Source organism: Quercus lobata, chromosome 9, assembly GCF_001633185.2.
Source record: "Quercus lobata isolate SW786 chromosome 9, ValleyOak3.0 Primary Assembly, whole genome shotgun sequence".
Lineage (NCBI taxonomy): Eukaryota > Viridiplantae > Streptophyta > Magnoliopsida > Fagales > Fagaceae > Quercus > Quercus lobata.
Window position 1 is genome coordinate 45,476,411 of NC_044912.1, and position 67,890 is coordinate 45,544,300.

Here is a 67,890-nt window from a genome sequence, read left to right on the forward strand (position 1 = left end):
CAAATAAATATTGTCTATTAAGACATTTCACTCATATAAATCAATTTATGTTAGTAATATGATTTTTAAGTGTTGGTGCAAACATAATAATAATGGAAATAACATAAAGAAAAACTGAATAATACTTCTGAATATTATTTATTTAAAATGAAAAATTACACAACATTATTTGGACTGAGGCGCGGCACTTGTTCTCTTTAAGGAGATTAAAGCCCTTGGTTGGCTAAACTTTGTAATTGGTGTGGACCTTCGCTGGCTTGTCTCCCCAAGGATACAACAGCCCAACAAATATCGTATGGCTAGAACAACCTTTGCACAAAGTATTCAAGCCTACAGCTCCACCAGAAAGAACACCCTTTCTTGCCAAGAACCTCTCTATTTTTTTAGTGTATATCACAGTAACTTGGATTGGGTCTGAATGAGTCTATTTATAAGCTTAATGGGCCTCACAAAATTACTAACCAAATTATTTTGATTAATTAGGTCCATTATTCTGATGTAGTGGGTGTTACAAGATTGCTGAATAGTAATCTGATGGGCTGTAGTTACACAATTAATGGTGAGATAAGGAGTTTCTGAAGAATGAAAAGGCCCAAACAGATAGTCCATTAAGTGGGTTAATGGCTCTTCATTTTTCATAATAAAAATGGAATATTAATTCGGGTCACCAACAAATATGATAATTATTCTAAATGAGCTGTCAAGTAGGATGATCCAAGAGGCTACATCATTTCTATTTTTGTCACCTCCACCCTTCACCTCCTCCTTGCGCACGTATCTAGCCCAATATCTGAGTCAATTCATATTAGCCCATTAATCCCCACAATTAAAAAGAATAAAATAGTCTTTCTCCTTTTCAATGTGGGATTAAACATTTTCACTAATTCTTCATCTTTCCTATTTACTCCCACATCTTTACATTTGTGTTGTAATATTTATTCATTTTAATTGATTAATATTAAAATGCTCCCACTATTTTTCAATTTAAAAGGAAAATTTTCTTCATGAAAAATTGCATCACCAAATTCAAAAATTATTTTGTTTTCAAGATAAAAAAAAATTTATAGGCCGCACTATTAATCGCATAACCAAGAAAAGCATAGGTAGTACCTCTTAATACCTAATTTAGGTATTCTAGGGTCAATAAGCCTTACATAAGCAAGACAACCCCATACTCTCAAATATCCCAAATTTGGTTTATGTCCTTTCCACATCTCAAAAGGTGTGGTATGTGATTTCTTATGTGGCACCCTATTCAAAACATGACATGCAGTTAAAATAGCTTCACCCCAAAAATGTAAAGGTGCACCAGATTCAATTAACATGGCATTTGTTAACTCAATTAGAGTTCTATTTTTTCTTTCAGCCACACCATTAGAAGAAGGTGAATATGGTGCAGTAGTTTCGTGGATAATTCCCAAAGATTGAACAAATGAGTTGAACGCACTTAATTCATACTCACGGCCTCTATCACTTCTTATTCATTTTATTTTTCTACCGAATTGATTTTCAATTTTTTTTTTTTTAAATCTTGAAAATTTTCAAAACCATCATTTTTATTTTTCAACAAATAAATAGTTGTATATTTTGAGAAATCATCAATATAAGTGATAATATATCTATTTCCTCCACGAGTTAAAATTCCCTTAAATTCACATAAATCAAAGTGAATTAACTCAAGCAATTTGGTATTTCTTACAACACTTTTATGAGGCCTTTTTGTAATCTTAGCTTGACTACAAGTTTCACATTTTTCAAAATCTTTTGATAGCCTTGGAATTAATCCTAAACTACTCATGATTCCCATATATCTACTATTTACAAGACACAAACGAGCATGCAAAAAATTAATAGAAGAAAGCATACAAATTGAGCTAGTAGATGCTTTATTATTCTCAATATTCAATTTAAACATTCCATCACAAGCATAACCCTTGCCCACAAATAATCCATTTTTAGTGATTACATAGTTATCAGATTCCATAGTTTGCTTGAAGCCAGCCATGTTAAGAAAATACTTGACATCAAATTCTTCCTCATGGACGAAGTGTAAAGTACATCTTTCAATGTTAGCACACATCCAGAAGTGAATTTCAAATCAATCTCACCACTCCCAAGAACCTTGGTTTTGCTAGTCACCAAGTATAACAGTTTTTTCTTCTTCAAAAGGAGTGTACAACTTGAACCAATTTTTGTCATAGTAGACGTGCTTATTAGCACCAGAATATGCCCACCACCGTTCAACATATTGCACCATATTGATGTCTGTAATCATAGCCACTAAAGGCTCTTTGGTTACGTTAGCTTGTGGGACAGATTCATGTTTTCGAAATTCGCAAAATCAAGCAATATGCCGACTCTTTCAACAGACAAAACAAGATCTATTAAATTGATCTTGTGAAAGGGGTCCTTAGTTCTTATTGTAATTTTTATTCTGGTTTCCCCTTCTTTGAGGTCTATTATTATTTTTGAAAACTCTTTTTCTAGGCTTCAATTGACCATTTTTAGGAAAATGATTTTTGGGCATATTATTATTGGCTGAAATAAGGTTTACCTTTATGGTGGAATTACCATTGCTTTCTTATGTCATGAGTGCATCTTGTCCTCTAGCCTCCTCCTCCACATAGATGCGTGTGATCAAAGTCTTTAAGGATGTCTCCTTTTGTATGTGCTGCAAAGTCTTTTGGAATTCCCTTCAAGATTGTGGTAGTTTATCAATTATGCCAGCTACCACCAAATTGTCTCCAATCTTTATGCCTTCGGATCTCAATTTTGCCATAATCATTTGGAAATCTTGTGCTTGATCCACCACCAATTTTCCATTCACCATTTGGTAACGGAAAAATCTATTAGCAGTGTACTTTTTTTGCACCAGCCTCCTCAGGATCATATTTGTTTTGTAAAGCTTTCCAAATTTTCTGGGCAAAATTATAAGTTGTATCATAATAATCATAGAAATGATAAGCAAGACAATTCAAAAAATAAAAGCGACAAATATATTCATCTTTTGCATACTTATCTATTTTTCTTGATGGAGGCTAAATTCTTTCTCACTCATCCTATCAGTAGAAATCTTTGATGGATTTTTGTCAGTGAGGATGTAGGTGACTTTGAAATTACTCAAGTAGAAGAGGACATTTCCTTTCCACCTCTTGAAGTAGGCTCCCTTAAAGCAAAAGGGCTTGTTGAGATCTCTAATAGGCACATTTGGTTTCTCTTGTATAGGCTCCATATATTGAATCGCTGTAAAAATTGTTGGTGCAAACACAATAATAATGGAAATAACACAAAGAGAAACTGAATAATACTTCTGAATATTATTTATTTAAAGAGAAAAATTACACAACATTATTTGGACTGAGGCGTGGCACTCGCTCTTTTTAAGGAGATCCAAGCTGTTGGTTGGCTAAACTTTGTAATTGGTGCAGACCGTCTCTGACTTGTCTCCCTCAAGATACAACAGCCCAACAAGTATCGTATGGCTAGAACAACCTTTGCACAAAGTGTTCAAGCCTAAAGCTCCACCAGAAAGAACACCCTTTCTTGCCAAGAATCTCTCTATTTTTTTAGTGTATATCACAGTAACTTGGATTGGGTTTGAATGAGTCTATTTATAGGCTCAATGAGCTTCACGAAATTACTAACCAAATTATTCTGACTAATTAGGTCCATTATTCTAATGTAGTGGGTGTTACAAGATTAATTGCTGAATAGTAATCTGATGAGCTGGAGTTACACAATTAATGGTGAGATAAGGAGTGTTTGAAGAATGAAAAGGCCCAAACGGATAGTTCATTAAGTGGGTTAATGGCTCTTCATTTTCCATAATAAAAATGGAGTATTAATTCAGCCATTTACTCACCAACGGATATGGTAATTATTCTGAATGGGCTATCAAGTAGGAGGATCCAAGAGGCTAAATCATTTCTATTTTTGTCACCTCTACCCTTCACCTCCCTTTTGTGCGCGTATCTAGCCCAATATCTGAATCAATTCATATTAGCCCATTAATCACCACAATTAAAAAGAATAAAATAGTCTCTCCCCTTTTCAATGTGGGATTAATCATTTTCACTAACTCCCCATCTTCTATATTCACTCCCACATCTTTACATTTGTGTTGTAACATTTATTCATTTTAATTTATTAATATTAAAATGCTCCAACATTAAGTGCTGAATAAATGTTTTCCATTAAGACATGTTACCCATATAAGTCCATTTTGGTAATAGGGAAATGCTAACGGATTATAATAATATGACTGTTAAGGGTCTATTTGGGATCTGCTTATTTTACTGAAACTGAAAATTTTTTGTTGAAAGTACTGTAGATAAAGGTAAAAACTCGCTAAAATAATACAGTAGGGACCCATGAATAATACCAAAAAGTGCAGTGGAACCCATAAATAGTAGCGAAAATAATCTGAATAGTAAAATAAGCTAGTTTTTTAATTTGTACCAAACGCACACTAAGGCTACGTTTGGATAGGGCGTTTACGTCTGCGTTTTCCCTTTTTTTTTTTTCTTTTTTTTTTCATGCGTTTTTGAGCTTTTTGAGTGCTGCGGTTACTGTTCATGTACTGTTCAATGAACAGTAACCACAAATTTTGACTTTTCCAATTTGTTTCAGCCAATCATAGCACATCGTGTGTTGTTCATGGACCCACAAATTTCACTTTTCAGCAACTTTTTCATTAAAAATGGGTCCCACGATACTATTCACACATTTAAAAATTATTTTACTACAGTGTTTTTTAGTTTTCAGTTTCAGTTTTCAGTTTTGAGCTGTATCCAAACGGACCCTAAGTATCAAATAAGTACTGTTCATTGAGAGGTACAACTCACCCATACAATACTAGGTATCACAAGATTATTAAGGAAATTAGACAACATGAGTAATATGAAATGGAATCAAATATGTATGGCCAAAATAAAAAAAATAAAAACATAAATGATAAAAATAAAAGGGTTTTATCAATGTATATACCCTAAGGGCATACATTAGTAAACCATTTCAGGAAACATTTTATGAGAAACTGAAAAAGTAATTAATTGTTTTGATAGCTTTTTTAATTTTTCATAAAAATTTTCCTAAAATGAATGATTAATGAATGCTTAACCCGACCCAAAATAAAAATAACTTAAAATTTTAAGGATAAAAATAGTATTTTAATATATTATATCATAATTTAAAAATCAATTTACAAGAATCTTGTCAATTGCAAACGCAGGCTTTGATAAACTCCTAGATGTTCCAAAAAAAGAAAAACAAAGTACTTTAATCAACTCGATAATTCAGTTTCAGCCTCTCTCTATGGCACTATCCAATAAAAATATGGTCAAGAAAAACAACGAGAAATTAAAGAAGAGGAAGGATCAACTCAATAATTCTGCCTCCTTATCTTTGATAGTTGTGCTGTTGTCCCACTCCCTACTTCCTTATCTTTAATAATTCAAGTTGTGGATCTAGAATTTTGAAAAAGCAAAACAATAATAATTGTAAAGCATTGATTGGTTACCCATATTATAAATAGATAAGGCAACGACAAAGACTTCCATGCTTATTTATTCATTTATTTTTTTATTACATGTAAATGTCTATAACTTTTTGAACAGTTAACTAATCTCTTCCGTATGCATTTTATCTTCTTTCTAATATACATTAGATAATTACAATTAAGGATGAATTCCTTATGAGTGTCTCTAATAGTTGCTTAAAATATTTAAATTTAGAACTTCATGAATCACAAGAGGTTTGGAAAATTACTGTGCCAATCCTTTAAGATTTTCTAGCTTAAATTGGAAGTATAGTTAAATTTCACACACACACACACACACATATATATATATATAGCTGTATACTTAATCTCTTTAAGTTATATGCGACTAAGCACCCCATACGTACTTTTTGGCAATATATACATGTAAAATTTAACTTTAGGGTGTGTTTGGATAGAACTTATTTTGCTGAAACTGAAAATTGAAAACTGAAAACACTGTAGCAAAATAATTTTTAAATGTGTGAATAGTATCGTGGGACCCATTTTTAGTGAAAAAATTGATAAAAAGTGGAGTTTGTGGGACCGTGAACAGTGCATAAATACGCTGTTCACCGGAGAATGGGTTAACCATTGCGGCTGAAAAGGAAAAAAAAAAAAAAAAAAAAAAAAAGAAGAAGAAGAAGGAGGAAACGCAGACGCAGCAAATAAAAGTGCTATCCAAACTAGCACTTAATGTATTAAATTGTCAAATATGGTATTAGGTGAATGATGTGAACACCAACAATACTATTTGTATACAGTGAATTAATATTGGCTCAAATTAATGATATTTAAATAGGATTGTAGATTCAAGAGATTTTATGCATATATGCTCATAAGAATATAGACTTGATCCAGCTTACCTGTATCGCGTTATTCAATATTTTTTTTCCTTTTACATAAATGTTTGTCCATGAGGCATTATCTTTATGGAAGATAACTCAGAAAAGGATTGGATTATCAAATTCAAAATCCTAAACCATACAGTTATTAGGTTTGGTGGGTGATGACAGGAGAAAACTGGCCAACAATAGGATTATGTGATTTAGATAAAGTGAAATGGAGAGTTTTTTTTTTTTTTTTTTAGAATTTATTTTTTATATCTAGCAATGTAAAGGGTGATTAAGATCTAAAGTTTTTGAGCTGATGAGTTCTAATTAGCACAACTAGTGAGTTGCTCATGCGATGCACGGATAATTTTGTGATATTTTATGTAAAATAGTTTTGAATAATGTTGTATATAAATTATAAAGAAAAAGTAATCTAAATTAGAGCAAAGAAACATATATATTTTGAGATATTAAAAATTGGTATAGTAGCTTCACTACATATTTGTAGCCTTCTTAAGGTAAGATTATTATTTTTTAAAATCATGAAACCAAAAATAAATGCAAAAGAGTAACGGGACCATGAAAATCAACTAATTTGTGTTGTGTTCACATATTTCATACTATGAAATAAAAATATACTCAACTCTCTGACTGTCTTCTACTCATCGATAGTGCGATATTAAGACATGGTGTGGGCAAGTGTATATGCATGTGTCTTATAGATGATTTAAAATTAAACTATGGTAGAATATGACTTTACATTGTGCACCAAATATTCTCTCTACTTATATACCCAAAACAAAAACTAACTAACCAAATTATCTAAACCTAAATCATATTTAAGCCCTTAATTTAAAAAGAAAAAAAGATTACCCGTAGGGGTTTTGGTGTCTTGATGGTGGTGGGAGGCCAGTATAACAGAGGTAGTGACCCCTCAGATTCCTACTTCTCTCTCTTTCAAATTTTTTGTTAGTCTCAGGTCTTTTATTTTGGTAATATATAGTAAAATAGTGCATTTTATTTAACAATCCACAACATTTTTGTGTCTCTCTATCTCTCTCTAGAGTCTTATCTTGTTAGTTATTACTATTAGTCCTTATTTACTTTTTTTAAAACACTAAAATAGTGGGTATGCTAAAAGACATGAAGAATAGTGAAAAAGTGTGGTGTAAGCTTAGGCAATTAATGAGATAACAGTAAAATAAGATAATGTGAACTTTTGGGTAGCAATAAAAAAATCTTAATGAAAGAGGCTAAAAAAAGTTAAATGCAAAATTAGAGTACTACTTGGCAAGACCTCATGCGCTCTCACATGAGGTCTCTAAGAGAGAGAGAGACATTTTGTAACAACTTTTATTCTACAGTATTCCTCCAAAAAAAAAAAAAATTTTACTCATTCCTTGAATTGAATAATTATAATGGTTATGTGTGTGCAATTTATAATTGTTGTTTCATTGCATATTTAAAGCCTTCTCAAGGTAAGATTTAAAAAAAAAAAAAAAAAATCATGAAACCAAAAATAAATACAAAAGAGTAACGGGACCATGAAAATCAAATAACTTGTGTTGTGTTCACATAATAAATACTATGAAATAAAAGTATGTCCAACTCTCTCACTGTCATCCACCCATTGATAGTGCGACATTAAAATATGGTGTGGGCAAATGTGTATGCATGTGTCTTATAGATGATTTAAAACCATGGTAGAATATGGCTTTACATTGCGTACCAAATATTCTCTTTACTTATATATCCAAAACAAAAATTATCCAACCAAATTACCCAAACCTAAATCATATTTAATCTCCTAATTTAAAAAGAAAAAAAAAATACCCGTAGGGGTTTCGGCGTCTTGATGGTGGTGGGAGGCCAATATGACGGAGGCAGCGGCCCCTCAAATTTCTCTTTCTCTCTCTTTCAAATTTTTTATCAGTCTCTGGTCTTTTATAGTGAAACAATGTGTTTTATTTAAAAATCCACAACATTTTTGTGTCTCTCTATCTCCCTCCAAGGCCTTATTTGGTTAGTTATTACTTTTAGTCCTTAATTATTATTTTTTTGCTTTTTAAAAAAAAAATATTAAAATGGTGGGTATACTAAAAGACATGAAAAAGAGAGAAATACCTCATGCACTCCCACATGAGATCTCCGCTTATATATATATTGATGATTATTCATTTATAACTCCTAATCACTAATCAACATGAGTCTCAAAAAACTTTGTGATAGGACTTTATCATACGTACAAAATAAGCATAGATTTTTTTATCTTTATTTATTTTTTTTTTAAAAGGATATTGCTATTGTGTTCATCCTTATAAAATTTAAGCATAGATTAAATTTTCATTATTTTTTACAGTTTTTCTTTGATTCCTTTATAATTTATATATTGTGTTGGTTTGAATGAATTTTTTCTCAAGTTTTTAGAGGATGGACTTTAGATAAGATGTTCAACTTTTATACGCCAAGCATTGATTGTAAGTCTTGTACATGGAAAAAATAGAGACAAGAAATTAAGAATATGATCCATTTTGGTCGGCCTTAGCTTGATTTTTCTAGACATCAATTTTCTCTCTTACCAAAAGTCCGACTTATTTTAGGCGGAAGTTTCCTTGATTATTACTTGTATACAAAATTCCAGGATCATTAAATTGGAATAGGTCCCTTACTAACCTAATTAATTGGAATAGGATGAAATTTCTTCCCATCCACACTAAACGTTGTGTACACTCCAAATTTTTCTGCATCTCATAATTATACGTTATTGATAGGTGTCATCCAAGTCCAACATGATTGAGATTTGTAATTGAGACTATGGCCCAGAAGCTTTACTATTCAATCCTCTGAAATCATTTCGCAGCATCTTTTGTTTCGTCAATCTTTACCCTCTCACTTTGGTTTTATTTTGCTCTACTTTTCAAAAAAAAAAAAGAGTTTGATACTTTCTACTTTGCGCCATTAATTTTCGTTGTAGTCATCCTCTTAGTTTGGTTTTGCTTTGCTCCAGTTCTTAAAAAAAAAAAAAAAAAATTATAGTAAAGAGTGAGATTTTCCAACTTTTTACCTTAATCTTCGTTGCAGTTTTTTGTGTTATCATCCTTATCCCATCGTTTTAATTTTACTTTGCTTCACTTCTCAAAAGAAGAAGAAAAAAATAAAGAAAAAAGAAGAAGAAAAGTCCAGCTATAGCTTAATCGTCACCGCTGCTCTCATTTACTATAGCCACTATCCTTGATCTGCTAAAATAAGAGAGGTACTTCCTTTTTGTTCCTCAATTTGATTTTTGTTGCAGTTTGTTACACTGATATACTTTTTCTTTTTTAATTTTCATTTTAGTTTGTTCTACTTATCATTTGTCAAGACAGACAAGTAAGGAAAAAGAAGAAGGAAAGGAAATTAAGAAAGAACGAAAGAAGGAAGAAAGGAAGGAAAGAACAAGATGTCATCTACTGTTTCCCGTTTTCTGATACTCGGCATAGTGATTGTCCGAGTCTAAAACAACCTGCGGCTCTGATTCGGTAACCTTCTTATTTCTTTTTATCTCATTCATCCTTTGACATGGTTCTTTAATTTACGGTTGTAATCACTGTAGTCTGTTACTAATTTGGTGCTTAATTATGGATCTAATAGCTGCCCTTAAAATAAAAATTTATAATAAAAAAATGGCAAAATAGGAGATAGGGATTAAGAAAAGTGTTAAATTATCAATTTTTTCAAAATTTTAAATTATTAAAATATAGTAAATTTAATTATTTAACTACATACTTCAAATAAAGAAAAAGTTTGTAAGCATATAGAAAATAAGGAACAAATAATTTTAAAAATCTTGCAAATTCTTCTATTAAACATCATTTTCTTTTTATTTTTCTTTATTTTAAAGAGACGGGATAGAGGAATTTTAATTCGGGTTCTCCCATGAGAGAAACAGTAGTTCTACTAGGCAATAAAATAGTATAAAATTAGGCATAGCTCATGCATTGCGGGTATATATTTTTGTTTTAAATAATATAAAAGCCTTTTATAGCTCTATTATTCATTACAACTAAAACAAATATAGCATAAAAATTTAATATTTGACTTGGAATGGAGAAAAAAAATGCAAAAGCATCGAACAATACACATCAAATTCTTTATAGAAAAGATAATAACCAAATTCTTTTAAAAATTGAAACAAAAAAGCAATTGTTAATATCTTTTCAATTAAATTCATCATCCAAACCAAAAGATTTTAATCAAATCCATGACTAGTGTACACTATTTTAAGACCTAAACACTATTTGATAATTATTCATGAATGTTTGTGACACATCCAATTCTTTCTTATGAGCACATAAAAAATAATTTCACTAAATAAAATACAATCCAATGTTCTTAAGTTGTTCTATTTAATTTCAAACTTCTTGTCATATGAGTAAAAATTCTTTCACGAAATATATTGTTAGCTGGCATTTGTAGTAATAAAGAAAATATATAATACCATTAAGCCTAAGTTTTGTTATTGATTTAAGTTTTGGATTTAAAGTATAAATGATTTACCCTACGATAAATTTTTAAAAATAGGTTCGCTTTTTATGGCATTTTACTTTCTTAAATTATAGAAATAAGATAAAGAAGGAAGTCCCAATGACGAAATCTTAAAGAACAGTAGAAATGGTTAATTAATTAATGTCATTTTTGAACTGGATCAAACCCTTGAAGACATTCTTCTATCTAAATTGATTTTGAATGACAACCTTTGGAAGATGAAAATGCTTTTTTTAGAGGTGACGACATATATAAGAGTATTTACATTTGTTATTCTCAAATTATTTTATTTTATTATCTCAAAAATTACTTTATTAATTATATTATATTATTTTATAACTTATTTAATATCTTAACTTTTATTTTTCAATATAATATATTAAAATAATATATTTATCTAATAAAATATATAAGCCAAAATCATCTCTCTCCTCTCTCTAATTTCTGTCTCTGTCTCTCCCTCTCTGTCTCTGTCTCTCTCAATCTCAATCTCAATCTCACCACCGAGAACAAACCCAAAACCCAACACAACCACCCTTCAAACCCAACTACCCCACCACCTCCCAACCATCAATAGTACCACCACCACCTGCCACCACCATCATCAACAACACAACCACCACCCAAACCCACCACCCCACCACTGCTGCACCACCCAAATCAACCCAACAAATCACAACAGGCCCATACCAAAATCACCCAAATCAACCTAGCAAAATTACCAACATAACCCACTGCCACCACCACCAATCCAAACACAACACAACCCATTGCCACCAAGCCAAATACCACACCGGGACCAAAACCCACCACTACATGAATCAAAACCCCCTATAATCTCCAAGAATCAAACCCATAGAAAAAACCCATACCAAAACCCATCCAAGAATCAAACCCATAGAAAAAAAAATTACAATAGATCTAACCCACTGAAATCTCCACCGCAAACCCACTGACAGCAAGCCAAACCACCGATCTCAACCCACATCAGCCACCGCACACACAACACCGAAACCAAAAAGAAAAAGAAAAGAAAGATAAAATAAAATTAATCAATTTTTATTTAAAAAATATACATCATTCTTCAATTGCTACCACTAGTTGACGTTGTGGATCAACCCAAAATTACACCATTTAGCCACCTTTGATGATACTCAATTTCCAAAAGGATAAAAAAATAAAAAAATCGCCCATATGTGTTTCTCCATTTGGCTGCAAAATAATGAATATTGCCGATATCCATGCCGATATAAGAGAGGAAGGAGTGAGTAAGACAGAGACAAAGTGCGTCGGGAGAGAGAGGGAGGGAGGTTCGCTTGAGAATAGAGAAAAGTGATTCAGATTTCAGAGAGAGAGAGAGAGAGGAGAAATTAATAAAATATGTGGTTCAAGTTTTTCAAGTTGCTACAGTACTGTCATACATATAAGACTACCATACCACTATTGCAAAAAATTTTGCAATTAGAAGACCGGATAATGCATGTTATTTGTACTTTGATGCCAAAATATATCATAGTTTGCTATTTACAAGTCCAGATGTGAATGCTATAAGGGCCAAGCTGGGGAAAAAATTTTGTTGAGTTATTAGATTAAAAATGGACTTGATCACGTCCCAAGTAACAAATATGTTTTCTACTTTTCTTGTACACACTTTTTAAAAAGAAAATAGTAACAATATGTCGATCCAAAAAAGGGCATAGCCTTTTGGATCTGCATAAAAACAAAGAATTTCCCCTTTCTGATTGATGAGGCGATCACCCTCTTCATAGGTTAGACACCGTCATAAAATGAAACTTGTCATTGAAAAAATAGATAAGAAAAGAAAAGAAAATTAATATACTACAAAAGAACATAACATCACGAACGCTACTCAAGAACCAAAATATACACCAACACAATGAAAAACCCAAAACAGAATGTAGATAACAAAAAAATCATCACACAAAATAACTGAGCAAAAATCATATTACCAAAAGAACTAAAAATAGACAATAAAACAGAGTAGCAATCTAGTGAGAGCATTGAGAGAACAAACCAAGAAAGCAATAATTTAACGACCAATCTACAGCAATACAATTTAGGGCAAAAGGGAAATTACTCCTGTCGGATGCCATTGCCATGTGACCTTTGTCCTTTGGAATTCTCAGACCATGATTAATGTTGAAGAATTACCAAAAAAAAAAAAAAAAAAAAAAACCCAAACAAACAAACAACGTTGAAGAAAAAAGTAAGTTAAATATTTTTTTAATTAATATCTAGATATATATAAAATGGTACCATTTAAAATTTTCCATGAGGTCCCACAAAATATTGAGCCAACCCTATAAAAATAGGAGTTAGGACATCAAACGGCGTGAGAATTTACTTGTCGACAGCGTAATTTCTTGTTAGATTTGATATTATATTTGTGGGGCCCGGCCCAAAAATAATGGGCTAGTCTAAATTCAGGCCCGTCCGAGAAGCGTCCTGTCCGAGGAGAAGCCACAGAAAGCATTATTTAGGCCCAACTACGATAAAAGAAACCTGTCCGAGGAGTAACTCCTCCTCGGACAATACGAAGTCCGATCAAAGACCACGCCCCTACCATTGCAGTTCATTCTCCCAATATATAAAAAGAATAAAACCCAAAATATCCCATGGAAAGCTGCCACCACCACATTAAATGTGCCACAACCACCCTTTTGGCTGCATTAATGAGGAAAAGACCCCTGAACAGTACTACCTTGGCCACTGCAACTCACAAGGGGGTGATAGGGGTGTCTGATGGGACAGGTGCTCAAGTGGAGGCTTAGATGATCAACAAGTGTAAGGTTCAGATAAGAAAGAGAGAGCTATATAATGTAGTAAAGTCCCTCAAACAAGGGGAGGAAGAAAAATGTATTCTAACTGAAGAAATAGAATTTGCTGTTAAATATCCATCCTTGTGTTCTTGTTCTTGCAACAATATTGTCCATGTATCAGACCGAGCAGACTCACTGAGGCTAAGTTCTTTGACCCATCCTCTACAAAGTATTTGTTGTGGGTTGCGTCTTGGGCCAAGGCCTGATAGAGAGGGTTTGGGCCAGGAAAATCGTGCAACCACAATATTTATCCAAAAAAAAAATCTATTAAATTCGATTTTGGGAATTATTATTTTCACACTTCTTGTTATTTTTGGACCAACTTCTGTAATATGATGGAATGGATAAAGGATATATGATCATAAGTATTTCAAACTAAGAAAAATAATGCCACCACATGTACTTTAGATTCCATATTAGCTAATAATTAGTGTCCCTAAAAAAAGAGGCTATATCTATGGGGATTCGGATTCAGATTCGGGTTCGGGTTTGGGTTTGGGTTCAGGTGCGGGTGCGGGTGCGAGTGTGGGTGTGGCCCATGTGGGTGTGGTGTGGTGACTTGGCAATTTTTGAAAAAGTAAGGTGTGGGTGCCGCGGAATATGTTTTTTTTTTTTTAAATTATTGAAAATATTTTTATTTATATTTTCTATATTTTGATAAGCATACTTTTTCATATAATTGTAAATATATACCAATTTAAAAGCAATAGTAGATAATAATTAAAACATGACGTTCATAAATTAGAATGCAACCGACAAGTTTGAAACTAAAACATTCCATGATGTTTGGAAATTAGAATACAACCCACAAGTTTGAAACTAAAAATAAAAGATAAGTGTTCAAGATAATCAAATACAAATGTCATCATCATTTTCAAGATCAATAGTTTCATTTTGAACTTCACTTTCACTAGTAGTAACACTAGTGCTAGCATTCCTAATAACCATGGCCTCTAACTGTGGTTCATCAAGTGTAAAGGTAGCATTCTCAAAAATTCTAGCTCCTCCATGTATGTCACTCTCATTCCAAGAGTCTCTTGCAATATCCCATATCTTTGTTGCTACATTTACGTACTCCTCATGGTGCCTTGACAAGAGTTAAAGATTAGAATGCACATATACCAAATCCTCAACATGTGCAGGAGCTATTTTGTTTCTTTTTAAGGAATGAATGAATTTGTATGTGCTCCAATTCCTTTCAACACATGAGGATGACAAAAGTTGTCCAAGAAATTTAAAGGCAGGAAACCTCCCTCCTGAAAATGTATCAAACTCAATTTTCACCATCCTTAATTCATTCTCATCTTTAAAGTATCGCTCTAAACTCTTGCTCCTTTCTACAAAAATTTTCGTAGGATATCATAAATAGGTCCTGTGAATTCAATGATACAATCAACAACATCCCACCAATGATCACTTAAAATCAAATCTTTCACTTTTTGAGCTTTTCCAATATCATCCTTCCTTTAAGAAGCCCATTAGTCACTAATAGCCATGGCTTGAAGGCATCTTTTTATCAACTTCAACCTTTTCAGCGTGACAATAACCGAAACAAATCTAATATCAGCAACTTGTAGCAGTTTTAATGGACAAAATTCATTAAACATTGCCAACCTCATTGAATGGTTCATGATAAAAATACGTAAGAAGGATGCATCATTAGCAACACGTATAATCCAACTACGTTCCTCATATGTAACTTCATTATTTTTAGTGTTTTTTGCTGCACAAATATTCTTCAAAGCTAGATTGAGAGTGTGGACAACACATGTTGTCCAAAATATTTTGGGATACTCACCTTCAATAAGACCTCTAGCAGCCTTCATTACATTAGCTTTATCAGTGATGACTTGGACAATTTTTTCATATCCAATCTCTTTTATAGCATCCTTCAACAACTCAACAATAAAATGTTTGTCTTTGTACTCACTTGACCCATCAATTGCCTTTATAAACATTGGACCCCCATCTGATGTAGCCATTATATTAATAAGAGGTCTCCTTTGTGGATTTGACTATCCACCAAAAACTATACTTACACCATTTGCAAGCCAAGAGTCCTTAATTGGTTTCAAAAGTCTTTCAACATTTGCTCTTTCTTTTTGCAAAAGTGTTGTTCTCAAGACGTTGTATCCAGGAGGAACATAACTCAAAATGTTATGGGTAGCAGCATATGCTTAGAAATTACGATAATTTGGGTCCCTTGCAAAGTGAAATGGAAGCCCACCAATATAAAACATCCTAGCAATTCTACAATTCAATTCAGCTCTAGCACTATTCTGGAATGCTCTCTCCAAAGCAGAATTCGCAATCACCTTCCTCCTCTTACCATCAACCACTGCATTTGTACTACCACTCCCTTCTTGTTCCTAGAATGAGGGAATAGGCCCAGGGAGAGGTGGGGGTAAGGGAATTCAACTTTTGCGTTCTTGCTCTAACTTATCATTCTCAACCTAATCATGCACTCTCTGCATTTACAATCTATGGCCTGGTGTCACTTTCATACATGCTTTAATACCTTTACCACTAATTTTTAATAAATGAGCCTTAACCCTAGAATAGGATCCCACAAAAGTTCCATCACAATAGTTGCAATTAAAATGAGTGTTTCCACCTGATTTAGAAGTAGAACCAACAGGTTTATCCAATTTAGTTACATACTTCCAAAGAAGACCTTCATCTGATGAAGGTTCTGTGCTAGTAGCTTCATCCATTGAAAATTCAGTAATTTCAATTTAAGTTGTTTGAGCTACAAATAATTTGACAAATATATAATAACTAAATAAGAAATCAAGTAATCAACTCAAGTCTCAACATTACAGCTTATATAAAAAATTTTAAAAAAATCAGATAATAGATACATATTGAGAGACAAATATAGAATGAGCAATAGAGCATGTGAGAGTATAATGGAGAGTGAGAATGAAAGCAAAATACCTGAGTAAGCTTGGGACTTGGGTCAGTGAGCTTGAGGCCGAGATTAAGACTGAGAGATGAAGAGTGAGCTTAGGCAATGAGGCAAAGGAGAGATTCTGAGTGAGTGGCCGTGGGTTAGGGAGTGAGAGAGGTAAGACGGAGAGTGAGAGAACGAGAAAGGCAGAGAAATCTGTCGTTTGAGAGGAATAAGGGGTTTTTTTTTTTTTTTGGTTTAAAGTTGCTTCAACGTTCAAAACGTTGAGTTTTGTATTATTATTATTATTATTATTTTACTAGAATTTCAACTTGATTCAAAGCCGGTTTTGACCTAATTCGGCCTGTTTTTGCCAATACAGCCCGATTTTGCCCAAATTGGTGTGAAACTGCAAACAAAAAAAAAAGGGACATGCCACTAACGCGTGTGAAGCGGCGTCAATTGCCGCATAGCTCGTCTGTGCATGTCAGGTGTGAGTGTGGTGGCCTTGTAGCTGCACCTATGCTTCCTAGGGCTATATTAGATTTTGAACAATATGTAGCTAAAAACCTTATATCTCTCCGACTCTCACTATTGTCAGCTGCACCTTTAGAATTAAAAAACAAAAAACAAAGTAGATGCCTTCTTCCTACCATCTTAGGGGCAATAATCTGTTTTTTTTAATAATAAAATTAGAAAAAAAGGGACAATAGTCCATTGGTTCACAGCTTATCACAATCTGCCGCATTAGTACTATAACCCAATATAATTCTCTAAAAGCATTCCCAACAAAGAAGGTATAATTTCTAAAAATTGATTTTAGCAACTTATTTCACAAAAAACACACTAGGTTGCTATACTCAAAATTTTAACAACTGAGCTATAGTTGGCTGGTATAAATAACAACCTATTATGGCTCAACACTTAAATAATAATAATATTTTAATACTTCTCTCTCATTTCTTCTCTCTTTTCTTCCTTCTTTTTCTCTCACCGTTCTCATTTTCTTCTCTCTTTTCTTCTTTCTCTCTTCTTCTTTCACTGGCCTTTGGCTTTCTTTCACTTTCTTCTTTCACCCCAAGAGAAAAACTTTGAGATTTTGGGTTTGGGTTTGAGCAAAACTCAAAAGAAATTGAACTTTGGGTTAGAGGAAACCTTGAGATTTTGGGTTTGGGTCTGAGCAAAAATCAAAAGAGGTAGGGCTGGTCAAAGTGTGGTGGTGGTTGGTTATGGGTTTGTGGAGGATGGCCAGTCGGAGCATGGTGGTGGTTGGTTGTGGGTTTGTGGAGGTGGGGCTTTGGGTTTAGGGTTGTGGAGGTGGTGAGTGTGGGGTTATGGGTTTATGGAGGATGGTCGATCGGAGTGTGGTGGTGTTTGGTTGTGGGTTTGTGGAGGTGGGGTTGTGGGTTTGGGATTGTGGAGGTGGGGATATGGGTTTGTGGAGGTGGTGAATGTGGGGTTGGGGGTTTTGAAGGATGGCCGGTTGGAGCGTGGCAGTGTTTGGTTGTGGGTTTGTTGGGGTGGGGTTGTGGCTTGCTTCTAGGAGTGTCAAATGGGTGGGCTTGGGGTGGGTATAATTGGGTTGGGTATATAAAACTCATTCACCCATTAAAACTCATTTAACTAATTGCTTCTAACCAAAATCCATCCCAACCCAATTATAATGGGTAAACCCCAACCCATCCAATTATCAAAATTACCAAAATGCCCAAAAACACAGTAACATAGCTCAGTGACAGGAAAATAGAGGAATAAAATATGAAACCAAGTGGTACATTGTTTGGCTGCAGAGAAAATTTATAAAAATAAGGAAATGAATTTTGAAATAGGATTCCAGCTCGGCACTATCGCCCCCATAGACCATTTCTGTGCATATCCAATGCTTTTAATTGCTGTAAGTTCCGAATTCCGATCGGAAACCCATTGTAGAAGTTGTTTTGAGAGAAATTCAAGTAATTCAATCCCCAGAGATCGTTAATTCGGGCTGGGATTGGGCTGTAGAAGTTGTTACTGGATAGATCCAAATGCTACAAAGTAGTGATCGTGTCGAGATCCGGCTCGACCTGGCCGGTGAAAGTTGTTTCCGGCAAGGTTGAGGTTTCTGAGCGCTTTGAGTTCAGTGAAAGCGTGAAACTTCAACTCGTCGGTGAGTGCGAGACCTTCGAGGACAATAGCAGTGACATTGCCCGAGTTTGCGCTGTCGCCGCCTTCGCAGAAGATGCCATGCCAGGCGGAGGGATAGTCATTGGTGTTCAACAATGCGATGGTAGTTGAGTCCTAAGACGAAACGGCACTGCTGGGGTCACTGTGGATCCCTTTCTTGAATTCGAGTAAGGATCGAAGCTTTAAGTCGGGGGCGGAGTGAAGTAGTGGAGGTAGAAGAAGAAGAAGAAGAAGAAGCAAAAGTGTGAGTGAAAATGGCGGTCTGGGATTAACAAATTGGAATGTGTTTGGTTGCCGAGAAAGTGAGGGAAACATAAATAAGAAAATTAGAGTCTAATTTTGTCTGAGGGCTGGTTTTTTTTTTTTTTTTTTTTTTTTTTTTTTTTTTTTTAATACGAAAAGAGGGTTGAATTAGGGAATATTGTTTTTGGGTTCAATGGGGTTCAATGGATTTTTAGTTAAAACCCAATAATCATTGGGTTTAATTAGGTTAATATTCATTTAACCCAACTAATAATTGGGTGGGTTTGGATTCAATTAGAGTGGGTGGGTTTGGGTGGGCAAATGGGGTTGGGCAGGCAAATGGGGTTGGGCAGGCAAATGAGATTGGGCTTACTTTGCTACCACTACTTGCTTCAGACGAAAGAGAAGAAAGAGTAGAAGAAGCGGAGAAATGAATGATAAAAATAAAAAAAAATAAAAAAATAAAAAAATAAAGGGAGAGAGAAATGAATAAAAAATGAATAGCTTTTTAGGTAATGTAAAAAATAGAAAATTTGATGCAGGATATATTGTAAGTTGTGTTGATAAAATAGATTTTTTAAGTTTTTAAATGTTAAAAATTTTACCATCTTTATTGTGAATACTCTATTTAGCTGTAAAACTGTAAACGTTGTCAGCTTTCAGCTTTCTTGTGTGTTGCACTAACGGCACGTGTGAAGACGGTAGGAGACCATTATCTTCAATTATTCCAAACATAGAGGTATGTTAATGTCATTTACGTTGGCTTCTTTTGTCCTTCAATTTGATTACACTTTTCCTCTAAAAAAAATTAACAAAATTTGTTTACACTTTCGTTGTAGCCATTGTTTTTAATTGGCCTTTATTTGCCTATACTCTCAAGACAGCAGCCCAACCCAAAAAGAAGCAACAAAATGGAGTTTCTTACGGAGACCGTAAAAGTATTCGTTGAAAAAACTGTGGGTTACACAATTGCAGGAGTCGGACGTCAGATAGGTTACCTTCGCTACAAAAAAAATGTTGACATTCTAAATAACAAATTTGAGGATCTCAAAGGTGCTAGAGATAGTGTGCAGCGTAAAGTTCAAGCTGCTAGTTACAATGTAGAAGAAATTGAAGCTATCGTCCAGAGGTGGCAGACACGTGTTCAGGGGATCACTGCAGAGGTAGAAGAATTCGTTGAAAAGGAAGGCCAAGCAAAGTTGAAGTGTTTTAATTTGAAGGCCCGTTATCAGATTGGAAAAAAAGCACACAAGATGGGATTGAACGTCAAGGAACTCAAGGATGAGGCGGACACGTTCCATACAGTAGGCCACCGTGTCCCTATAGAAGGGGGTACTACTATTTCTACTAAAGGTTATGAGGACTTTGAATCAAGAAAATCAATTTTTGACGGAGTTATGGAGGCTCTAAAAGATGATAATATTCCTGCCATTGGGGTTTGTGGGATGGGCGGCCTGGGCAAAACCATGCTTGTTGGAAAAATTGCAACACAAGCCATGAAAGACAAGTTATTTGAAAGGATTGTTACGGTAGTTGTATCCCAAACTCCAAACTTGAAACAGATTCAGAAAGACATTGCAAAAGAATTAGAGTTGAAGTTTGAAGATGAGGACACTGATTTTAAAAAAGCACATTTGCTACGCGAGCGGTTGAAGAAAGAGAAGATCCTTTTAATTGTAGATGATATTTGGAACAAGATTGACTTGGACGCTCTTGGAATTTCTTTCGGGGACAATCGCGAAGGAAGCAAACTATTGCTAACATCTAGATTCCGAGGTGTATTAGACAAGGCTATGGATGTTGAAAAGATATTCCAAGTTGAAGTTCTATCAAACGAAGAAGCTAAATTCTTGTTTGTAAAGATAGTGGGCGATTTTGCTGAAACCTTGAATTTCCAATCTACCATGGTTGAGGTTGTCAAAGAATGTGCAGGCTTACCGATTGCAATTACAACAGTTGCGAATACATTGAAAAATCAAAAGAACCCAAATGTTTGGAAGGATGCCTTGCAACAGTTAAAAAGGGCAAATCCAACACAGATCAATGGGATGCATGAGAAGGTATACTCGAGTATAAAGTTTAGTTACAATTTTTTAAGTAAGGAAGCGCAATCTTTATTCTTGTTCTGCAGTTCATTTGAAGAAGATATGGTCATACAAATAGATCTCTTATGGAGATATTTGGTGGGTTTGGACTCTTAGAAGATGTTTATAAAATGGAAGAAGTGAGGAATAGGGTCCACACGTTGGTCGAAATTCTAAAAGATTCTTGCTTGCTGTTAGAAAGTTATAGGAGTGGTACATTTAAAATGCATGACGTCATTCGTGATGTTGCCATACATATTGCAGACAAAGAAAAGAAAATGTTAACCATAAGAAGTTCAGATGATTTGGAAAAATGGTCCAATATGAAAAAAATGAATGACTCCATTGGAATCGCACTTTTTGAAACCAAGTTTAGTGAGCTTCCTGCAAGGTTGGAATGTCCTCAACTTAACTTCATTATTTTGGGTGATAAAGAAAATTCTTTGCAGATTCCTAATCACATTTTTGAAGGGGCAAAAAATCTGAAAGTTTTAGTTTTGATGAGACCAAGTCTCCCACTTCCTTCATCCCTTTCACTTCTTCAGAACCTCCAGACATTGGCTTTACTTGAGTGCAAGTCAGAAGACTTGGCTTTAATTGGAGAATTGAAGAATTTGAAAGCTCTTGTCCTAGTTGATTCCAAGATTAAGCAGTTACCCATAGGAATAAGGCAATTGACTCACCTTCAATTGTTGGATTTGAGAAGGTGCACCGAACTTGAAGCCATTCCATCAAATGTAATATCAAATTTAAAAAATTTAGAAGAAATACACATGAATCAAAGCTTTAATCAATGGCAGGTTGGCGGAGAAATTACAGAAAGAAGCAATGCTAGAGTCTCAGAGTTAGATCATTTATTACACTTGACCACATTATGTATACATATTCCGAATCCCAATATTCTACCAAATGCCTTACCTTTTAAAAAGTTGGTAAGATATGAAATATTAATAGGCCCTGATTGGGATTGGGATAGTAATAGTCGTATTGAGTTTGAAATCTCAAGAACATTGAAAATTGACCTTGATAGAAGCTTTCAAGAAGAGGATGGAATTAAAATTTTATTGAAAGGTTGCGAATATCTCACTCTGGCTCCTGGGAAGGGTATTAAAAATATTCTTTATGAAGTTGATAAGGAAGGTTTTCCTCGATTGAAGCATCTTTATGTTCAAAACAGTGTTGAGATTCAATACATCATTGATTCGATATGGTTTCAATGTGTTGCCTTTCCTGTTTTAGAGTTACTTTCTCTAGTTAATATGATCAATTTGGAAAAGATATGCCATAACCAACTTGCAATGGGGTCTTTCCACAACTTGAGAAAGTTAGAAATAAGAAAATGTGATAATTTGGTATTTGTCTTCTCCTCAACCTTGCTCAGATGCTTTTCGCAACTCCAAGAAATAGAGATTGAGGATTGCAAGGTAATGAGTGCAATTGTTGCAGAGGAAAGAAAACATGGGATACAGGTTAATGATGACATCATTACGGATACAATTAACTTCCCTCAATTGCGTTCTTTAAATCTGAAAAGATTACCAAATTTAATGGGCTTTTGTTCTAATGTTGATTCTCAATCACTTTTCAACAAAAAGGTATTGTTATGACTTATGATTTAATATCCTCTACAGATTGTGATAACCTTCACACGTACACATTTTAGAGTTGAGCATGAATTTTTCTGTCACTTGTATGAAAATTACTTGCTAGTTATTCATTATTGCAAAGTCAAATCCCTTACATATCATGATTATGACTTTCATTTTGATGGAAAGTATTGATTCTATTAATATCATTTACTTCCAATAAATTACTAAATTGACATAATTTGCTTACAAAATTTCCTTATGAGGGAATATGTTAGACAAACACGTATCACACTAATCTTCTTATTAGTCAACAATTGATTTTCTTTGTGCATGTCAAATTACTTCATTCATGTCCTTTTTATTTCCTTACTTAACTTATGTGATCATTTGTAATATAATTAGAATGTTTAAATTATTTTGTTTATTTACTAGTGTTAAGGTCCAAACTAAGTTTGTTAACCATAGAAATCTAGAGGGAAATTGTATATATATTTTTATTGCTGTTTTAAGCTTCAATAAAACTTAAACTACACCCATTTTCAACCCTCATTCTCGTTTAAAAAAAAAAACACAAAAACAAAAAACAAACAAATCGGGTTGGGTCGGGTGCCCATTACCCAGCGGGACGGGAAGAGAAAAATTGTAGCTAAAGTGGTTTGGGTATGAGTGCAGACATTAAAATCGGATGCAATGGGTTTGTGTTGGTGGGGTAGCAATGGGTGTGTGCTAAAGTTGTTTTTTGTTTTCCTTTTCCCCCTTTCTTTTGTTAGTTTCTTCCATGTTCTACTTGCTTCGTGGGTTTTTGGAATATAATTTAATTAACTTTTCTCATGTTTGTCTTTATGTCTTGTTCTCAACATAAATCTTCTTCTTCTTTGGGTAATATAAAGGTAAGTTATTGACTCACTCAATAAACATGTGAGAATTGTAGGTTGCATTTTCTAACTTGGAGAATCTACACATCGATGCCATATATAAGCTGGAGATGTTGTGGCACAATCAACTTGATCTAGATTCTTTTTGCAAGCTAAAACAATTGCGTGTTGATGACTGTGTAAATCTAATAAATATTTTTCAGCCTAATATCTTGAGAAGACTCTCGAATCTTGAAGATTTGCAGATAAGAAATTGCAATTTAGTAGAAGATGTATTTGAAGTTCGAGGGAAAAATGGTGATGAAATATGTGATATGGTGGTATCCACTCAGTTCAAAGTCTTGAAGTTAATCAATCTACCGAATCTTAAGCATATTTGGTCTTCAGGTCCCCAAGCAATTTTAACATTTCAAAATCTGCATGAAGTTGAAGTTTCTAACTGTAAAAGTATGAAAAGTCTCTTTCCAACTTCGGTGGCCAAAAGTCTTAAACAACTGAAGAAGCTAAAAATACACGATTGTGGAATGGAGGAAATTGTTGCTATGGAAGAAGGATTGGAAACAGTGACTAAGTTTGTGTTCCCACAACTAGTCTCTCTAAGTCTTGAATTGATGCCTGAGCTCAAGTGTTTCTATCCAGGAAAACACACTATAGAGTGGCCATCACTAAAACAGTTGATGATACTCAAATGCGACAAAGTGAATATTGTTGCTTTGAATGAATTAAGCTTCCCAAATACAGATGGGTTGGGCCATGATGTTCCGATTCGGCCTCCCTTTTTCCAAATTGAAAAGGTATGGACTTGTACTTGTTTCTTTGTTGACATGGATATAAAATGTTTGCATTGTATAGCTTTTATACTTGATGGACATTGTTTGGTTGACATTTTTTTTCCGTTAAAATGATTTCCACTTTTTTTTTTTTTTTTAAATGGGAAAATGATTTCCACTTAATGCTTCATATAAATCTAAATGGAGCTCTGTCGTTTAACCTCTACGAAACTGAATGAAGATAGTAAAAATGCTTTTTTTTTTTGGGGTGCTCTTGTACTGCTCCAATTTTTTTTTTTTTTTTTTTGTTTTTTTTTCACCAATATCTTTCGCTTACATACCTTTAATTCTTCCTACCTGAAATATACTTTTTCCCCCTTAATTGTGCACCACCGAGTCCTTAGTCCAATCATTTCTTTTTAACTTTGATTTTATATTTTTACAACTATCCTAACTTGCACTACAACCAAAATCCTTCCTTCACCATTATCAAAAAAAAAAAAAAAAAAAAAAAAAAAAAAAAAAAAACCTTCCTTCATATGATTAAAAATAAAAAATAAAAAGATAAAATATCAATTTTGTCACTATATTTTTACAAATTTTTTTTTTTATCCCTAAATTTTACAAAACATTATACTTTTCATCCTTTTGTCTATGTATATTCTTCTGCCTCTATTTTGCAATCTTGCTTCCTCCGTCTCTTTCTAATCTTGAACCTTTCTTTCTTTTTCTTTTTTTTCTTTTTTTTTTTTTTTTTTTTTTTTTTTTTTGAGAAGAAAAGGAACCACTTTATTAAAGTATGGAAAAATTATGAGGTTACATCAACATAAACTAGATAGGTAATGTCGGCTGGAACAGATTCCATCCAAACAGATAAAGGAAACGACATTCTAGCTCTCCTAGCTAAAGCATGTGCAACACCGTTGCCCTGCCGCCTAACATGAGAGAAAGAACAAGTTTGGAACAAACCCCTTAAAGACTTACAATCTTTTATAATATGACCAATACTAGACCGGTCTGGGCAGATGCCTACTAGTGCTTTTACCACAAGCTTGGAGTCTCCCTCAAAAACTGCATGTCTCAAGCCCAACTCTTCCATGAATATCATCGCTCTCCTTGCTGCCATTGCCTCCAGGACTTCCACAGTCGGCGGCATTTCAATTTTCTCTGCTAGTGATCCCATAACTTGACCCCGATCATTCCGCACCACAACACCAATCCCTGCTTTCTCTTCATCCACGAAACAAGCCTCGTCATAATTCACCTTATACATTCCTGCAGCTGGTGGTACCTAACATTGTGTCTGGGTCAATTTTCTTTCGGACCTGCCAATAGAATTTCTGTGGAACTCAGTCAGCAGTGCAATTGCCGCATCATGGATCTTCTCAGGAGGTAGGTGCTGCTCGTTAAAGTGCCTCTTGTTACGTCTAGTCCATATCATCCATGCGACTACCATGAATAACTCCATGTTTTCTTCCTACTGCCTTGCCGAGAAAACCAAGTCTGCAAAAGAACCCATACTTTGTTCTTGGCTTCTTAGTTTCTTGAACCCGTGCCCCCAACAACCCAGCACATGATCACAGTCCCAAAGAGCATGACAGACCGTTTCCCTTGCTCTGTTACAATTGCTGCATAACGGTGACTACAATACTTTTCACCGATGCAAATTTGCCAGCATTGGGAGTGATTCAGTGCATGCATGCTAGCCAAAGTGTTTTATCTTGTTAGGGCTTTGCAAACTCCACATTCACTTTCAAAAATTCCTTGAATCAGCCGTGTTTGACCCCGACACAACCTCCCTATTTTCCAGCTCACCTAATAGTTGATACCCTGTCTTTATCGAATAATTTTCATCCCGACTTTGTGGCCAAACGGTGCAATCTGCAAAGTGGGATAGCCTTAATTCTTTCAGCCAGGTATGGAGAAATTTTCTGGTCAATCAACTGACCATTCCATTCCATTGTTTTCTGGTCTATTAGTGAGCTAACTATGGAGTCATCCTTACACTCTTGCGTGAGTGGTACTGCCTTGGTTGGAAGGCAGCTCGGAATCCAGCTATCCTTGAACACCCTAATTTGTGATCCATCACCAACCCTCCATAACATCCCCTTCTCAATGACATGCTTTGCTTTAAGGATACTTTGCCAAGCAAAGGAGCCCTTCTTGCTTTTTGCCTCCAATACCGAACCTGGGAAAGTATTTAGTGCTGAAAACCTTAAACAAAAGAGAATTTCTATCTGTTTGTAGTCTCCATATTTGTTTAGCAAGCATAGCCTCATTGAATTTCACCAAATCTTTGAAACCCATACCTCCCTCCTCTTTCGGTTTACATAAAACTTCCCAGCTCTTCCAATGAATTTTTCTTTGACTACCAAGTTCACCCCACCAAAATTTTCTGATTTGCATTTCAATATCCTTGCACAAACCCACCGGCAACTTGAAACAACTCATTGCAAATGTGGGGATAGCTTGCACCACCGCCTTGAGCAAAATCTCTCTCCCCGCTTGAGATAGAAGCTTTTCCTTCCAACCTTGAAGCTTTGCCCACACTCTCTCTTTGATATAATTGAGACTTGCCTTTTTATTTCTACCAACCACAGCGGGCAGACCAAGGTATTTTTCATATTCCTTGATTTCTGGAACTCCTAGGAAACTTAGAATGTCTCTCTTCTTTTCTTCAGGCACTGCTTTGCTAAAGAAAAGGGTTGTCTTCTTTAGCTTTATTTGTTGACCAGATGCCCCTTCATATAGCGATAGGATGTGTTGAATGGCTTGCAAATCCTCCATCCTTGCTCGGCAAAACAACAAAGTATCATCTGCAAAAAATAGGTTAGTAATCTTTGGGCCATTTTTACATAAGGAAAAACCCCGAATAACATTATCCCTTGTAACATGTTGGATCATTCTATTCAACCCCTTCGAGCACAATAAAAAAATGTATGGTGATAATGGGTCCCCTTGACGAATTCCCCTAGTTGGAGACATTTCGCCTTTGAGTTCCCCATTAACTAAGATTGAATAAGACACCGTGCTGATACATTCGAAAATGAGATTCACCCAAGCATCACAAAAACCCATTTTTTTTCATGATTTCAATAAAAAATCTCCACTCCACTCTATCATATGCTTTATTCATATCTAACTTTAAGGTCATGAAATCTGCTTTCTTTGATTTCTGTGTCTTCATATGATGTAACAACTCAAAGGCCACCAAAATATTATCTGAAATAGCCTTATTGGATTGGAATGCACTTTGTGACTCAGAGATCAGATGTGGCAAGACTTTTTAAAGTCTATTTGCAATAACCTTTGAAGCTAATTTATATATGACACTGCAAAGGGATATGGGACGAAATTCAGAAACAACAGTAGGGCTTTTTACTTTGGGGATTAAAGTAATGAAAGTGTGATTAATAGATGGAGGAATAAAACCTAAGTTAAGGAAATTTAGGATAGCTATTGAGACATCATCTCCAATAGAATTCCAGAACTTTTGATAAAACGAAGGGGGTAAGCCATCGGGTCCTGGTGCCTTTAGTGGTTCCATCTGTTGTAGTGCTTCATCAATTTCAGCCCTAACAAATTCAGCAGCTAGCATGGCATTTTGTTCCTCTATGATGATAGAAGCTACTACCCTTAGAACTTCCTCCATGTGTGTTGGTGAGGCCGTTGTAAATAATTGGTGGTAGTAGTCAATCAAAATATCTGAAATCTCCTCTTCGTTGGTGCATACCACCCCTGCTTCATTTTTCAACTCCTCAATCCTATTCCTCCTATATCTATGAGATGCCCGATTGTGAAAAAAATTTGTGTTCTGGTCCCCCTCCTTGAGCCACAAAGCTCTTGATCTTTGCTTCCACATCTTTTCCTCCTTGATTAACAACCCATTTATTTCCCATTTCAACTGGTTAACTGCATCCATTGTCCCACCTCTAATGGCACTTTGTTCCGCTTGCCTTAATTGTTGTTTTTTTTTCCTTCAAGGACCGATTAATGCTCCCAAAGGACACACGGCTCCATTGCTTCAATTTTACTTGACACTCTTTTATTTTTCCTTCCACTTAAACAACCGGGTTGCCTGAAAAATTTCTTCTCCAAGCCAAATCCACAACCTCACTACATCTTGTATCCTCCAGCCACATCTGCTCAAAACTCCATGGTCTTCGCTGCTTTATCTGAATTCCTTTTAGCCTAATAATCAAGGGCTTATGGTCAGAGGAACCACATTCCAAATGTATCACCTTTGTTGTTGGAAACATATCTAGCCAATTCGTTGTGGCAACTGCACGATCGAGTCTTTCCCAAATAGTGGTACCCCCTCCTGTCCCCCTATACCATGTGTACTTCCCTCCCACAAAACCCAAATCTTTAAACTCACATTCATCAAGCACATCCTGAAAGGCTTCCATTTGGCTTCTTGGTCTGAACCTTCCTCCCAACTTTTCATCTATTCTCGTGATTTCATTAAAATCTCCCGCACACAACCAAGGGAAAGTGTACTTACTTCTTAATCTTCTCAGCTTTGCCCAGGATTCATGTCGGTTTCTTGTGTCCGGCTCTCCATAAAAGCTGGTAAATCTCCATTCATCTTCCTTCCCCTTATTCACTATTCCATCCATATGGTTAGGGGAGTAAGTATCAATAGAAAAATCACACTCCTTCTTCAATAGGATAGCCACCCCACCTCCTCTGCATACTCTCGAGACTTCAATCAAACCTTCAAATTTAAACCGTACCATTATTTTCTCTAGCCTAGCTTTGTCAAGCCATGTTTCGACTAGGAACACGACTAGGGGATCTTGTGCCCAGATCAAATCTCCAAGCTCTTGCTCTGTCTGTGGGTTCCCAAGCCCACGACAGTTCAAACATAGGATATTCATGGCTCCTGGAGGGACTGATTTTTAGTCCCCGCCACTTCAATTGTTGTTTCTTGATCATCCCGAGAAACCTGTACTTTCTTCCTAGGTAACTCGGATTCAAAGAATTCAGCACCTGAGCGCTTCAAAGATTTCAGAGGAATAGCTATACGGGTAGTACCTGCTTCCTTTCTCTCTATTCTTTTCCACATGGGGCTGCTGCTTGCCGTTGGCACTTGTGTTTTACCTAGCACATGAGTCACTTGCACTCTAGGGTTTCCTACATCCTTTGGCACGTGATTATTATTTTCATTAAGTTGCTCACATGCCTCCAATCCACGTTTGGAAAGAGTTTGCTCATCTCCACAATTTTCGGTTTCACTCTCCAAGTCAACAACTGATTCCACATTTACTGCACCTCCGTTGCCAGAGTCCTTCTTCAATTCAAATTTCATTAACTCCAAATCAATTTCCTTTATTTTCTTCTCAAAATAGTCACCTTGATTCTCAGCACCCTTTTCTAGCTGTACCGGTTCCAGATTTTCATCCGTTGTACCCCTTTGTTTTGTAACTTCCATAACATCTTCCTCTCTAATTATTGGAACATTTATTACACCAGACCTGTCTTCCATCGGACCGCCTCCCTTTGCCACCTTCTCCGCTACCGTGTTGCTGTTCTTCCTCCGATATCCTCTATTCTCAATTTCCTTTTTTCTCGCTTCATAGTAACTCGGCACCACTACCAGCGAGTTATTGAATATAGGTAGTGGAGTTGCACGTATCCAGGACCCATACTCTTGATCCTGTTTGGTTAGAGTGTCACTACTCTGTATCCACCGATCACAGTCCCTGTCAAAATGATCCAGCCGGCCACACCAATAGCATACATTCGGAAGGCGCTCATATTTAAAAGATGCCCATCCTTTCGACCCATCTTCAAGTGTAAAGACTTGTCCCCTGCAGAGAGGAAGGGTTGTGTCAACTATAACTCTAATCCTCATTACGTTGCCTCGGTCTACCTCCGCTAAGGTTGGCTCTGTATTGACTTTCCCTGCTGCTTCACAGAGCTTCTCAGCAATTTCTCGGCTTAAATAATTGGTTGGGATGTCATGCACTTGCACCCACAGTGATACATGTTCAAAAACTAAATCCTGAACTGGAATACTGTAATCATACCGCATGATCATCACCAAATGCTTATCAAAGCTCCACAGTTCCCCCTCCAAAATTTTCTCTACCTCTTCCTCATTATCAAAAATAAATAAAATGATATGGTTTCCCACGTTACGCACCTTAAACCCATTCTTTGATCGCCAAATTGGGTTAAAAGTCCGTATAACAGCTTCTGTGTTCAAAGCTCGTTTGGTCAAAAATTTTGCAGCTATGGTGATGTTCTTCGATCTCTCAGTCACATTCAATTTCACTTTACCGCCTTCTCTATCATCTAATGACATGTTTCCCCATTTCTTGACTAGTGTTTCCATTTTTCTCTTACCACTCAGTGTTTCCCAATTCCCTGAAGAAAAAAACCCCACAAGCCTCCAAGTAACAGTGTTACTGAAGGGACACACTTTTCCTCACACAAAGGATACGACAATTCTACAGTATCAAAAGTTTAGAAGGTAAGTCTTCACTCGTGATACAGAGAAACCTCACGGAGAGTCTACTACTTTTAAGTTTTAACTTACTAGAGAGTTAACGATTCAAAGTATACTGCTCAGAATAAGGGAAGAAAAAATGCTACGTGTGGGTCATGGGTGGCTTGAACCTTTCAGTTTCTCACCTTCCCTCTATTTTTTCACATCTCCAATATATAGCATTGACGCACGGTTTAAAATAATGACATAGCTACATCCCATGATTTTCCAAATTTTATGACTTCTTCCTCTTTGTCCTCTATGATTCCTCAAACACATCAGTTTAGAGCCAATAAAATTTACTTCCCCCCCCCCCCCCCCCCCCCCCACCCCCCCACACTCCCCACCTTTTTTTTTTTTTCCTTTTGGGTGTTGGAATCTATTCATTATCATATACATTGCGGTTTGCCAATTATTTTAGGTGTGATATAGTATTTCAACTCTCTTTTTTTGGATTCTCTGCAATTGCCATATTACAGTTGTTAATTGTTGTGATTGAGAGATATGAAGATTGAGAGCTCACTATACAAATGGTTAGTTAGGGATGTACAAAGGAAGACGAAATTAGCATAGGGAGAATCATGTGAGTTAAGGTTAAATCATACTGTTCGTAGAATGAGCATAAAAATGAAGGTCGATTCTGTATTTTACAGCATTTTTTAGATTCACTCTGTCCTAAGTTTGATCATACAAGAGTGATAATCTTGATTCTTGAGTCACTCACTCTTAAGTCTTAACTCATATGTCACCATGATCTTGACCTTAGTGTAGCAATTCTTTTTCTTTTTGCAAGAAAATTGACGGTTTGATAAATTTTGTTAATATATGAGAGAGATTATATTATACAAAGTGATAGTCTTGATTCTTGAGTAAGTCACTCTTAACCCATATGTCACCACCATGCCTCTATCAAGTTGCTGTATATTAGATTTCTTTTTGATAGTTGTGGTTTGTTTTTGTTAGAATAATTGTTTGAGTATATATGTTTTTAAGCAAAATTCGTTAGTGAGAGCTGGGAATATTCTTAAGCGTAGGAAATCATTAGGAATTGATACATGGAGGACCAAGAAAGAGTAGAAGGTTATAATAAGTCAAGGAAGAGTGACTCATTGGAGGCTTGATTAACCGAGGTAGCCCAGTGAATGGGAGCATCATAAAAAAATTTCTTAAATGATGTTATTGATTAACTTTTTTTTTGGACGATGTTTTCTTTGATTATCAAGAATCTTCAGCAAAGTATAAGAAAAGAAAAATGATTGTCTTATATATTGGTACGTAGAAAGTCTTTATATTTATATTTGCTGAATAGAAAGTCTTTATATTTAAATCAAATATATATATATATATATATATATATTTACAATAAACGGCGCAAAACTCAATTATAGCAATCTACAATTGTATGTAGAGCATTCGGTTAAACATAAAGAGATTCTCTTCATTTAGCCTTCATGCATCTTATCAAAATATTGCAGTTATAACGAAGTATTAATTAATTGCCATATGTTAATGGGATAAATATATTTATTTCAATGTATTAATTATATGTATATGGTCCACTAATTATTTATAAATAGATTTATATAGTTATTCTTTAAAACTGATATAAGAAATAATTTATTTGGAGTACTTATTATAAAAATATATTTGAAAGTATAGCATAACTCCTCATCAAAAAGCAATATATATATATATATATATATATAAAATAACACATGATACTAGAATACAAAAATATTTGTGTGCTTAATTTCGCCAAAATATAAAAATATTTGTGAATTTATCAAAGTAAAATGTTAATATTTGTAACAATTGTCCTTTCCAAAACAATTTACATTTCCTAACATCTCTTAATGACATATAATATATATATACATATAACCAACAATTGGAAAAAAAACCAATAAAGACATCTTTTTTTAAGAAACAAACACACATACACACACAAAGAATAAATAAAGGGGTTCTAACACAAACATATACCACAAACTCCACTCAAAAGCCATAGTAAAATATATATATATATATATATATATATATATTTAATTTAGTAACACACAACCAAAAATATAAATAAAAGTGATTGTCCTCTTATGTTAGTGGATATAAATAAATATTTGCATTTTAGTTATATTAATTTTAACAATTTTCAATTTCTCCAATTTTTTTAGTGAAATATAATATAATTGAAATTAATTCTCTAAATATTATACCACATAATAGATATTATGCATAAGCAAGGCGATAATTCATTCAAATATTAAATATTTACCGCACATTTCATGGAACTTTTTTTTTTTTTTTTTTTAAGAAACACATCACGTGGAACTTGGGTAGTTATTACTTATTTATGAACTCTATGGAGTAATTTTTAATAATGAAAATTATCATATATTTAGTAAAGATGTATATATAACGTAAGGAAATATTAAATTACTATTAAAAGATTTTAAAGTGTTTGCATTAGAGTTTAGAGCTAAATTGACATTGTCTTATGCACAAAGTGCTTGAGGATCTAGAGAGGAAAGGGTTCAAGACGTGGAGTTAGTAGCATATTTTAATAATTTTTGTGGAAAAAAAAAAAAAGAGTCTAGCAGACAAATGTATAGATGGATGTGATACTAGTATAATCATTTCATAAATGATATACCAAATAATTTAATAAAAAATTGGGACCATTAACAACTTCTCTCTCTCTCTCTCTCACTCTCTCATATATTATATATATATGAGAGAAAGCATATATTATATATACTAGGCTTATTACACACGCTTTGCACGTGCAATAATACTTTTTATTTATTTATTTGTTTTCTTGGTTTAGTGGTTCAATGTTTAAAAGTAATATATAAATAACTGTGTGTATCTTTTTTTAAAGAAAAAGGTAAAATAACATGGGATAATATTTAAAAATGAGATAAATATTCTTCTTTAAAATATATATATATATATATATATATATATATATATATATAGTGTCTTAAATTTTAGGCTTAATAGAAAAGATGAAATAAAAAAAAAACCTAAAACTTAGGTATGGGCCCGTTTGGTAAAAGATTTCTAGTGTTGTTGTTTAAGTTTTGTGGAAATGGGTGAAAAATGTGTAGAAATATATGTTGTGTTTAAACAACAGTTTTTGTTGTTTAAAATTATTTAACTAAAAGATAGAGGTATTTTAGAGAGTCTAATAATTTGTGTAAGAGTATTTTAGTACGCACACACTAGCCTTATCACACGCTTATGGATAGTGTGTCTATGTATATATACATATATATATACACACACTAGCCTTATCATGCTCTTATTTAGTGGTCCTATATTGTAGAAAAAAAATGTATTTTTATTTTATATATATAATTTTTATTTTGATAATCAATTTATAATTGGATAAAAGAAATTTGAAAATCAACAAGATAGTGGCCCTATTTTTTGTCTCTAATTAAACTTAGGGATGTAGGAGCATTTTTGAACAAAAAAAATGAGGATCCTAAAGAGAGAAAGCCCTTTAAATAGTAGTAGTAGTAGTGTGTCTATATATATTACCTAAACAATTTGCCCCAAACTCACGAGATTTTACATAACCAAATTCAATTTTGAGAGCAATGGCTAGTTTGTTTCATTTTTCCTCAGTTCTTTCATTAGTTTGCTCCATGTTGTACTAGCATCGTGGTTTTTTAGAATATAATTTAATTTTAACTCTTCCCATGTTTGTCTCTGTCTTATAACCAACTTAAATCATCTTCATTCTCAAAAAAAAAAAAAAAAAAAAAAAAAAAAAAAAAAAAAAAAAAAAAAACCTTAAATCTTCTGTTTCTCAATTATTTTGGTAATATAAAGGTATGTTATTGACTCACTCAATAAATATGTGAGAACTGTAGGTCGCATTTTCTAACTTGGAGGATATATGCATCAGTGACAAAGATAACCTAAAGATGTTGTGGCACAATTATCAACTCGTTCCAGATTCCTTTTGCAAACTAAAAAAGTTAGGCGTTGCAAGATGTAAAAATCTAATGAACATTTTTCCGCCTAATATGTTGAGAAGACTCCAAAATCTTGAAAATTTGGAGATAAGGGATTGCAATTCGGTAGAAGAGGTATTTGACATTAGGGGGGAAAATGTTGATGAAATATGTGATACAATATCCAATAAGTTGAAAGTCCTGACTTTATTCAATCTTCCGAAGCTTAAGCATGTATGGAGTTTGAATGTCCAAGCAATTTTGACATTTCAAAATCTGCATAATATTAAAGTTTCTAACTGTAAAAGTTTGAAAAGTCTTTTTCCAGTCTCAGTGGCCAAAAGTCTTGAACAACTTCGGTACCTGGAAATACGCAATTGTGGATTGGAGGAAATTGTTGCTATGGAAGAAGGATTGGAAATAGTGACTAAGTTTGTGTTCCCACAACTACTCCGTCTAAAGCTTGTTTCGTTACCTGAACTCAAGTGTTTCTATCCAGGAAAACACACTTCAGAATGGCCATCACTAAAGTATTTGCACATATCTAAATGCGACAAAGTAAAGACTTTTGCATCGAATGAATTAAGCTTCTCAGATACAAACGAGTTGGGCCATCATGTTCAAGTTCAGCAACCCCTTTTTCTGTTTGAAAAGGTATGGACTTGTACTGGTTTATTCGTTAATGTGTATACAAGCATATAACACTTAGTGTAATTATCCAAAGATTAAAACTAATACTATAACAATTTGTTAATCAATAGGTCTAGGTACACCAATAATTCCACCAAAATGTTTGAATATTTTCTTTTTTTTGTTAAACTACGTTAAAATGTTTGAATTGTATTGCTTTTATACTTGATGGACATTGTTCGGTTGACATTTCTTTTTTCCTGTTAAAATGATTTCCATTAAAAATGATTCATATAAATCTAAATGGAGCTCTGTATATTAAAAATGATTTTTTTATTTATTCTTTTGGGGTGCTTTTGAATTGCTCCATTTATTATTATCTATATATATATATCAACCGAAACTTTTGAAACTCCCACAATTTTTCACGTCAGCATAATATATATAAATAAATAAATAAACCTAATAAAACTTTTTAAAACCCGACTCTGCCTTTCCGTTTCACGGAGCTATGCCAAAGGCCAAACCAACGAGTCCAAATCTTCTGTCTCACTTTTCCTGCTTCACTCTATACTCCACCAATAAAAGCTTGCCACGTGTTAACATAATTAATTAAATACTATAATTAATTAATAATGGTAATATTAATAAGTCAATAATGATAGTATTTATTTAATTATATTAACATGTGACAAGTTTTTATTGGTGGAGTATAGAATTGAGCAGGAAAAGTAGGACAGAAGATTTGGATTCCAAACCAACTCCCCAAATCCCAGATCTCCACCTTAGACAAACAAAATGCAGATCCTTTCTCTTTCCTCCACCGTTTCCCTTCTCCTTCCTCCAAAACAAAGATCCACCCCTTCTCCTTCCTCCAAAACAAAACAAAACAAAACAAAATCCCGACTATTAGCGAACTGAAAACCAGCGTAAGAAACCTCCTTCTCTCCCATTCCGGTCTCTATCTCGAATGATCCAGAAAACCCAATCATTGCTTTCAGGTACGCTTCTTTTCATCTTTTTTCATCTTCTTAATTGTTTCTCCCTCAGCCTCAGGCCTTAAATCTCTCTCTCAATTGAAGTTTTCTATTTTCAACTTTTCCGGTCCCAACTCCACCAAACCCATTTCCCATTTTTCAACTTTCAAAGCATTTGATAGAAGAAGAAGAGAAAAAGGCAGTGGATTTTATTGTGGGCAAAAGAAAATAAAAATAAAGAGAAGAGGAAAGAGATGACAAAGAGATACGGAGGGCACTGTGAGAGAAAAAAAAAATTGCTTTGGAGTTCTAGAATTTTATATTTGTAGCTTTGGGTGATACCAACGATGGCTGAAGCAGTACATTTAAAGAGGAGGAGACCTTGTCTCAGCAAGTGATTGGGCTTGCCACCTTCATGGAGGGACAGGAATGGGAGTACATTTGAAGAGTAAGAACCAAATAAAGAGATTTCAATCTCAATTTCTAGAACTATAAGAAAAGTTACAGTGAAGAAAAGAAAGAGGAGAAAAAAGAAGAAGAAAGAAATGAAAAAGAGTTACAGTGATAGGAGATAATAATAATGTAGGGAGGGGTAGATTTTAGCAAAACTGAAAAAGGAACTTCCTAGAAGGTGCGTGATATATAAGCACCCTTCTATATTTACTAAATTACAAAAATACCAATTTGAGAGTATATAAACTTCCAATTTGCTTTTAAGATATCCTTTCACCGTTTTACATTCATTAGATTAATAATAATATAATATAATATAATATTATTATTATTATAGAACTAACTTATATATATTAGCAATAACCCAAAATAAGTCAGCGCTGAAATATTATATAGAAAATGTTAAGGACACAACTTTTGTGTTGTGGGATTTTTAGTATCTTTAGTATTGCCCATATTCTATTCTAATAAATAGACTGAAATGGGCATCAAAATTGCATTCATAACATTAAAATGAAACTTTTCTAAAAGGTACATATTATATAAATGACTTACTTATTTAAAAAGAAAAAATATATATACTAAATATGTTACATTTAGTATTAATATTAATAATAGTTCATCTTTCACATATATTTTATGCTCCTTTCTAACTATCTGCCATTAGTCTTATCAAAATAATTGGTATGGAACAGACAATAAAGAACAAAAATTAATGCTAAGGCAAATATAAATTTTTGCTAGATTTTGCTAGTAAATCATTACTTTCAAAAAATTAAAAATAATAATTCAAAGGTTTATGTATTATGTTTTCTTTTTAAGAAAATATACTATAAAAAAATGCAATTATGTTTACTTTTTAAGAAAATATACTATAAAAAATGCAATTATCTATGAATATATGATTTAAATTGTAAGTCATTTTATTATGTCAAATTTTTTTTTTTTTTTTATAGTTATACAGTGTTATTATGATTTGTTTCTTTAAAAAAAATGTTATTTATGACTATAACTTATTTTAGAATGAATGCAATGTCTATTGGATAGTTTATATCAATAATTTTCAAATGGCATCTTACATTGTATTATTAATGTCATTTCCTATTTAAAAGCATTTCATACATTTATGCTAAATATTCCTCTTTTTTTAGTTATTATTATGCTAACTATTTTAATTTAAATATAATTATGCTCTCTTTTAAACTCATTTTATAATTTTTCCCGTGCATTGCATGGATTTAGCAACGAGTTATTATTATTATTATTATTATTATTATTATTTTATCAATGTCTTTCGTTTACTAGCCTTTAATTTTTCCTTCATTAAATATGCTTCCCCCCTACCCCACCCCCTTAAATGTGCACCACCGAGTCCTGGTCCAATCATTTTTTTTTTTTTTAAACTTCAGTTACACGACCGAATTTTTACAGCTATCCTAACGTGCAGTACAATCAAAACCCTTCCTTCAGGTTCTCCCAAAAAAAAAAAAAAAAAAACACTTCCTCCGTAAAAAATGACTTCTTTCTTTCCACTTTTTTTTCTTTTTTTGGTTAAAGTGCACCACCACTCCTAAAATGGCTCTCTATTGATTTTTTCTTTACTCTTTCTTTTTTAATATACCATATTTTTTGTTGCTATTATAAAATTATTGTAAAAATATTGTGGAGTTAATATTTATTTTATTATTATTATTTTTCCATATGAAGGTTGAGAGCTTACTAGGGGTTAGAAAGGGATACAGTATACAAAGGGACACAAACTTTTTCTTTTTGCTGAATAAAGGGAGACAAACTTAGTATAGGGGAAATCATGCATTTCAATCATGTGAGTTAAGGTTAATTAACTCATACCAGTTCAACTATTTCGAACTCATTAAATTGGAGACTATTGTTTAGAGTAGATGTTATACTAGTACTAATATAATCAATTGTTAAACAATATCCCAAATAATTTTATAAAAATTTGTGACTGCTTAATCATTTCTCATTATGTGATTTAAAGCCAGTTCATACAATACATAGAATCTCTTACCTAAATAATTTGCCCTAAACTCACGAAATCTTACAAAAGCAAATCAAGCAATTCAATTGATTCTCAAAAATAAAATTAAAAATCAAACAATTCAATTGTTTTTGTTTTTATTTTTTTGGTTATCTGAATTTCGAGAGTACAGCCATCACATTTTGTAAAGAATTGAACTTGAAGAAACTAACCTCTGTACTCCCACAAAATTTCTCTTCAATTAAAGGGTGGTTTGTTTCTTTTTTCCAAAATGCTTTCATTAGTTTGCTCCATGTTGTACTAGCCACGTGGCTTTTTAGAATACAATTTAATGTTAACCTTTCCCATGTCTGTCTCTATTTCTTTTTCCCAACATAAATCTTCTTCTTCTCAATTATTTGGGAACATAAAGGCTATGTTATTGACTCAGTCAATAAATATGTGAGAACTGTAGGTTGCGTTTCCTAACTTGGAGGTTACACAAATCATTGACATGGATAACCTGAAGATGTTGTGGCACAATCATCAACTCGTACCAAATTCCTTTCGCAAACAAGTAAAGTTGGGTGGATGTAAAAATCTAATTAACATTTTTCCGCCTAATATGTTGAGAAGACTCCAGAATCTTGAACAATTGGATATATGGAATTGCAATTCTGTAGAAGAGGTATTTGAAATTAGAGGGGCAAATGTCAATGAAATTTGTGATACAGTATCAACTCAGTTGAGATTCCTGTGGTTATTCAATCTTCCGAAGCTTAAGCATGTATGGAGTTTGGATCTCGAAGCAATTTTGACATTTCAAAATCTACATACTGTTGAAGTTTTTCAATGTAAAATTCTGAAAAGTCTTTTTCCGGTCTCAGTGGCCAAGAGTCTTGAACAAATTGAGAGTCTAACAATACACGATTGTGGATTGGAGGAAATTGTTGCCCTGGAAGAAGGAGTGGAAACAACAATTAAGTTTGTGTTCCCACGAATAACCTCTCTAGTTCTTGAATCGCTGCCTGAACTCAAGTATTTTTATCCAGGAAAACACACTTTAGTGTGGCCATCGTTGAAAAGGTTGAGGATAAAGAATTGTGACAAAGTGAAGATTATTGCTTCGAATGAGTTAAGCTTCCAAGAAAGAGATGAGTTGGGGCATCATGTTCAGATTCAGGGGCCCCTCTTTCCAATTGAAAAGGTATGGATTTGTACTTGTCTCTTTGTTAACATGTATATGACACTAGCTAGTGTAATTATCATAAAATAATCAAAAAACTAAATTTAATAACAATTTCTTAATACTAAAATGGCTAGTGGGACTACATATAAATAGTTAGATTAGGTTATCTATAAAAAACTTAAAAAAAAAAAAAAAAAAAAAAAAAAAAAAAAAAAAAAAAAGCCTAGTAGGATTAGGAGCCCAGTTTCCAGCTGTACCGTAGCTGTGTTGAAGCTATACGAAGTAACAAGTAAATGTTCAGAATAAGAAATTAGAGACATTGGATAGGTTCATGACTACCTTAACGATATTTTTCAGATTTCTTTTTAGGAAAATGAAGGACATAATTGAGATATCCAACTAACTAAAACCTTATATGAAATCATCTTCTTTAAAACTAATTAGGGTATCATTTTTGTGTTTGATAATTTATATAGAGAAGCCTTTCATTTTACTAGTCAATGGATAATTTTCAAATTAATTATGGTTGGTAGGTCGGATTCCATATTATTGTTTAATTTTCTAAAATTTTATTTGAGTTTGGTTCTAAAATAATTTCAGAATTTTAAGTTTGACTAATATGTTTTGCTGATCTCGTGATAGTTTCAAATTTTTTGTTTCAGTTTATTAAAAAAGTTGTTAACGCATATGAATTAGGGAAAAATTTTGAGGGGTATCTCGACCGATTCTAACCATAATTTTGCATATGATTTGTCACATGTTGGGTTTAGACCACTGTCAGATATGATTATTAATCACATTTAAGGCCAATTTGATTATTAGATTTATTATGAATAGCCCTTAAAAATAAGATAAACATCAATAGCATGAATAGAGTGGAAAAAAAAAAAAAAAACCATATGATATTATGATCAAGGAAAAAACCTATAAAACAAACTAATTACATAGGAAAAAATTTGGAGGACTTGACCTTATCAATCCCGAGGTGAACAGGTCCACTATTAAATAAATGTTTACAGACTTGATAACTCTATTCTTTGTAAACTTAACTATAGTTATCAAACTAAGTTCTAAGATCCACAGACATCTTTGACAGCAGTACGCTGCAATGTGAACCTCTAATCCTCAAATGCAATATTCCCTTAAAGATTAGACTCCGCATCTTTGATGACTAATTTATAGCAACATCAGATTCATCGATTTTGATTGTATGAGAATGAACACTAGTAGCAACTTTGGAAGCAGTTGGCACCAGTGGCGGCTCTAGGATTTTTTTTTTTCTATGGGGTTCATTAAGAAGATGAATCTTGAGTAGGAGAAGAATCTTGCGGTCTACATGGTTTCCTTATTACAAATTTGTTCATAGTACTAGCAAGGTTATAAAAGATAAACTATAAGTTCATTTGGTATATTGTTTCTTAATATAATGAACATATTAATTATAGAAGGAAGTTGGAAGGGGGGAGTAAGAGCCGGGTTCAAGTCTCTAGAAAGAAGCTTAACACACATATATACTCAGATTAGACTAGAATAGGATTTCAATCTTAGATTAAAAATATAAAAATACAATAAACATATTAATTATTGTTGTTAAGTGAACTCTAATTATTATTGCTTATAATATTTTTATCTATTAGTTTATATGTTTACCCTTTACAATTCTTTTATTTAACAATTCAACTCAACTTTGACAACTATTGGTCTTTGTAATTATATTAAGAAAACTTTTGTTGTGTTAACTTTTGCTTTTGTCTTCACTCAATCACTCCCTTGTCCTATGCCTCTTGTCTAATGTTTTTATATTTAATTTTTTAGAATCACTCCTTATCTAATTGTTTAATTGTCTTTTAGTATTAACATTCGCTAATCACTGATGAATTGACTAGCCCAAGCCTCAGTCCGCATTAAACAAACAACAAATTAAAAACACATTCAAAATTAGCTATTCCATTCACAAGTCAATTTTTTCTCCTCTCGCTAGGAGCATTCCTTCTCGTCTAGGGTGAGCTACCATTCTTCACCACGTTTTTTCCTCGTGGTTTTTCTTTCTTCCTCCCTTTTCTTTCTTCTACACCTCACTATTCTTTGAAGTTACTAGACCAAGGGGTTGAAACCTTGAACACTGAGATGGATGCTGAAGTTATTGATCGTTTGCAACAGATTAACTTAACTTCAAAGGAAAACGAAGTTATCATAGTAAGGCCTGACAAAAGGGATAAAACCCTAGAAGAGTGCTCTTTCAGCCTTCTAGAAAAATTCTTAGCACCCTGTTCACTATACTTGAGAGCCGCCAAGAACCTCCTTTGATCAGTATGGAAGATAATCGAGGTTGTCGATGGTTTACTTCAATTTAAGTTTGCAATGGAGAGCTAGGTATTGTGGGTCGTGAATAACGAACCCTGGAGCTTTGATAATCGATCTTGGTACTGAAGCGATGGGAACGGGGCATGATGACGCGTTCACTCACTTTCACCGACTTACCTATTTGGGTACAAATCTGGGGTCCATTGTTCGATCACATCAATGCAGAGGCAGGCCTGGAGATCGAAAACAGCCTAGGTTAAGTCATTGAAGTCGACTACAAGGCATTTACCATAGACCAAGCGTGCTTTCTCCGAGTTCGTGTGGTGACTCCTCTAGACAAACCGATTCGTAGAGGTGGCTCGATAGTCAACCCTGAGGGAGATAAGACCTGGATCGCGTTTTGATATGAGCAGTTGTATGGTTTGTGTTTCAAGTGTGGTAAAATCAATCATGAAGCCAAGGAATGCAATGTCCAGGTTACTGAGGGGGAAGACCTACCTTATGGGGATTGGCTGAAAGTTGGGTTCCAACAAAGAGCTATGGGAAGCAGTGGTTCGACAGAAACTCAGACGAGGAATGACCCAATGGACACACATTTTGCTCCGACTAGGGAGACCGATGATGATAGGGTCCCACCAAATAGCCACGAAGCCACTAAGGTTCCGACGGACACCGACCAAACCTTAGTGTTGACCGAGGATAATGCTTCTTTTGGTGAGAATAATATCTCGATGGATTTTATGGCCATCACGCAATTTCCGAAAAAGAATAGGACTGAGTGAGATTCACGAGATCCCATTCCTAATACACTGAAAGTTGACATTACACCTAAGGAAACTAGCTCTATACTGGGGCCTACAGATATGGGAGGAGTTATTAATGAGATGACAACTATGCATAGTGGCCTATTTAGTATGCCTATTTCTTTCATGCAACCAACTATAGTCCCTAAAGGATTAGATGGGGTGCTGCATGACAAGGTAACAGTGCAACCATATACACAGGAGGTATCCCATGCAAAAGACACTTAGGAGGGTATGTGGAAAAAGCTTCTAAGGCCCACAAAAAATGTCATGCACACTAATGACATGAACCATGATGAGGTTGGCGTAAAAAGGGGAAAGCTAGAAACTGAACTTAGCACAGAAATTGTAAGCACCAAGGAAGCCAGAAAACATCCTTGGTCTGAGGGACATAAGTCGGACAAAACTGCATCAATGGTGGAGGCTAGTGGCCAGCCTCGCCGGGCACTACAGTCGACCCGAAGAGCACAGGCAGCATGACACATGGCGGCTTTTACGCCACATTTCTTCTAGATTCTTAGTCCCATGGTTATGTGTGAGGGATTACAATGAAATCTTGGTGTCTGAAGAAAAATAGAGTCGTATCCCAAAGCCCCTACATCTTATGCTGGACTTTTGGGAAGCTTTACTTGACTATTCTTTGATTGATTTAGGCTTTCAGGGAAGCATATACACATGGAGTAATGGACGGGAGAGCGACAACTTTGTTCAAGCACGCTTGCATCAGGCTTGTGCCACGTTGGAATGGAGAGAACAGTTCCCACATGCTAAAGTCAAGCATCTACACTCTTCTTACTCTGATCACATCCCAATTATGGTTAGCACTAACAACCTGAGTACATCTACAAGAAAGAAGAAAATCCCACACAAGCTTGAGGAAAAATGGGTGACCCACCCAGCATATGAAGACACCATCCGTGAGGCATGGGTGGGGTTAGTATGTGAAGGGAGCCCAATGTTTCAACTTTTTGAAAAGATTAAGAAGTGTAGACAAGCTCTGGTGCGGTAGAGCTATATGGCTTTTGGGAATGCTAATGTGAGACTCTAGGAAAAACACAAGCTACTGGAAGAACTGGCCAACCAGAATAAGGCAGAGAACAATGATGCCATTCGGGGTGTACGGGCTGATATAAACTCGTTACGGTACCATGAGGAGGGGCATGGAGACAACAGTCACGATCCATTTGGCTTCCTATGGGTGATAAGAACACCAAATTCTTTCATCAATGGGCAAGCCAACAGTGACGAAAAAATCACATTGCAGAGACCTATAATGCCAATGATAAGTGGTGTAACACGGATGATGAAATTGCAGATGCAGTGGAGCAGTACTTCAAAGCCTTGTTTACTTTAGCTCAACCAACTAACATGGAGGTTGTTCTAGACCCAATAGATAGACTAGTAACCCCATATATAAACCGCCAACTCTTTCAACCCTACACATCAAAGGAAATAAAGCAAGCTTTGTTCCAAATGCACCCTTTTAAGTTTTCGGGCCCTGATGGTATGTCCCTGTTCTTTTTTCAAAAATGCTGGCATATTATAGGGAATGATGTGGTTAAAGCTGTTCTTTCTATTTTGAACTTTGGCCACCTCTTACACAAGATGAACTATACCCACATTATTCTTATCCCCAAGAAGAATGAGCCCCAATACATCTCAGATTATGGCCCCATTAGCTTAGGCAATGTGGTATCATGGTTATTTTCTAAAGTTTTGTCTAATCGTATTAAATTAATATTGCCTAATATTATTTCTGATGCTCAAAGTGCCTTTGTTCCAAATCGCTTGATCACTAATAATACCACTGTAGCATTTGAGTTGTTACACAAGATGAGAAATAAGAGGAAAGGGAAGAGAGGTCAAATGGCAGTGAAGCTGGACATTAGCAAAGCCTACGATCGGGTTAAATGGCTATTTTTACGGAATATGATGACCAAACTTGGCTTTGATGATACTTGGATACGGCTAGCTTTGGAAACAGTTTGCACCACTTCTTACTCGATCCTCATCAATGGAAAGCCTCGTGGTTTGGTCAAACCCACCCATGGAATCAAGCAAGGCGATCCCCTCTCACCATATTTGTTCCCCCTTTGTGCTGAAACGTTGTCTGCAATGCTTCGAAGGGTTGAAGTGAACCGGTCTCTTAAAGGAGTTATATCTTGTCAGCATGGAGTGAACATTTCTCATTTGCTCTTTGCCAACGACAACCTATTGTTCTATCAAGCCACGGTTCAAGAGTGCCATGTGTTGCTTAACATATTTTATCACAGTATGAATCAGCTTCTGGACAAGCCATTAACTAACAAAAAATGTCCCTTTTCTTTAGCCAAAACACCAAACAAGAAATTCGGGACTTAATCAAAAATTTGCTTGGAGCCAAAATCATGACGGATTACGAAAAGTATTTGGGTTTGCCGATGGTTGGGGGTAGAACTAAGACAACCACCTTCAGGGAGATCCAAGACCGAGTTACTAAGAGAGTGTTAGGTTGGAAGGAGAAATTCATCTCTAAGGCCGGCCGAGAAATACTTATAAAGACAGTTGCACAGTCCATACCGACTTACTCCTTAAGCTTATTTAGGCTTCCAAGAGCAATGTGTGACGCCATCAACTCGACCTTGGCCAGATATTGGCAGGGACAGAAATACGATGAGAAAAAGATCCATTGGGTGAGCTGGAAGAAGTTGTGTATGGACAAGAATAGAGGAGGTATGGGGTTTTGAGACATCAATGATTTTAACCTCGCAATGTTGGCTAAGTAATCATGGTGATTGATTCATGGCACTTAGTCTCTCTTTTATCGAGTGTACAAAGCTCGATATTTCCCCAGTAACACATTCTTGGAGGCCCCATTGAGCCACAATCCTTCATTCGTATGGCGAAGTCTTCTGTCTACTCGAGATGTGATCATTGTTGGTTCGAAATGGAAAATAGGCGACAATAAGTGAATTAGTGTCACTACACACAAGTGGTTGTCTCACGACCCTATCTTCAATGGTGAACCCAATCCTGAGTTGAAGGTTAGTGACTTGATAGATGCTAATACAAGATAGTGGGATAGAGGCAAGGATCATACACTGTTTACGGCCAGAACTTGAAATGAGATTCTAGCTCCACCCTTCAATAATATACAAGCTAGGGACTCCTTTATATGGATGGAGAATAAGTCAAGGACCGTCTCAGTCAAGACCACTTATTATGTCACACTCCGGCTGAAGCATTAACAAATAATGGAGCACTCGAAGGCCCGGTGGGACAAGCCAACCTGGAAGAAACTCTGGACACTAAATGTACCACCAAAAGTCAGAACCTTCGTATGGAGGGCGTGCTTTAACAACCTACCTACTCAGGACAATTTACACAGAAGGAAGGTTCACATTATAGAGGTCTGTGGTTTGTGTCCACAAAAACCCAAGACTACTGGGCATATCTTGTGGGAGTGTCCCCTTGCCAGGAATGTATGTGCCTTGGTTAAGGGAAAGATTCAAAAGTGTTCCAATAAGGCTCGTGACTTCTTCTTACTATTCGGGTTCATGGTGCAAAGCTTAGACCAACAGGGCCTGGAACTTTGGGCAACAGTGGCATGGTCTATTTGGAATGCCCGAAATAAGGTCTACTTAGAACAAAAACAAACTCACCCAAGGACTATTTTGATTGGTGCAGAGGGTCTACTGAATGAGTACCAAAAGCTAATGGCATCTCAGATTTAAGTTTTTAGTAGGTGTCTTTTCTTAGCTACGTTGTGGTAGCCTCAGTCTATGGCTAGCTGTTTGTAGCTGTCCTCGGACTTATACAAGTATTCTCATATACATGTATTCAGTTTGCTTAGTTTAATAAAAGTTTCTGACCGGTTATAATAAAAAAAAAAAAAAAAAGGCTATTCCATTCACAAATTCAGTCAGAAGTATAAATTAATTGTTACTTTTATTTGTAAGAATAGATTGCTAATAGGATCATATTCAAACTAATTTCAGTTGGACTTAGAAAAGATTTATGGTCAAGGACTTGAGAAGTGCTATATTCACAACATTTTCACAACAAATTCTAGGTGGTAGGTTGTTACAATTCTAATTATAATTCACTACTAAAATTACTATTTTGCCCACTCTTGTAATAGACATTAACAACCTATTACTTAGGATTTGTTGTGAAAATATATATATATATATATATATATATATAATTTCTTTAGGGACTCAGGGTGTTAAAAATTTTATTTAAGAAGGTCAAACAAAAGAAAAATTAAAATTAGTTCTTTTTTTTTTTTTCTTTGCAGCTCTTGGAGTTCATTTGAACACCTTGGACTAAAGCTAATGCCACCCCTAGTAGGCACAAAATCTTTTAGATCTCAAATGAGTAGCTCCAAAGTTCTTAAAAACGTTTCTTAGGGTTTTCTTTATATATTGAGTAAAATAAATTTGAAACCCTAATCGCCTGATGGGCTGCCAGGCTAAAAATCCATTTTAGTGAAAACGCATTTCAATTGATCAAAACTATAAGTTTTCAATCAGTCGAAATGAATCAAATTTTCATTCTTGCACATTGAGAAACAAAACCTTGAGCACCTGTCTTAACATACCTATAAACTCTAAAGACTATAACAAGACAAATTTTGATTCACATGTTTGCTTGTACAAACTAAGATATTTAAATCCTAACATCATATTTTGTTGGTTATTTTTGTCTTTGGCTTACAATTTTTCTAGTAGGTTCCAACTACTTCAACTGTTAAAGTCTGTTATTTAAAAAAAAAAAAAAAAAAGATCTAGGTTCAAATTCCACATACACAAAAAATCACTAGGTGTCTTGACTTGATAATAAGGAACTATAATAATGCAATCAATACTATAAATTGAAATCTATCATATTTAAAAATTAAAAAAAAAAGGGTAAAAAATTCAACTTTTAAACCCACCTTTAAAACCACAAGTGGCAAACTATAGTTGAATTGGATCTTTTTTACTTTTTATATTTCCTTTTTAAAAAAAACACCTTGTGCATGAGTGATCTTGTTTGAAACCAAATCCCTCAAGTTGCATACCATGCCTCTCTCACATTCAGCTCAGTAGTTCATTTGTGGGGTTTACTCCAGTGTGAGATGGTGTTATATGTAATCATTACCCAAGATAATCAATCATGACATATTATTATCTGATGTTAGAAAATCATATATAATATAAGTTTCTTTTTTTTTGGCCAAAATAATATAAGTTTCTTATGTTAGAAAATCATATATAAGCAATTGCCCCACGACCTCCCCAAAATCATATATAATATTATTTGATGTTAAATTGCCCCTAATAACACATACATAAAGCCCCTTTACTCGAAGAAAGAAACAACTACCATCATACTAGTTTTTGTCTTTTCATAGTGGGCGCACTCCTGTTTGGTTAGAGTATTGGTGTTTTTTGTTTTCAAAACAATGTGAAAACAGTCATCAAAAAAGTAAAATCAAAATTTGTTTTCTAATTTTCATAATACAAAAAAGTGTGTTTGTCACCATGTTTTCAGGTTAGTTTTTTAAGTACTGAAAACACAAAAATTGTGTTTGGAAATATAACTCAATTTTTCATAAAAAAGTGAACTTTTTCTGACAAAGAGTCATGAAGAGAGAGAAATCTCGCAATACCCAAATGCATTCATGAACACACCCAGCACCATCTGTTTTTTCAACACGCCTAAACCAAATGAAATCATTTTCTACCTAATTAGATTTTAGGTAATCTCTAAGAGACCAATGAGACACTACCACCTCATAACCTTATCTCTTTTGTTCCCTTTTAGGATCTGTTTGGATAGAACTTATTTTGCTGAAACTGAAAATTGAAAACTAAAAACGCTATAGCAAAATAATTTTTAAATGTGTGAATAGTACTGTAGGACCCATTTTTAATGAAAAAGTTGCTGAAGAGTGAAGTTTGTGAATCTCATACACTGTTCACGGGACTCATAAAACTGATAAAAAGACTAAAATGTCAACAATATATGGCTACTGTTCATAGACAGTAGCCATTTGTGTGCACAGAGGAAAAATAAAAAAACAAAACAAAACGTAAACGCAAACCGCAACAGCCGGATCCAAACCCACACTTAATTTTAACTCATTTTAAAACTAATCATATCAAAATCCTAGACTCCATTTCTTCTAAAAATACATTACGCAGCATGTTGAAGTGTTTACACATGTTCAGGCATAAAAGATAGAACATCCTTAACCTTGCGATATTCGCACCGAACTCATCGAGTCAAACGATGATTCTAGAAGTACACCGACATAGACTTTGCTTGTCGATGGAGTCGCCGACAATCACAATGTCATAGAGATTTGTATGACAATAGCATATCATAGTATTGTGTACCTATTTTGTTATTCATACCCATTATTATTTTTCCAATTTAATTATACTTTCAATTTTGTCATTTAATCTTCCCCAATTGAGTTGATATCCTAACTTTGCCACTGATTAGATACATTCTATCCCTACTTGAAATAGTTGGGAATATTATCCTAAACTTGCTTAAAGAACACTAACTTTTCCTTTCTTTTGTTCAATGCTTTGATCTTTCCCAAGATACATTGTCTAACCTTGAAGAATTGAAATTAAATAGGGATGATACGATAAATCAGACATACGATCGATTAAAAGCACGGTTCTCTTGCAAACTAGAAGTCCTCGGGCTGTACAGCAAAGATCGGTCAACAGCATTCCCTTGGGTATTTGTTCAAGGATTGTACAATCTTAAGGAGCTTGACTTCGTTAATTTTTTCTTGGAAAAAATTTGTCCATGTGGAATTGGCGATAACGAAGGACAATATGCTGAGATGTTCGAACGTTTGACAACTTTACATCTATCTTGTTAATGTATATTATATTATATTATGGGCTTTAGGCCCAATTACTTTACTTGTATAGCACACTTGTACTTGTACTACACTTTACTTGTATAGCATACTTACGCCTCCTATATAAGGCTCTGATGTATATTCTCTCATTACGAAATACAATACAATCTTCCAGTATTTCTAACATGGTATCAGAGCCACTGCTCTGACCTTTTCTTAGCAGTCTTTTCTGTATTGGTGTTACTCCACTCTCAACATCGCTTCCGCTATCACAACAGTCGCCACAGCCTCTCGCCGTTGAAACTCCGATGTCTTCCAGCCGTCGCCCTTGGGTTCCGGACCTGCAGCCGCTGTCGTTGAGTAGTCCAACATTGCACAGAACACTGCACGTGTCATCGCCGCCACGAATATTGCTCCGATCAAATTTTTGGAGATATCACTGTGTTCGTCTTGAACCGATCTACCCGCTGGTGAAAGCCTCGCAGTAAATAGATGTTGGACGCGCCGTCACGCGCGGCTTGAATTTTCTGCGTCAGAGACCCACGCGCCGTCATCAGTTCAAGCTGACGTCACCTGTGACGTCATCAGTGCCACGTCAGCCCTAGCTGCGTCAGCATCCACTCATCTGCTGACGTCAGCGCCACGTCATCTTGTGACGTCATCTGCTGACCGTTGACCGATCGTTGACCGTTGACTTTGACCGGCCGTTGACTTTGACCAGGGTTGATTTTTGCAGTCCAGGTTCTCCTTACCCAGTTTTTCACGTAGATTTCATTTTTGCATTCTGTTTTTACATATTGTGTCTCTAAATGGATAAAAAGGATGTTTTTCTTCCTCGCCCCATCAATACTGTATTGGAGGGGAACAAAAATTACTTATCTTGGTCTCAAGCTATGCGCAGTTTTCTTAAGGGTCGCATGCTCTGGCATTATTGTACTGGTGCAGTCGCCATTCCTGTCAAAGGAGCAAGTGAAGAAGATACTGCCTTCCTTGGTCGTATGATTGAATGGGATAGTCACAACCACATGATCCTCACATGGATTCGGAACACTTCCATTCCCTCCATTTCCAACCTGTTGGGCAGCTATGATGATGCCAAGTCAGCATGGGATATGTTGGCCAAAAGGTACTCCACTACTCATGGCTCCATGAAATATCAGTTAGTGGTTGAATTGCATCAACTCAGACAAGAACCAGGGCAATCCATCAATGACTACTATGATCAGCTTCGCTTCATTTGGGACCAAATTGACCTTTCTGATCCAACTTAGGCATGCTCAAAGGATGCTCAACAATATGCTTCCATCAGAGATGAATTTCGCCTCTATGAATTCCTGATGTCCCTTCACAAGGATTTTGAGCCCATTCGAGGTCAGCTGCTAAATCGCAGTCTTGCTCCCTCTCTTGATACTGCTGTGAATGAGTTGGTTAGAAAAGAAGCTCGTCTTGCAACCCTTCAAGCTCAGAATAAGCTCAATGTTTTGGCTATTACACCTTCTGCTCCACCCATAGAGCAACCTCAACAATCAGGTGATTCCTCTGGCTCTAGCAATCGTCGCAAGCAGACTAACAAAAAGTTCTGCAACTATTGCAAGCGTCCTGGCCACACCATTGAGACTTGTTATCGTCGCAACAAATCTACTGCTGCCGTTGCTAATACTGAGCCTACTCCGCCGATGGCTTCCATTTCAGCTGAGTTCCAGTCTTCTGGATCCACTATCAACCTCTCTCCCACTGAACTACAGGAGATCATAGCTCAGGCTGTTCGTATGGCTGGTAATGCATCTCTTTCCACTGCTCTCTCAGTTCTACCCGGTAAGTCTCAAACTTGGCTCTTTGACTCTGCCTGTTGCAATCACATGACACCTCACTCCTCCTTATTCTCCAAACTTGACCCTGCACCACACCCTCTAAATATTAATATAGCTGATGGTTCCACCATGCATGGGAATAGTTTAGGTTTTGTTTCGACCTCCAACCTCTCTGTTCCTGGAGTCTTCCATGTACCTGACCTATCCTATAATTTGTGCTCTGTGGGACAATTAGCTGAACTAGGTTATCTCCTTATTTTTGACTATTCTGGGTGTATTGTGCAGGATCCGAGGACGGGACAAGAGCTTGGGACCGGCCCTAGAGTTGGGCGTATGTTTCCCGTGGACAATCTTCATCTTCCACCTGTTGCTCCTGTTTCTGTTGCTACTGCAGCTGCTGCAGTTTCTTCCTTACCATCTCTTGCACTTTGGCATTCTCGTCTTGGTCATGCATCATCTTCTCGGGTACAACAGTTAGCTTCTAGGGGTCTGCTGGGTTCTGTGTCCAAAGACAATTTTGATTGTACTTCATGTCAGTTAGGAAAACAACTAGCTTTGTCTTTTAATAACAGTGAATCCATTTCTAATAGTATTTTTGAGTTAATTCATTTTAATGTTTGGGGACCTTCTCCTGTTGCTAGTATTGGTGGATCTCGATATTTTGTTGTCTTTATTGATGATTATTCTCGTTATAGTTGGATATTTCCTATGAAATCTCGTTCTGAAATTTTACCAATATACAGCAACTTTGCAAAAATGGTTGAAACCCAATTCTCCAAACGTATCAAAACTTTTCGTTCTGATAATGCTCTTGAATATACTCAATATGCGTTTCAAGCTTTGTTACATTCCTATGGCACTGTGCATCATCTAACTTGTCCAGGTACCTCTCAGCAAAATGGTCGAGCCGAAAGAAAACTTCGTCATATTCTTGACACTGTTCGTGCTCTTCTTCTTTCTGCCAAAGTTCCTGCCCCATTTTGGGGTGAAGCTGCTCTTAATGCTGTTCATGCGATTAATCGCATTCCAAGTGCTGTCATCCATAATCAGACTCCGTATGAGCGTCTCTTTGGGTCACCTCCTGATTATCATCACCTTCGATCCTTTGGATCTGCTTGTTTCGTTCTTCTTCAGTCTCATGAACACAACAAACTTGAGCCTCGATCTAGACTTTGTTGTTTCCTTGGTTATGGCGAAACTCAAAAAGGGTATAGGTGTTATGATCCTGTCTCTCATCGTCTTCGTGTTTCTCGTAATGTTGTCTTTTGGGAACATCGATTGTTTGTTGAACTCTCTCACTTTCTTCTTCCCTAACTACCTCCTCTGTTTTAGAAATTTTTCCAGATGAGTCTCTTGTTCCTTCTACAAATACTTTTGATCCTCCTTTTGACCCTTCTCCAGATATTTTTGATGCTACTCCTAGATAGGTTGAAGATGAACAGGTTGATGACGAGCTACCCCACCTAGAGCCTGGGTCCCCTGCTCCTGCTCCACCTAAAGATCCTCCACAAGACATTCCACATCGCCACTCAACCCGGGTAAGATCCATTCCTACACATTTACTTGACTATCATTGTTACACTGCCCTTGCTACACTTCACGAGTCTCAAACCTATCGTGAGGCCTCCACTGACCCTTTATGGCAGATTGCAATGAAAGAGGAACTTGATGCATTAACCAAAAATCATACCTGGGATCTGGTCACTCTCCCTCCTGGACAGTCTGTGGTTGGTTGTAAGTGGATCTATAAGATCAAGACTCGCTCTAATGGGTCCATTGAGCGCTACAAGGCTCGTCTTGTTGCAAAAGGTTTTACACAGAAGTATGGGATTGATTATGAAGAGACCTTTACTCTAGTTGCTCGCATCTCATCTGTTCGTGCCCTCTTAGCTGTTGCTGCTGCTAGTAAATGGGATCTTTTTCAGATGGATGTTAAAAATGCTTTCCTTAATGGGGATTTGAGTGAAACAGTCTATATGCAACCTCCTCCTGGTCTCTCTGTTGACTCAAACAAGGTTTGTCATCTTCGACGTGCACTTTATGGTCTTAAACAAGCTCCACGAGTTTGGTTTGCCAAGTTCAGCTCCACTATCTTTCGCTTGGGTTACACTGCCAGTCCGTATGATTCTGCCTTATTTCTTCGTCATACTGATAAAGGCACCATTTTGCTTCTTCTATATGTGGATGATATGATCATAACTGGTGATGACCTCAGTGGCATTCAAGAACTCAAGGATTTTCTCAGTCAGCAATTTGAGATGAAAGATCTTGGACATCTCAGTTATTTCTTGGGTCTTGAAATTACTCATTCCACAGATGGTCTTTATATTACTCAAGCCAAGTATGCTTCTGACCTTTTATCTCGAGCTGGACTCACTGACAGTAAGACTGTTGACACTCCAGTTGAACTTAATGCGCATTTGACACCCTCAGGGGGGAAACCATTGTCTAATCCTTCTCTTTACAGACGATTGGTTGGCAGCCTAGTTTATCTCACAGTTACTCGTCCAGATATCTCCTATGCTGTTCATCAGGTGAGCCAATATCTGTCTGCTCCACGATCTACTCACTATGCTGCTGTTCTGCGCATTCTTCGATACCTGAAGGGCACTCTCTTCCATGGCATTTTCTACTCAGCTCAGTCTCCTCTTGTACTTCGTGCATTTTCTGATGCTGATTGGGCAGGGGATCCCACTGATCGCAGGTCCACTACAGGTTATTGCTTTCTCCTTGGTTCTTCTTTAATTTCTTGGCGAAGTAAGAAACAAACCTTTGTGGCCCGCTCCAGTACTGAAGCAAAATATCGTGCCCTTGCTGATACCACATCTGAGTTCCTTTGGCTACGATGGCTTCTTAAGGATTTAGATGTGTCCACATCCTCTGCTACTCTCCTTTATTGTGACAACCAGAGTGCCATTCATATTGCTCACAATGATGTCTTCCATGAACGGACTAAACACATCGAGATTGATTGTCATTTTATCCGTTATCATCTTGTCCATGGTGCTCTCAAGCTCTTCTCCGTCTCCTCCAAAGATCAACTTGCAGATATCTTCACCAAGTCACTTCTTAAGGGACGCACTTGTAATTTGGTTGACAACCTCAAACTGGTCTCACATCCACCTTGAGTTTGAGGGGGGCTGTTAATGTATATTATATTATATTATGGGCTTTAGGTCCAATTACTTTACTTGTATAGCACACTTGTACTTGTACTACACTTACGCCTCCTATATAAGGCTCTGATGTATATTCTCTCATTACGAAATACAATACAATCTTCCAGTATTTCTAACATATCTAAAATGCCCAAGTTGATGCATTTGTGGAAGGAAAACTCTCAACAAGGTAGGGGCATTCAAAATTTGGAGTCTCTACATGTATCATCTTGCGGCAGATTAAAAAATTTAGTGCCATCCTCAATGTGTTTCCGAAATTTATACACTTTGGAAGTATTTAGATGTCATGGGTTGATTAGTTTAGCAACTTACTCAACCGTCAAAAGTTTGGTCCAACTCAAAGAATTGAGATTACATGGATGCAAAAGAATGAGAGAAATAGTCACAAACGAGGGAGAAGGTGAAGCAGGAGATGAGATTTGTTTCAATCAATTGAATCGTTTGTCGCTTTATGATTTACCCACTCTGGGAAGCTTCTTCCACTTGGGTAATCGCACCATAAAATTCCCATCACTGGAAGATCTAAGTGTGAACAGATGCCCGGAATTGAAGATCTTCTCTAATGGAGTCCTAAGCATGCAGAAGCTAGAGCATGTTAGACTGGACGGAAACTATTGGTCGGCATACCAAAGTGGTCTGTTCCCGGTGGAAGATGTGAATACCTTCATAAAAAGAAGTTGGGAGAAAATCAACGATCCATGCTTGCGACAACTATTCACTCAGAAGGTATGTTGACTATGTTCTCACGTTTTTATTTTTTATTTATTTTTTTTTTTTTATGAATCACGTTTTTATTTTATGTCATTCTTAAAAGCATTTTTGTTGGAGTTTAACACAAGGAAGGTGACATGATGCGGACCCAATGGTCACATATCCTAAATTCCACGGTAACATAACGTTAATAATATATAATATTTATAACACTTGCAATTGTTAATATACTTTTCCACTACTGGTCGTTAAAAGGTGCAATGCACTGGAACATGAATTCAACTAGTTTTAAATTAGTTTATTTAATATTGAGTTAGTTTATACATTAAAACAAAAGTGAATTCAACTAGTTTTAAATTAAAAGATAAAAGAAAAAGTTATTGACAAACGCACGTGCCACTTTGGCAATCATTTTTAGAAGGCTTTTGGTGGAATAATTTGCTTCCGCTGCCATGTATTATGCTTTTGGTTTTTTGGCAAGTTTAATCCAAATAAATAAGTTATACATTTATTTTTCATATATTTATCAACAGACATGCACATATGGTATACATTTTTTTTTTTTTTTTTGGTAAGTGTGGGAGTTTTGTTATCATATTTACCATCTAGCTAACATAAATAAATTTCCATTTTATATATGAACTCATTTTTCTTTTACGGTGATGAAGTGCTCATTTCACCTATATATAATAGCTAAATGATAAGATTTTTTTACACAAGCATATCTCACTCGTTTACACTGATATAGAAACACTAATTTAATCTTCTTCTTTTTTTTTTCTTTTTTTTTTTTTTGGGTTTGACACACAAATATATATATATATTCTTATTTTTGTTCTTGAGGAATTTGGTTAGAAAAGACTTGATATTTGTTCTTGTGCTTGTTGGATCTTCTGACTTAGGTATCAATTGCATTTATTATTGTATATAAGAATGAGATTGTTGATTAGATCATGATCTAGTGTTACGTTGTTTTGGGATTAATTTTCTCTTTCATCTCTTTATTTTTTTGGATTAGTTTTCGTTTGGGGCATTAATTTGAACCTCTTTTATTGTAGACCAATGCAAGCACAAGTGAGGCCGGAGAGGAAAATGATGTTGATGACTTGGAGGATGACTCGATGTAAGATTCAAGTAAGGGGAGACAGGAAAACATTGGTGATAGCCTTGGAGGATGACTCACTAAGATTCAAGTGAAAATGGAGAGAAAAATACTTAAAATGATTTCGAGAATGACTCAAAGGAGGATTGATCTTTTAATATATTAATGATTGATTTCTAGAACAATATAACTTTTACTGTTGAACGAGTGATGTAGTGCTTTTTGTTTTTGGTTGTGATGTTAGAGCTGTAGACATCATTAGATGGATCAAAAAGTTCTCCTTAATGTATTGGTGTGTTACAGATAAGGATGAGACTCATAGTAGCTTTGTCATGGGGCTTTGGAGCTAAGACAAGGCTATTATATAGTCCAAGAAATCATATGAATTTTTATTAGTGAAACTGTAGTCTCGTAGACAAATTGAAGGATTGCTTTAATCAAGTAGTGAATTTTGTACTCATCCTTGCTCATCTCTAAGAGGTGAAAACCATATAGCGGGATCCCTAACTCACATCTAAGGAGTTAAAAACAAATATTCAGCATTAAAAAAAAAATGGTTCTAAGATATCTTACATTTGCTTTGCTAATGATCTTGCTTAGTATGTTTATATTTATTTATTTTCGATGAAGTTACTGGGGATCATACCTTAGACATTGAGACACAACACAGGTTGATCGAGGTGCTGTTAGGCCAAAAAAAGTGTGAGAATTGAGATAAAGCTATTAGGATATGAATTTAATCAATGGTATCAGTGAAACCCATGTTAAAAAATGGTTAAGTAGTACAAGTAGAGGCCACCCCATTCAATTAAGTTGGTTTTGATGCCTAACACTATCCCAAGTTTGTACCCTATCTTCTTATTACTTAAATAATTGGTCTTTACACTTTTAATCAAGATGAAAATAGCAAAATTTCTAAGAACACAATGTTTTAAATGACATAGAAGAGTGCCAAATTTGAATACAATGTAACAAGGCCTTTAGCAGGCGTATCGCTATTCAATGCTGATACAACACAAAAAGTGAAACAGTTACCTGCAACACATTTTCCTTTTACTAACAACCTAGCTATATATTAAATATGTGTTTAATATTTGTACTTACACCATGCAATGAGACCTTCTATAAAAATAGGCAAACCCAAATCCCTATTTATCAAGATAGTCAATACCGTACCGGTACTGGCCAATATGTACCATACCGGTATGTATACCGGTATCGAAATATGAATGTTTCGTACCGGTTTAAATACCGGCCATATACCGACCAATTTCGGGCAATACTGGTCAGTATCGAGCGTACCAGTCGGTACAGAAAAAAGTTTTTTTTTTTTTTTTTTAAGTTTTGTAATTTTTGAATTTTTGTTAGGGCAGAATGGTAACTTATTTGCATTAACTTATTAGATTTATTTGTTTTCTTAGTATGGAATGGTAACTTTTATGCTTTCTATTTTTTATATATTTTATTTTTTTTTTTTTTTTTTTTAATTGATACTAAAGTCTAAAACCATGAATAATTAGTTTAAATTGAGGAAATGTTTTATGGTAAACTTTTAAATTTATTATAATACACACACACACACACACACACACACACACACACACACACACACATATATATATATATATATATTTATTTATTTATTTATAAATATAAAAAATAGCAGTAAACCCGAAACGGTACACCGATATTGATCGGTATCCAAAATATATCGTACTGCTGGCCAAATCGGTACAGCCTCCGATACAGTATTGACTACCTTGCTATTTATAGGCCGCTCTGAAATTTATCTCTTAGTGGAGTGGTCCTATCACAAACAAATGGGCTCATGGATGGAGCTATATATGGACTAGGTGGGGTAATGGGCCCCCAAAGTTTTTTTTTTTTTTTTTAATATTAGTATATTAATAGGTACTAATTTTAGCAATTTTTTCAATAAAATTACACTTTGCTCTCCCTTAACAATGCCGTCAATTCTTTTAAGGGTAATGTTATATATTCGCAAACTTTTTTACAATATTTTTACAAACTATTGAGTTAGCAAATTTTTATTGGTTTGCATACTTGTATCACTTTTTATTTACCAATAACCACTCACCACATTAACAATTTGTAAAAATTATGTAGTTTTATCATTTTCCTCCTTTTAAAAGCCATAAAAAATTAATATATTATATCTAAACCGAAATATACAAGCTCAAAAAAATTAACCCAACAAAAAAATTACCAATAATAAAGCTAAAAAAAATTAAAACCAATCAACATATTTTACCCAAAACAAACAACTTGACCCTTTAAAAAGTTTTAAACAAAAATCCTTAGTGGTAAAGCAGTAAAGTTAAGGGCCGGAAACGCTGCACACAGCGAGCAGCAGAACCGCTCCCTAACTTCAAGTTCTGACTCTGTCCCTGTACGGGCTTACACCATGATGACACTTTCCTTAAGAATGAGTGCACCCAAATCCCTATTTAGCCCCTTCATTAAACCATTAGTTCTTCACTGTTTTTATGTTCTGATTCATTGATATGTTATTTGTTCTTGTAATATTTTTTAAAACTAATCTGTGAAGATGTAGATGCTATTGCAACCATATTGCCTTGAATTAATTAATAAAACCTTGAAACTTATTGTAGCACATTTTCCTGTAAATACAATTTCAAGTGACAAGAGTACATAAGTTGGCAACTTGGCAGTGGCAGTGGAAGACTAGAAGCTAAAAATGAAGCAAAGGCGCGTGCTAGTAGCAGCCCTCAAAAGCAAGTACCAATGGGGTAATTTCACCTTGAGCTAGAGATCACTAGTAGCTTCATGTTCTTCCAAAAACAGCAACCATAAAAACTAGTTGGTCAGTCAAATTGAATGAAATTAAAAGGCAGAATCAATAAAGATTTTAGGATTTTAGCTTGAAGGGTTATCTTGAACTTGTCTTGTGTAATGAAATTGAGAGGAGCAATATCATTCGAATTTGGGTTTAAGATTCAATTTGGGTTTAATATTCAATGGTAGTGATGTTGAAGGGCACTCATTACCAATTTGGGTTTCAAATGGGGAAGAGGATCTAGATCATTTGGGTTGGGAAGTGCACACATTAGGCACATAGAGACAAGAAAGCAAAAAAAAGACTAGACAAAGGAACCAATTATACTCATTTTGAAAATTTAGTGGCTGAAAGCACCCATTTAAAATATTAGGAACTATAAAAGCACTCATTATGTAAACATTACGGAGCAAAAGTGTTTTTTTTTTTTTTTTAACCTATATAATATAGTTTTACAATGAGAAAATTGAGTTAATTTTTTAAAAATTTTAAAGTCTAAGGTCTTGCATAATGTAATTTGATCTTAATTAATAAATATCATAACTAAATATCTGCCTCCATGCTTTGTGGTTTAAGATGTAAATTTTGAAAATTGTAGGGGCTGAAAAATATTTGCCAACGTGGTGTGATTGGGGTGTGACTTTGATAGATCATATTGTTTTACAGCTCATGCTTTGTCTTCACTTCCACTATTTGCATCGTCCTTTGGATGAAAATAGCCAAATACCATGTTTTGGCAAAGTTTGTGGCAATCTAGCACTGTTTCAGAAATATTTAGCAATCTATCACTTTTTTGGTACTTGAATTTCACAAACTGGAGTTCTAAATGGTACTCGAGTTCAGTGAACTCGAGTTCCTAGTGAGTCCGCCAATGTGGCACTGGCTAAGTTGGATTTTGGGCATTAAAAAATGCCACCTGGTACTCGAGTTTCTCAAAGTCGGGTACTGTGTGTCCTACACTCGAGTTTTGTGGACTCGAGTACTGTGCAATTTTTCATACACAGTACTCGAGTTTCCCAAACACAAGTATGGCTCAGGTATCGTAGTTCCACAATCCAGGCTCATACTCGAGTTCATTGAACTCGAGTTTGGCTCGGGTTGCAAGCCCACCATACTTGAGTTCATTGAACTCGTGTAGTGTACTGTCATACCAAAGTTAAATCTCTCACCTCTCTATATTTTCCTTTATTATTAGTTGCTGAAATGGATCTTTGTCCTTCAAACAAAGGCCTATCGTTTTTTTGGGACTTTTAATTTGATGGTTTGAGCAAAATGTACAGAGGATATCGTATGCATGTGTTTCTGTTTACGTGAGGGAGAAGAAATGTATGAGAGAAAGTAACTTCTTTTTTTTTTTTTTTTTTTTTTGAGAATCATAGAAAGTAACTTTTGGAAGATTGGTTTATTCAGATTATCTTTATCTTTATAATTTTATCTTTTATGAATCCACTGTAATAGTTTCTTTGTGAAAAAAAAAATGTAATTTGAAACAATACTAGCACTAACAGTACTGTAGTAGGATTTCCATTGGTGGTTTTTGTAATTTGATATGCAAACTGCAAATGTTAACAATTACCATAAAATCATATCCCACCTACATTAGACTTTTTTTTTTTTAAGAAATTTTTTTTATCAAAAGGATAATGTAGCAACAGGAAACAAGAGATGACTTGATGAAATCCATCGTGATCAGTCTCCTTATTAAAATATTTGTTTCCAGTATTAGTTTAACAATGTTTTCTTCAATATCAGTTTCAAGCACAAATAAGCCTTCATGACAAAATCCCTTGCCCACAAAATCACCATTTTGACTAAAAATGATCTTATTGGATTCAAAAACAATTTTTAGGTCTACCTTATTAAGTAAGAACCCAGACACTAAATTTCTACACATGTTAGGAACATGGAGAACAGAGTGCAAGGCTAAAGACTTACCTAAAGTAAATTTCAAAAGTACCTTTCCCTTTCCAGCAACTCTTGCAGTACCAGAGTCTCTCAAATAAACATTCTCTTCATCTATTACTTCCTCATAATTAAGAAATAACTCATTGCTGAAGCAAATGTGTCTAGTAGCCCCAGTGTCCACTACCCAATCAGTTATATTATTGACTAACTTCATTTCCGAAAAAAGTGCTGCCTCAGATTCTAAGACAATTTTAGGAACATCATACATTTTGTTAGTCAATAAGAACATAGATCGCTTCTTAAGATTGTTGGAAGTATAGTTTGGAAAATTGTCCAAATTAATTAACAATGTTACAAAGCAATATCAATAATATATCAATAAAACAAGATACGCTCAAATTAACTTTTAAGCAAAATAGACAAGTGCAAAAGCGTATAAAATTAAGGATGAAGTAAAACTTATCGCCGAGGCACGAAACTAAATCCGCTATCCTTAAGAAGTGATTTCGCCCCCACTAGAATGAATCCGTTGGTGTAAATGGCTCAAGTGGTCGCTCTCCAAGATACAACGGCAACTCTGTTAATGTGCACTCACAAACAAAGTTTTGAACTCGTTACAAATGCCCAAGAGAAAATTTTCAGAAAAAACAGAGAAGCTCAAGTTTCAAAGTAATATATGTTTTTTTGTTTTTAACTAATATCATATATGCAAAATTTTGATAGTCTTAGAACTCTAAAAAAGGAAGTAGCTAAAGATGATTAGAGTGAAAAAGGAAAGGCAAAAACAAAGGAATTGATGCCGCAAGTTGCTATGTATTTTCTACAAAACTGGGGAAGGTGCGGCAGACTATTCTTCTAAGGAAATATGAGATGATTGAGAGTTTTGTTTGTTGCCAAAAATTCCCACGCCAACCAAGGAAAATTCTAGAGCATGGACATGGGCTTTACAACAAAATATTATGGGCTTAAGCTTTGAACATACCCAATTAATTTTAAAACATACCCAACACATATATCCTTAAGTTATGTTATCTTTTTGTTCTAGTTTAACTTTTTTAATCATTAGTAAAATTTATCATCATACATCTTTTTTTGGTTCTACTTGTATATATAATAATGTCATTGACATCATAAAATCTTGATAATAACTTATTAGTCATGGAAACTTGACCCTTTTTTCTGAGGGAAATGGAAACTTGTCCTTGAGATATAAAAGATAACCGATGTCTTTCATGTCCTTGCAAGAACATGTTCCCATTTGAGAACATCTTATTAAGTTTTATTTTACTAAAAACTTTTTAGCAAAAAGTTTGCTAAAATATATTTGTATTTTAAAAAAATGTAAGAAAAATTAAGAAAAAAAAAAGGTTTTAAAAATTTGTGTATAAAAGTTAAAAAGCAAAAAACTAGCTTATAAACTAATTACAAACACACTTAATGTGATGATGGTAAGTCGTTACTTCAATTCTTAATATATTATAAATAATCATTTGCAAGAGCATAAAATCCCTTATAAATAATTTTTAAGGACGATATTGTTTTAAATTTGCAAATAACTATTTGAGAGGGCATTAAGGCCCTCACAAATAATTTTTAGATTTAACTACAGATTTGGTCACCAACATTTATCACATGTTTCAAAATTGTTCCAAGCATTTCAAAGGTCCCAACAATCAAATTTTTTTTTGATGGGAGTCCCAACAATCAATTGGTAGATGGTTAAGTATGATATAACATATATACAGAAACACTATAATCAACCATTGATGTTAGCGTGGAGTATTTATGACTGTTTAGAAGAAGTAGGTGTAAAAAATCACGTGCTGCGCACATGAGCAAACAAACATGAGGATTTCACATCTAAAATCCCTAGCCCTTGATTTGGTGTTTTCATTTATCACACCATTCTTTTCCATCTCTCAATTGACAACATGAATCTTTTTTACACATATTTAAAAGATTAAGTACGAAATTGAAACATTTGAAAGGGTAAAGATTATTTTAAGACATGGCAAAAGTTGAACACCAAAATGTGCAATTAAACCTAATTTTTAAAGACATCTCCTCACTAAAGTCAACTCATCAATTTTTTTTTTGTCGTTTAATACTATAATATCAGGATAAATTTGTTCAGTAACAATGGCTAATTACCCTCGTAAATTGATGATCTGTGAAGGCTTGATTGTAATATACTTTTTAGCATCAAGAACAATTACGGAGACCCTTTTTCGAAGTTTGACTTTTTGCAAAGCGTTCAAATGGGATATTTTCTTTTAAGCATGGTTTTAAAAATCATACTAGATTGGCCGATTCAACCAGAAACCAAGCACCAATCCAACCCTGTAAAAACTCCTAAATCGATAAAAACTTATCAAAAACCAGAAAAAACCAAAAACCGGAATAAAAAACGATTTATTAACTGCACCGGTTTTTATAACCATGCTTTTAGATACCTATTGTAAGATTATGATACTATGCACGCATTTGTGAGCTGAGTAGTTTAGATTTTGTAAGACATGATTGTATTGGCTACAGTAGTGGTAGCTACTTCTTTTGTGATTGATGTATGGTTAGTTATCCACACTAATTGGAATAAGGTGTAATAATTAGGGCTATTCCTCCATGCAACCACCATATATATAATGTATGCATGTGAGATGTAAAAGTTAATGGGATAATTAGGATTGCTACTTTTTTTTTTTTTTGAGAAAGAAGCTGACTTATTTTATTAACTTGAAACAATTACATCCAAATCTAAAATCGAAACAATATGTGATGGGACATTTTCCATCCATACTTGAAAATCTGGTATGCGTAATGCATTTTTCACCAGACTATGAGCAACCCTATTGCCGTTTCTCTTAACATGAGAATACAACAATTATTCAAAACTATTAGCAACCCTTTTCACATCGTCTACCAGCAGACCTGTTGGAGATAGGCTACACTCTGTTGACTTCAAAGCTTTAATCTGATCGAGAGAATCTCCTTCAAGAGTAGCTCTTCGAAAACCCAATTCACGCACAAATGTAACTGCCTTCAAAGCAACCAGCACCTCAACCTTGTCAGGCTTGTAAGCTTGATGAATTTTTTCTGAACAAGAAGCCAGCACAGCTCCATTATTATCCCGAATTGCCACTAATTCCGCCACTTGAAATTGATTTCCCTTGTAATATTTTTCAAGGCATTAATTGGATTAACTCCAATTGTACGTGCTAGCTGGCTGGTAGACTCCAAATTGGGTGTAACAATCCTTGCCAATAATACCTCCACCGAAATAGAAGGTGTATTAATTGAGTTGGACTTATTGCTAATTGGCGTAGACTTTGGCAGCACTAAATCCTCAATAATTGCAGGCATTGAAGCCCAATCCAGCTGCGTGGCTAAGGGCAGCATTAATGAGGTTGTTACTTCAGGAGTTGTAACTGAAGTAACGTTCATGTGCACCACATCAGCACGGCCTTCCTCCATCGCTCTTACTGTGCTCCTCCCTACGTTCTCAGTCTCCGCCGTCTTCCTCCTTGTTGGGCAATATTGATTTCGCTCATAATACCCAGGTATCAGTGATTTCGTCCATATTAGTCGACATCGAATGAGTAGTAGGCTCCTCGCAAAAAGAAAAGCGTTTCCCCAACCCCACAACAAAAACACCCCACTAGCTCCATAGATACTCTTGATATCCCTAGAGAGACAAAAGGACAATCCCAAAACAAAACACTCCTTCGTATAGAAGGGACAAACAACTTCCACTGTTGAAGACAAGGAGAAAAATCTCCCTTTTCTTAGCAACAGAGAGACAAGGAGGAGAATCCCCTCCATAGTTCCCACCGTGGGGACAGAGAGAAGAATCCCCTCCTTATTGGTAAATCATCATCTTGTTGCAGGATTGCTACTTTTTATAAATTGTTGTTGCCACCGATTCTTATTGGTTCTCATTATGGACTCACTACCATCATTATTTTTTTACTTATCGATAACAATTCATCACATTAGCAATTTATAAAATAGTTTATAACTCTTTTTCTTAACTTATACATTTTACATACAGGGGTAATTGGCAGATCCAAATCTCATCAACACTTCAAAGTAAAAAAAACAAACAAACAAACAAACAAACAAGATGTTGATAGACTTGAGACTACTTATTACTTTTGCCTTGGCCAGTGCCGATGACAGCTACATGCAAGAGATTCATTTTATTTCTTCCACCATATGAGCATCTTGGAACGTTAACTGCTTCCTCTAGGATATGAAGAGCAATTTTGTAAAATGCTCGATCCACTGCCAGGAAGAGAGGGGATTCTCCAGCATTATTTGTAAGCGAAGTCAACCTTGGGTGTTCTCTAATTAGTAACTCGACAATATCAAAATGACCATTTCTTACAGCATCATGAAGTGCTGTATCCTTTTCCAGGTTTCCCATCCTTAGTAGCTCATGATTTCTTCCCACCGCTCCACGTTTTGCTGCCACATGAAGAACAGAGTTCCCCTGGGCTGTCACCTGCCGATTCAAATTCAAACTAACATTTTGTTCAAAGAAACTGCCATCTCCACGAATTGCGGCATTGAACAGTTCAGCATCCATTGCTATAAGTTTCTTCTTGGATCTCTAACAATGACCCTGAAAATTTATATGGCAAGCAGCAAGTCATTGAATTAATATAGTATCAAATCTTAACTTTTGTATCTTGGTTATATAGTCTGCATGCTATATCTTGATTCTTAAATTCTTTTAGGATTTAATGTACCATGCATGTTCATATATATTATATAATATAATATTATACGCAGCTGAGTGGTGAGAACAAGATCAAAAAATTAAAAAAACAAAACAAAACATAAGCATAAAATGATAGTAAAATTTAGGGTAAATTAATTATAGCGAAATTAGACTCATTATACTCGACTTTTCAAAAACGACGCTTCCTTCCTAAATTTTCAACATAATTAACATGTCACCCCTTTTGACCAAAGAGATTAGTATGGAATATTTCTTTTCCAATATTTACACCCAAATAAAATAAATTCCACATGCTTTGCCACCCAATAATTTTTTAGCCAAATAGACTTTTTTTTTTCTTTTCTTTTTTTGGATTTATATATATATATATAAATCCAAAGAGACCGTACGTTGTGAGGTGATCGCTGGTAAAATCAGAAATACACATATAAAACATCACAAATGATGTCATTACATATAGGTCACTTGAAAGATGAAATCCCAAATAAATTAAATTTATTTATTTTTCTCTTCCAATAATACTTTTCAACTCACCACCCTATCTCATTTTTCATTTCTTTTTTTTTCCTTGCCTTCTTCCTCGTCACTGATCTTTCTCTTTTTCTTCAAAGAACACCTTTCACCGCCGACCTACTATCTCGCGCAATACATTTTTTTCTTCTCCTCTTTTTAGTCAAAATCATCACAACTCACAATAACCTTGCATAAACCCGTGCACCTGGAACCCCCAAATGCATCATTGGGCTCCAAGACTCAAAGTCATACCCAAACCGAAAGGGCCAAAACCACTGGTCAACGAATAACATCTGTTTGTCGTTTGCCTTTAGGTCAACGGTCAACCATTCATGTTATGCATTAATAAATGGATCCGGCTTCTGTCCAGTGGCAACTAGCCACTGGACACAAGCAAGTCCCTTAATAAATTTGTTAGCACAGATCGCTAGATTATTATTTTATACTTCTTCTTTTTTTTCTTTTTTTTTCTTTTTTTTTTTTTTTTTTTTTTTTTTTTTTTTTTTTTTTTTCTGTATGTTTTTAATCCTTTTATGCTAGTCTAGAATGGAAATAATATATATTCACAAGTCCTTTTCAATAAAATATTAGCAAACCCGGTATTTAAACTGTTCTTTAAATGAGAATCCATACTGTTTGGGTTATAACTTGACCTAGTTGAATTAAACAATTACCCAAATTATAAATTAGTTATATTTCATGGAAGATTCAATTAAGACACAACTTCTATCACTTTTGTCAAAAAAAAAAAAAAAAAATTAAGACACAACCACATCACCAATTTATAGTCAGTGACGGAACCAGAAATTTTGAGTTGAGAAGGTTGAATTATTCTATCAAAATGAACTCAAATCACAAATAAACAAAATTCTCAACTTTAATATCTATACATACACACCTAGACACAAGATCTTTTTTATAAGGGAAAATAATAATCTTCTTAAACTCTAATAAGTATACAAACATTGTATAATTGGGTATACAACATACAAATATATAGAACCAAAAAAAAAAAAAAATAAACGAATACAGTATCTTCCATCAAAGTCATGCTCAACAATAATACTTCACATAATAAACTTTATCAATTTTTATTTTTATAGCAACTTCTTCCATTTTTT

The 67,890-nt window shown here is 34.9% G+C and overlaps 3 protein-coding genes and 1 pseudogene across 4 annotated transcripts; all 4 read left to right on the plus strand.

Annotated features, from left to right (window-relative positions):
• Positions 1 to 8,749: 8,749 nt before the first annotated feature.
• Positions 8,750 to 35,651, plus strand: LOC115959751 (annotated as a pseudogene). The gene is made up of 6 exons (XR_004084982.1): positions 8,750 to 9,622; positions 9,706 to 9,887; positions 19,686 to 19,768; positions 19,869 to 22,708; positions 23,634 to 24,371; positions 34,719 to 35,651. The product of XR_004084982.1 is annotated as a probable disease resistance protein At4g27220 (transcript).
• Positions 35,652 to 39,324: 3,673 nt separating this feature from the next.
• Positions 39,325 to 50,007, plus strand: LOC115961848. The gene is made up of 2 exons (XM_031080757.1): positions 39,325 to 40,050; positions 49,774 to 50,007. The coding sequence occupies exons 1-2, from the start codon at positions 39,358 to 39,360 to the stop codon at positions 50,005 to 50,007; spliced, it is 927 nt and encodes a 308-aa protein (XP_030936617.1). The 5' UTR covers positions 39,325 to 39,357.
• A 1,319-nt stretch (positions 50,008 to 51,326) lies between these two features.
• Positions 51,327 to 53,227, plus strand: LOC115961850. Its single transcript, XM_031080758.1, has 3 exons — positions 51,327 to 51,804; positions 52,195 to 52,323; positions 53,145 to 53,227. Exons 1-3 carry the CDS (start codon positions 51,327 to 51,329, stop codon positions 53,225 to 53,227), a joined length of 690 nt encoding a protein of 229 aa, XP_030936618.1.
• A 1,876-nt stretch (positions 53,228 to 55,103) lies between these two features.
• LOC115959500 (probable disease resistance protein At1g61180) lies at positions 55,104 to 57,185 on the plus strand. Its single transcript, XM_031077918.1, has 2 exons — positions 55,104 to 55,705; positions 56,749 to 57,185. Exons 1-2 carry the CDS (start codon positions 55,106 to 55,108, stop codon positions 56,815 to 56,817), a joined length of 669 nt encoding a protein of 222 aa, XP_030933778.1. The 5' UTR covers positions 55,104 to 55,105; the 3' UTR covers positions 56,818 to 57,185.
• Positions 57,186 to 67,890: the final 10,705 nt, after the last annotated feature.

Bases quoted from the DNA above. Each gene is read 5' to 3' on its own strand.
- LOC115961848 (XM_031080757.1), top strand. From the start codon at position 39,358: ATGGATAACCTGAAGATGTTGTGGCACAATCATCAACTCGTACCAAAT. The intron at 40,051-49,773 runs GTATGGATTTGT...ACGATAAATCAG, and splicing joins CCCTCTTTCCAATTGAAAAG to ACATACGATCGATTAAAAGC.
- LOC115961850 (XM_031080758.1), top strand. From the start codon at position 51,327: ATGTCCCTTCACAAGGATTTTGAGCCCATTCGAGGTCAGCTGCTAAAT. The intron at 51,805-52,194 runs GTAAGTCTCAAA...TTGCTACTGCAG, and splicing joins TGCTCTCTCAGTTCTACCCG to CTGCTGCAGTTTCTTCCTTA. The intron at 52,324-53,144 runs GTACTTCATGTC...AAATTTTTCCAG, and splicing joins GTCCAAAGACAATTTTGATT to ATGAGTCTCTTGTTCCTTCT.
- LOC115959500 (XM_031077918.1), top strand. From the start codon at position 55,106: ATGCCCAAGTTGATGCATTTGTGGAAGGAAAACTCTCAACAAGGTAGG. The intron at 55,706-56,748 runs GTATGTTGACTA...CTTTTATTGTAG, and splicing joins GACAACTATTCACTCAGAAG to ACCAATGCAAGCACAAGTGA.